The sequence below is a fragment of the Protopterus annectens genome, chromosome 3.part1, assembly GCF_019279795.1.
Source record: "Protopterus annectens isolate FY-2018-M chromosome 3.part1, PAN1.0, whole genome shotgun sequence".
Lineage (NCBI taxonomy): Eukaryota > Metazoa > Chordata > Ceratodontiformes > Protopteridae > Protopterus > Protopterus annectens.
The window spans coordinates 383,106,191-383,178,279 of NC_056732.1; the positions used below are offsets into that span (position 1 = coordinate 383,106,191).

A 72,089-nucleotide genomic window follows, 5' to 3' on the forward strand; every position below is an offset into this window, starting at 1 on the left:
AGGTCTCATTTAGAATACCTTGAAATAATCATAATTGCTGCAGATTTGCAGAATAACAAATTGTGCTTCCCAAAGTATTATATTGTATAAATGAGAAAGATAGGTGTATGACTTTGGAAAATTTTCTTCTGTAAAATACATCTGATCATCTAGAAACCTCATGACCAGACCCCTGGATTATACTGTTATTTCTACTGCAGTAATTCTAGTGTAGACTTGGTTGGTTAGGATGTGCCAAAAGGATGCAGGTAAAAACAAAGTTGTAGTAAGACTTTCTTTGATCATATTTTTGTTTTGGCAATCCTTGGATGAAAAAGGTTGCTAAAACCCCTCCAAAATGTTTACAGCATCCAGAAAATGACCCTCCAGTTTACTATTTCCACTATAGTTGCTAAATGTAGTCTTGGTTAGTTGGGGTGTGCTGAAAAGATACATGTGAAGACTAAATTTATTTCTCTGATCATGTTTTTTGTTCAGAAAATCACTGCATGAAAAGGTCACTAAAAATAAAATGCATCTGAATAACTTATTCACACTGAGCTGAACGGAGGAGGAGCACTGACCACAATTCTGATCTGTGATATATAACAATAAGTATCCTGTTTTCTTGCTTATTTTACTAGTTAGTGCTTATTCTTACCATTTATTGCACTTTTTGTCTGCTGCCTACTGTCTAGTGTATTTTATTGTTATACTGCAATTGTCTGCCTTACTGGGCCTGTTAAATCACTTTTGTTGCTGTCTCACTGTTTGTAATGCTTTTAGCTAAGTTTAACTGTGTAAAATGTATTAACTGGAAATGTTCTCCATTTGTTAAGCATCTGTTCTGATTTTCCTGCCAAGGAGTGTATCATAACTGATTTGTTTATAGTTAAAAGTATTCTCTAGAGTCTCCTTGCTCCTTTTTTCTGTTTAAAACTTTCAAGTGTCTCACTGCTGTTCTTCTGCTGTGAAACATTTCTGTAGTGTTTTTTGTCTAAAATTGTGTAGCTAGTAGCTGTAGCATAGTTGCCTGCCCTCCCTCCCTCCCTATTGTTGTGTTCTTAAACTTGGTGGTTTTGCAGTTGCCTGTCCCAACTGTAAATCTGATCTGGGACACTCCATCTAGTCCAGTCTCATTAGCTTTCCACCTAATACAGAAAGAACATTTGGAAGTCCAATCCCCTTAGTTTCTTAACCTTGAATTATCTTCTGTTCCTCAAAAAAAAAAAAAATATTCAGCTGCTTTTACAGCATGTTTCCTCTCCTACTCTATTACCTGCTTTTTCTGCTACTTGTTCTCTAAAGTGTTCAATTGCATGTTTTCTGCTGCATTTATTACTGCTTGTTTTTAGCCTGCTTAAATTATTTTTAGCCTCTTTGTTTTGTTTTAAGCATCTAGGCTTTAGGCCTACCTCTTAGCTCTCCCTGGTCTCTGCCCCAACCACTAAGGCTTAACCATAAACTCAACATATTGGTCATAGGAGATTCCATTGTGAGACTCACAGATGTGCCTCTCACCAGGCTGGATAAGGAGAAAGTCATGGTTAGTTGTTTGTCAGGTGCCAGAATCCACCATATCACACATGCACACAAGTCTCTCAACAGGTACTGTTATGACTGTCATAGTCCATGTTGGAGTGAATGACTTGACACATCTCCCTGGACTATATGAAGAGACATGATTGAGCTCACTGAATTTGTCCCAAGCAAGTATGTCCCTAGCCTTAAGCAGCATTCTACCATCACACAGAATGATGCCTCAATACAAACAGAAAATGATGCACTTGTGTCATCCCAGGCTGTCAGGTACTGGATCTCCCTGGAAAGATATGATCGACAGACCACGATGCTTTGCCAGAGATGGCCTGCATTTGTCTTACTTTGGCTTTGGGTTTCTGGCAAAGACCCTTGCCTCCCCCGTAGTGCCTTTTTTAGGAAAAGTCATGAGGTTGATACTACCAACATAAAAATTTCAACAAAACACAAATTAAAGCTCATCCTGCTAAACGCTAGGAGTCTAAATATGAAACTGCAATCATCACAAGCATTCTTAATCCTGGAAGGTGCTGACACTTGTGCAGTCACAAACTTGGTTCAAAACTGTGGAGAGCACACCAGCCTTACCTGGTTTCTCATCCTATCATACATTCAGACCCCAAACTGTGGGAAGCAAAACCAAAGGAGGTGGAGTTTTGATATATGTTAAAGACACACACCTCCAGGCTGGTCAAACAGTATGATGCACAAGAGACCCTCCACGTGCAGTTAACAGTTGACAAGACCCTTATTCAAATCATAGCTAGCTACAAGCCCCCAAATATTTTTTTTTCAAAAAAATACAGTATTTAAATTGATTTTAACTGTGTGTTGCAGGAATATTAACTGAACTAGAAGTTAGTCAGTGTTTGCTGAATTTTGTTATTTGCTAGTAATTACAGGTGTGGGGGTAGCCACATTCTTTGATTTCCTGTCCTTGCCTATTAAAGTGGTACAGTGTGAAATATTTTCTGCTTAAAAACCTCAGCTTTGGCCAGCTAAGAACTAGCTGTATTCAACTGGACGTATAAGAGAATTTAAGTACCTTTATCTGAACTTTTTTTTTCAAAAAATACAGTATTTAAATTGATTTTAACTGTGTGTTGCAGGAATATTAACTGAACTGAAAGTTAGTGTTTGCTGAATTTTGTTATTTGCTAGTAATTACAGGTGTGGGGGTAGCCACATTCTTTGATTTCCTGTCCTTGCCTATTTAAGTGGTACAGTGTAAAATATTTTCTGCTTAAAAACCTCAGCTTTGGCCGGCTAAGAACTTGCTGTATTCAACTGGACGTATAAGAGAATTTAAGTACCTTTATCTGCACTTTTATTTTTCAAAAAAATACAGTATTTAAATTGATTTTAACTGTGTGTTGCAGGAATATTAACTGAACTGGAAGTTTTGACTCTGCTCTTCAGTTAGTCCCACCCACCCTCTCTGTTTTTGTTTTGGTGTTAATCTTAGTGGCCTTGAAACTGCCGCCTCTTGTAAATTTGTGTTTGGATACTCCTTCTGGGCCCATCTCATTTGCTCACTCAACTGAGTGCAGTGAGATCATATTCTGATTTCAGGCACTCCTACTGTGTACAAAGAGAGCATCTGGGAAACAGAAAAAAAAAATTAAGCTTGTTTCCTGCCTTTCCTGTTAAGTGGTATAGACTATTTGTAGGCTTCTGAGCCCCCAAGCCCTTCTGTGTTGGAGGGAAGCCTTCTAGCTTAGTTTTTTTTCTTATAACTTGCCAGTTTTCTAGTTTCAGCACTCAAATCTGTTTCTTTGATCTCAGCACTTGTTCAGAAAAAAAAAATTCATCTGCTTTTACTGTACTTGTGTTTCTACTGACTTTATTTTACTTTTGCATCATCTTAAAAGTACTCAATTGTATTTATTACTGCTTGGTGTAACTCATTCTAAGCCTTTTGGTTTAAACACTTGGGCTTCGGACCAGTTGTTTTGCACTGAGAGGTTTGTGGTCTGCACTGTAGTGGCAGAACAGGTAGCTTACATCCTTCTAGGTTGGGAACTGCTGACTGAGGGCTCAGTGTCTGTTATTCTAAAAGTGAGTTCGGACCAGTTGTTTTGCACTGAGAGGGTTTGTGGTCTGCACTGTAGTGGCAGAACAGGTAGCTTACATCCTTCTAGGTTGGGAACTGCTGATTGAGAGCTCAGTGTCTGTTATTCTAAAAGTGTATTAATTATGGTTTAAGCACTTGGGCTTTCAGGCCAGTTATTTTACATTAAGAGGGTTCATGGTCTGCACTCTTGTGGGAGGAGAGGCTGGACTCTGCCCTTCTGAGCTGGGAATTTCTGGTTAAAGGCTTATAGTGCATGCATATCTGAACTGCTTCTTACTGAAGTCGATGCGCCTTGTTTGCTGTGGCATAGACTGGATTCGGGCCTGCTGGATCTAACTTTGTTTGTGTAACTTGAGCACTAATCCAGGCATTCTCTAAAGTATTCAATTGTATTTATTACTGCTTGGTAGTAACTTGATTAAAGTGTAGCTATCATTCTAAGTCTTTTGGATTAAGCACTTGGGCTTCAGACCAGTTGTTTTACATTAGGAAGGTTTGTGGCATGCACTGTGGTGGCAGGACAGGTAGCTTTCAACCTTCTAAGTTGGGAACTGCTGATTGAGAGCCCAGTGTCTGTTATTCTTAAAGGGTATTAGTTCTGGTTTAAGCACTTGGGCTTCAGGCCAGTTATTTTACATTAAGAAAGTTCGTGGTCTGCACTCTTGTGGGAGAAGAGGCTGGACTCTGCCCTTCTGAGCTGGGAATTTCTGGTTAAAAGGTTTATAGTGCCTGAATATTTGAACTGTATCTTACTGAAATTGGTATACCTTGTTTGCTGTAGCATAGACTAGATCCAAGCCTGCTGAATCTAGCTTTGTTTATGTGCTTGTTGTTTGTTTGCTTGTTATTTCCCTGGAACACTAATTCCACCTAATACGTGGCTTCTCAGCGCTTCTGTGGATCACTAGTGATATCTGCATTGCTTACTGTACTTATTTCCTTGTTCCACTTGAAAGAAAGTTACTGTTTGTCGTTTTTGCATTTAAGTTACCTGTAACACATTGCACTTAAGTTACCTGGCACTTGCTCGCTAAAGCAATTATATAAGTCAGCACTAAAAATTAAAAGCACTACACCCTCACTCCCCACTGGCCCTTGTTTTCAATTATTAAGGAATTCCCAATATTATTCTAGCATGTCCAAAGGTCAGTTGTCAATCTCCTCTCCGGTCCAGCTGGTGAATCTGGAAATCTTGAGGCAATGTTACAACTGCCTCATGTACACAGACAACCCTCTCCTCCTCCCAACAAATTCCAACACATGTGAGAGATGCAACCATATAGCCAAACTGGAGGCTAAGCTCTCTCAACTTAGTACTGGCATAACCAGTCAGGAGGAGAAGGAAACCACACTCACTACAATTCCAGTCTCACATAGACCTACCACGACAGCAAACCAAACACATAATCACACAAAAACATACTCAGAGGCTCTAAATAAAGATCTGCCTAAGCAGCAGAGACCTCCAAAGCAGACACCCAAGCAACCTCTACCCCAAAACAAAACACGTGCAACACATATCTCACAAAGCCAGTGTGCCGAACAGTCACATCCCTTAAGACTAAAGAACACACCTGATACACTTGCAATAGGTGACTCTATCATCAGGCACACTGACATCCCGCTCACCAGGCTGAACAAGGAGAGGGTCACGGTGAGCAGCCTGTCGGGCGCTAGGATCCATCACATAACACAAGCACTCAGGTCACTCCAAGGCAAGTACAAATATGACTCAGTCATTGTCCATGCTGGTGTGAATGACCTGAGACGTACCTCCCTGGACTAAATGAAAAGAGACATAAAGGAGCTCTCTGAGCATGTAACCCAGGCCGGTATGACCCTGACCTTGAGTAGCATCTTACCTTCACCAAGAATGATGCCACAATATGAAGACAAGATAATCAATTTCAACAATTGGCTTAAGTACTGGTGTCATTCAAAGGGGATCCAATGCCTGTCAGCTTGGGATGATATGCTCGACAAGCCATGATGCTTTGCTAGGGATGGTTTGCATCTGTCACCCCTGGGCTTTCGGATATTGGCAAAGGCTCTTGCTACCCCCATAGTGCCTTTTTTAGGCAAGGCTCAAAAGACAAACCCACCTCCATAGGTATCACAAGGGATAAGAAACTAAGAGTAATGCTACTCAACGCCAGAAGTCTAAACCTCAAGATGCACGCACTCGAAACTCTCCTTAGCATGGAGAACATCGATATCTGTGCAGTAACAGAAACCTGGTTCAGGGCTCCCGAGAGCACCCCAGCACTACCAGGTTATACCTCATACCATACTTTTCGGCCCCAAAACTTGGACCGAACCACAAAAGGAGGGGGTGTATCGATATTCATCAAAGATACCCACACCTCCAGGTTGGTGGCAAAGCATGAAGCATCAGAGACTATCCATGTGTAACTAACAGTGGGTAAAACTGCCTTCCAGTTTATAGCCTGCTACAGACCACCCTCCCAAACCCAGGAACCCCACTCGGCCTTTCTGAGAACACTGGAAAATATGAAGGTCTCTCCAAACACCATTATATTGGGCGACTTCAACTACCCAAACATAGACTGGGAGCATTACTCTAGCTCCATCACCCTATCCCAAAGGTTCCCAGAATTTATAAACTCAAATGCTATGGAACAACTTGTTACCACTCCCACAAGAGGGGAAAACATACTGGACCTGATCATCACCAACATGGGGACTCTATGCTCCAGACCAGAAGTGTATCCCTCACTGGTAAGATCAGACCATAAACTAATCTCACTGGATATTCACATCCCGACCCCACCCCCTGCCCAGAAAACCACAGTGAAAAACTTCTCTAAAGCAAATTTCACACTCCTCAAAACCGAGGTGGAATCCTTCAAAGCCCCCGGGCCTGTGGAAAATATGGCCCAGACCGCAGAATCCTTTATAAACGCATTCTATGAACACCTTCAGGAATGCATGGATCATGCGATCCCAAATAAAACCAAGACACAATCCTACAAAGGCAGACGTCCTGTCTGGTGGACCCCAGCCATAAACCAACTATACAATAGAAGGAGGAAGCTATTAAATGATACAAAATCCCAAAAAGGGAAGGCATCACTGATCAGTATTAGCAAAAAATTACGGGCACTCAGAAAATTGTCTATGGCCAGCTTCGAGAGAAACATTGCACAGGACACTAAGGATAATCACAAGGCTTTCTTTAGTTATGTTAGGAACCTGGGTGGTAATTCCCAGATATGCTCAGAATTAGTCCAAAATGACAAAAAAATACACTGAACCCACAGACATTGCCAACATCCTAGCTGACAGGTTCAGCGCAAACTCCCCCCCCCCCCACTAAAAGGGAAAATATCTATCCCAGCAGAGTGTTGCCCCCCCTGACATCTCATATGCTCAGGTAAGAGCCGCCCTCTCCAAAGCAAAAAACACAGCATCAATGGGACCAGACGGTGTCCCGGGCTGCGTCCTACATGAACTCCAAGAAGAGCTAAACCCAAACATAAAACTACTGTTCAATCTCAGCCTTACTACAGGATATGTGCCCAAAGAGTGGCATACAGCAACAGTGGTCCCTCTCCATAAAGGTGGTGCCTCAACGGATCCTGGAAACTATCGCTCCATAAGCCTGACTAGCTTGGTTTGCAAAGCTATGGAAAGGATCATCATGGACCTCATAAACAAAGATATCGGGGACCTACAGACACTGGATCCTACCCAGTTCGACTTTGTTAAGGCCAGATCCTGCCTCTTAAACCTGGTTGATTTCTTTGAAACAGTCACCAAGGTCATTGACGAGGGGAAGGTGGTCCACACAGCCTACCTGGACCTCGCAAAAGCTTTCGATACAATACCCTACTCGGGCATTATAGATAAGCTCACCAGCTTAAATATAAACCCCTATGTCACTAGATGGATTGCAAACTGGCTCAAGGACAGAACCCACATGGTTAGAATTGCTGGAGCCATGTCAGACTCCAAACCAGTTACAAGTGGTGTCCCACAAGGCTCAGTCCTGGGACCTCTCTTGTTCGGTATATATTTCTCGGAGGTACAGGCCAACACGGAAGGACTGTGGCTGACCAAGTTCGCAGATGACTGCAAACTGGGCACCATAATCGACTCTCCAGCTGACACAAGCATCCTCCAAAAGGGCCTCATAGAAACAGACAACTGGTGCCAGAGCTATGGCCTCAAGCTAAATGCCAAAAGTGTATAGTCATCCCTTTGGCAAAACAAAGTGCCACAAATTACCACATAGGTGGTAATCCATTAAGTACAGAAGAAGTAATTAGGGACCTGGGGACCCAAGTTGATAGCAATCTCTCATTTGACAACCACGTGGCCAAAGTGGTTAGAAAAACATTTTATATAGCCCACCTAATCATGAAGGGATTCACATCTAGATCAGGGGAGGTCATCGTGCCTCTTTACTCATCCCTCATCAGGCCCATAATCGAGTACAATGCCCCTTTTGGGATGTACCTTACCAGACACCTGCAGCAACTGGAAAGACCCCAAAAGTACCTCACTAAGAGGATCAAAGGGCTCAAACAGATGCCATATGCTGCCCGGTTAAAGAAACTCCAGCTCTACGCCGTAGCATACCACCTGTTCAGAGGCGATCTGTGCCTGACGTATAAAGCCATGTCCAACCCGGAATTAATGGACATGCTGCACCTCAGAAAATCCAAATCCCATCGAGCTACGCTCTCAAGAGACTTGAAACTCAGCACTGAAATAAATAGGACATGCTGGAGGGACAGATTCATAACCCAGAGGCTCCCTTCACTCTGGAATAAAATCCCAGTCCAGGTTAGGCAGAGTCCCTCATTGACTCTCTTCAAGAGGAATCTTGATGAATGGATGGGAGATCGTAGGTTTACCCCGGGTATCACTTCTGTGTCACTGTTAGACAGAGGCACAGTATACTAACCTCGAAAAAGGGCATAGCAAAATAAATTTAAAATGGGTGGCGAAAGCCAAACACATTCTGGCTAGGCTTATAAATGCCCTAGGGCAGATAGCCTGGTATGAACCTATGAACCTATGACTAAATATGCCCACTGCACCTATCTGGACCTCTTCAAACCCATCAAGATTCAATCCTTTATCCTGATCCTGGATGAATCTAATTACCCAAGCATAGACTGGAAAAACTACTCATGCCAGAACACAAATGTCCAGAGATTCTTTGATTTTATCAATGCAAACACCTTGGAAAAGCTAGCCGATACCCCCACAAAAGGTGATAATAACTTGGCATTAACCAACATGAGTAACCACCACTGCAGCACCCCTACAGTATCATTCTCCCTAAAGTGGTCACTTTCGAAGTCACCATCTCCCCTGACCCCCCCCCACCCTCTAGCTAGGGTCAAAAAAAATGTTCTCCAAAGCTGATGGTATAAACAGCTTCACAGCCCCCTTCCCCTTTGTAGGAACTGGCACCAATGTCCAAATCTGCACTAAAGTACTATACAAGCATTTATATAGATGCATGGAATCAGGAATACCCAACAGAACAAAATCATCCTCTGCAAGGAAGAGTAAACCTGTCTGGTGGACATCTGCAATAAGTAAACTATATAACAAAAGGTACAAATTGCTGTCCAGGACTAAGAAGAAGCAGGTGCCCAATTGGAAGCAATCTCTCATTAGCCTGAACATGCAAATAAGAACACTAGTGAAATCCTTTAAAGCCAACGAGTCCAAATTGGCCACATTTACTAAACAGAAATCATAAGGCCTTCTTCACATATGCCCGCAATCTCAAGGAAGCACCCAGATCTGTTCAAAACTGGTGGTCAAGGACACCACATACACAAGTGCTGTAGATAATAGCCAACCTACTGGCTGACAGATTCAGCAAAAACTTCACCCCTCTGCCCCCCATCAGCAAATCAGGACATCTCCAGCTCCTCCCCTCCCCTTATCTCCAGAGAATAGGTCATCACTGTCATCTCAAGGGCAAAAACTACAGCCTCCATGGGACCCGATAACATCCTAGGCTGCATCATACATGAACTTGCAGCACCATTAGGTACCATATTCAACCAAAGCCTGAGTACTGGCTTTGTCCCAGCTGAGTGGAGGATAGCCACTGTCATCCCTTTTCACAAAGGTGGAGCATCCACCAATCTGGGAAATTATAGACTCGTCACCCTAACTAGCCTGATCTGCAAAGCCATGGAACAGATTATCATAGACTTCATTAACAAAGACATTGGCAACCTCCAAACACTTGACCCCACACAGTTTGGCTTTGTCAAGGAAAGGTCATGTCTGTTAAATTGGAATGCCTTCTTTGAGACAGTCACCAAAGCCATGGACGAGGGGAAGATGGTGCACACCGCCTACCTTGACCTGACCTTTGACACTATTCCCCACTCGGGTATAATGACTCTCTCAACTAGGCATCAATCCATATGTTAACAGATGGGTAGCAAACTGACAATGACAGAACCCACCTAATCAAAATAGGGGAAGCCACCTCAAGCAGTAGACCTGTAACAAACAGCGTATCACAGGGATCAGTTTTGGGTCCTCTGTTATTCAGGATATACTTCTCTGGGGTGTAGGCCAAAACCAGTGGGCTATGGTTGACCAAGTTTGCAGATGACTGCAAACTGGGCATGGTCATCAAATCCCCAAGTTATGTGGATGTCAGTCAAGAGGATCTCACCCAAACAAATGACTGGTGCCATAAACATGGCCTCAAGCTGAATATCAAAAAATTCATCATCCCCTTTGGAGAGAGTGACGTCCCCACATATTACATTAATAACACTGTCCTAAGTATGCAATCAGCCATGAGGGATTTGGGCACCCAAGTTGATAGCAATCTGACTTTTGACCACCACGTTGTTTCTGTTGTATGGACAGCTTTCTACATGGCCCACCTCATAAGTAAGGGTAGCTCATCCAGGGACAAGGTCATAACATCCCTGTATCCTTCCCTTTCTTCCCTTATAAGGCCAATTGAGTACAATACACCCTTCAGCATGTACCTCACAAAGCACATGCAGCAGCTGGAGAGACCACAGAGGTTCCTCACCAAGAAAATCCAGGGCCTCAAACATCTACCCTATATACGGATAGGCTAAAAGCCCTGTCCCTCTACTCAGTTTCATACAGACTCCTCAGAGGTGACCTCTGTCAGGTGGCATACAAAGCAATCTCAGACCCCGCCTTGATGAGGCTGGTGTATATCCACAAGTCAAGCTCCACTCAAGTAACCTGCATGGGTGACTTCAACTTGATCTGTGACATAAATAAGACTTGTTGGTGGGAAAGATTTGTGTCCCATAGACCCCCCCCCATCTGTGGAATAGACTCCCCCCTCCATGTCAGATTACCTCGTTATCCATTTTTAAGAGCAACCTGAATAACTGGATGGGAAACAGAAAATACACCCCTGGGATTCCACCTGTATCCCTGCTGGACTGGGGCTTTCGATGCTGACTTGTCTAAACAGAGGCTAAACTCTTGGCTAGGCTTAGAAGGGCCTCAGGGCCAACAGCCTATTAACTAAAAACCTCATGTCTCCTGGGGGGCCTTGCGGCCACCTGACCGCTGGATTAATGCAGCTTCATCCACAGTTGTCAAGACTGCAGTCTTGCCGATATAGAACGTGTTTGAATAAACCACTGAATGAATAGCTGCAGAAAAAAGAACAGTAAGACAAACTTCAAAAAATCAGGGTGAGGGCGGCATGGAATCTTTTAGCTATGGTGCCAGTTTACCTACGGCCGACCCTGTTTACTACTAAGGGGGGCAGGCGCTAGGGTAATCTACCAGTGAAGTACCTCGCAGGATGCGCAGTAGCAAAGCCCGCCCCGGACATGCCTCCTAGACTCACAATGTCATGTAATTGTCGAAAAACACAGTAGCAAAGCCCGCCTCCTAGTAACCCTGACAGCTGTCTGCTGTCACATTTATTTCGAATGCTGCACATTTCTTGAAAAAAAATTCCTAAAATGTAATAGCTGCAGTTAGTATGTGCAACGGCAACGGCTGTATCAAAATAACAATTTTGATGCATTAGACAATGTTATACGCTGTCAGTAGTTAATCATAGCTGTCATATTCTGCAGCATTTGCAGTTATGGAAAAAAGTGCAAAGTAAGCTGATTATCATTTTGTCCAGTCTATTGGAAGCTGCATCTCTGATCCCACCGCGGTATTTAATAAACTTTTTTCATCGAGTCTTTATTGAACCAAAACATAGGTTAACAAAATAGTCGAGATAGCCTTAACATTTTATTAAAGGTTAATAGTATAACATTTCGACTCTTTAGCAAATTAGCAAAGAATAATAATGTTAATAATGTGTTAAACATATAACTAAATGTGCTAGGTGTATAGTTAATGTAGAACTGTGAATGTGCTATTATTTGTGGTATACTAGGGCGTTGGAACTACCTTGGGACTAACTTGTTTTAAATTTCTTGAGTTGCATCCCACGTGTTTTTGTAATATATGTTAACCAGATGTACGACGACCTGCCAGTCACTGTGGACACGCCCAAAGCTGCGCAGTACCGCCCGCGAGGTACTTCACTGGGAGATTACCAGCGCTAGTATCCAAAGGTCTTCTGTTTAAAAATATAGCAAAGGATTCGGAAGAACACTTTTTTGAAGTCCCGCATTATGACTTAAAGTATACCGAGAGTTCAGACCCCTGCTCGCTCACTAAAAATCTGAAAGTGAAACATGACACTGAACACAACGATCACATGATCGCAAACAATGGATTTAGATAAAAAAATCGATAGCCTTTAAACCGTTAAAGATTTCAGGTTAAAGATCTAGGTAGTCGCAGGGTGGCATAGCTCTCAACCTTCCATGTCCAAAATGAGAAACTCTAGCCCTCATAATGTGGAACACATACTAATGGCTTACTAACAACTTCAACTAGGAAGGTCATAGGATAGTTAAAATAAGCTGGTTTTACTTATAAAGAAGATCTTTTAATGAATTAATACGATTCACTTCTATTTACAATGGATTTCACTTAAAAAATTCCTAACACTGAATGTGTGACAGTCTTTCAATGTGGAACTTTGAGGAACATGAACTTTTAAAGACCCTAAATGAGGTACGTTCCTCGTAACTGAATGTGTGACAGTCTTTCAATGTGGAACTTTGAGGAACATGAACTTTTAAAGACCCTAAATGAGGTACGTTCCTCGTAATGAGGTACACTTGAGAAGTATACAGGGTGGGTATACACAGACCTTTATTGTACGTCTATATCGTAGCCGGAGAATTCCAATTTGTAATCACTCTTACTACATCTCCACCCTACTTGGTATTTAAAAATGGACACGTCTCAAAAATTGCCCCAAGTACTAAACGGGCGTACTCATCACTTTCAGCTGTTTTAGTTAGAAAAGCTCCCCATAATTAATCTACATGTCTGCTACTATAGCCATTAACTTAAACAGCTATAAACAACAGACTTAAATGCATAACGATTCTACGTAATGGGCAAAAACTCCTTTCCTGGAAGTTAGGCAGCACCTTCCCACAACCTTGACTCTAGGAATGTCATGCTTACGCAACTTATTCTGGATGTCTAGATTACATATAGAGAAAATCGTTACAACACAGTACATCTCGTAAATGACATTACGGATTTTACTTTTCAACCGGATATGATACTCACGTAACGTTTGGCACTCAAGTTACCCATTTATGTTGCAAAGTGAAGATCTTGGGCGTGACTTTCTTTTGAGGCTAAATGACGTCACTTCCATACCGGCTAAGTATGTAAAACGCGACGGCGAGGCCGGCGTGCCCTTGACGACTTAATTGAAGAAGGATCTGCAGTTTTATCTGCGTTTGTTAATCTGGTAACCAGGTAATTGAATTTAAATGTTAGCTGTTGTGTAAGGTAGTTTTTCACTATTAACAATGAATTATATACAATGTTTTTAGATCTTCAAAATGCCACATTGAAATTAAATATGTAGAATGCGTACCTGTCAGCTGTACAGATTTTCGCAGAAGGTCCAGATTTCTGCCTTATATTTTTTCTGTTTCTCACAAAAATGCGGTTTACTGGCAAATCAAAGTCAGAATTTCAGACTTCATACCCTCCCAGAAAATTCATGCGAATGCAAAACATGTTCAACTTTCTAAGTTTGTAAGAGTAATATTTAGTGTCCCTATATTTTGTCCTTGCCCCCATTATTTATGGCTTTGTCCAGGTTGCCTTCTCTAAGGTTGAGAGAATATTTGATTTTCTCTTTAAATGTTTGCTGTTAATGCAATGTTGAATAATTCCAGTTGTTTTGGTAATCAAATGATTATGGCATAGGTTATGTGGCCTTTTTTTGTTGTAGGCCGTGATGTAGTTCGTGTAACAGCTTTAGCTGTCTTACACATTTTTGAAGGATGAACGTGGTTTAGTATAGTTCCGAACTTTGTACTGCGAGACTCAAAAGAACTTGAACTTTTTTTTAATGTTTTAAATGTGTTAATTTGAAGTTTCTGATTAATTAGCGAATGTTGTGTAGTACTAAAGTCGTTAACTGTCAGTATGCTTTCGTGACCCTGTTTGCTCTTTTAGGAGGCCTGCTGCTAAGATTGGCTCTGTAGTAGAAACCAAACGTAAGTCGCACTTAGTTTCCGGGAAGTTGAGTTGCCTTTAAAAAAAACTTAGTCCCATTGCGGAAGTGCAGGGAAATGGATACGCTTTTGAATTGACATTTCTTACCTTGGCAATACTGTAAACTCTTGACTTATTTGACCTTGAAGTGTTGTTTCTGTTGTATGGTTTGTCACTGAAATGGAGAATTACTTCATCTGTGTATATGAAAGAAAATGTTGCTGAAACTTCAGATTTTAATTTTGCATTGGTGATTACATATGCAGATGCCCATATTTTTGAGACCATTAACAATAGCATGGTCTGATCTCTGTTGCCATATTAGCATCGCATTTTTGTTTGCAGTGAAGTGTGGATCGAGAGTTTTGAATGTAGCTGTCCTGTTCGGTGGATGTGCTAAATGGCATTTGGTTATTTTGGTGTGCTTGAGTCCGATGTGACTCAGCTTCACACCGTTGTAGGCTTAGTGGCATGCAATACTTCGTTGAGTGGCTAACCAAGTGGCTGCGGTTGATTTGTTTTCCTGAACTTTGCGGATTGTGTGGTACTAATTGCCACTACTTTTATGGCGCTCCCACCTTTAACCTTCAGGCAACATAGAGCAAAAATTGAAAAAGGTAATGGCCACCTTTACAGTGAATATCCCTTTAGCATCCACCACTGTATACAACTAAAGCTTCAATTGGTTAGAACTTTCCCCACTGTCATTACGATCTAGTGGCCAAAAAGTCATTTGTTCGTAAGCCTATCAATTCTAGGCATATGTAATCATGCTGTGATGCCAAGCTATGGAACTCCTTACCTGTGCCCAAATATCCTCCCGCCAGTTCTTTAACATTATTGTGAAATATTCTAGCCAAAATCTGTTCTTTCTCGACCCCAGGATAAACTACATCCCTAGCTGTAATAGCTTTTCGTACCCTACATCTCCCTAATCCACTTCAGTCAGTTCCTTAGTTCAGTTAATTTCTTCGCCTGACTCTGCTGCAACCATTTTTTCTCACTTCGCGTTGCAGTTCGTTTGTGTTCTAACTTTATTTTTATTATAAGTTGTATCTATTAACTGTTAGCACTATTTAGTTGGTATTTAAACTTTGGGTTTTGAAGATTGCCAGATTAATTTTTTGTAATGCTTTGAAGCTTTCCTGCTGAAAATGTTCACCTACCTAGTTGAGCTTTCCTGGTAATTAAATGTCCGTGTAGTCTGGTATTGTATTACACTGGTTAGGATCTTCAAAGTGCTTGGGTGGCACAAGATGACTTAAGGGAGCAGTCTTGTTGACTGTTAATCTTGGTGGGGATAGTACATTAGCCAGTTCAGTGACATGTATAAAGTGGTGATTGTGGAGCACGTAGCTCTCTACCTCCGATCGCCTAAAGGTGGACCCTGCTTTATGACGTGGAACAAACCGTTTCGCGCATTCGTCTTTTGACGTTAGTTCTACTTCTATTGCGGGGGCGCTATAATAAGGAAGTACCCATAAGGATTCTAGTATAGATACGGAAGCAGTGTTTGTAGTGCCATTGATGTCTTTAGAAAGAAGGTTTCACCATGTTTTGACTTGTGGAAAACTCGTCTTTGGAAACAGCGTGTCAGACTCCCGGGGGGGGGGGGCGCTCTTTTGTCCAGAAGTAAATTTCTAGCACGTCAGAATTGGCTGTATTGGTAACTGCTGCCTTGGTGGAAGCCCATACCAGCGCAATTTTAGGGAAGTCTGACCACTTCCCTGGGATTGTGCATTTAAGTACTGTAGCGTTGTCGCCTCGCAGTAAGACGCTGTCCGGTTCGATTCTCAGCCACAGCGTCTTCTGCGTGGAGACATGCGTGAATGGGCGTACCTTCGTTGAAGTTTTTTTGCGTCCGGGCTGGTAACTCGGCACGTAAAAATCAACTACCAATCATTAGCGGACCGGAGTTCCGCTGTGGCGACCCCTAACCGGGAAAAGCTAAAAGACACAACTGAACTCTGCCTTCCCAGGATGCAAGCAAGGGGTGTAGTGGAGGTATATCAAAAAATCCACTTGACTGAGCAACGACTTGCAAAAGGTTTGTGCTATGCTTACCCTGCTGTTTAAGGCATGACATTGCTAAGCACGAAGTATCAAAATAGCTCTGGATATGGAGAGTAAGTTCTGAAGTGTGCTACAATTATGCAGCCTTAATTTGGAAGTACCTGCTGTTGAGTGGCAGTGAATTTGTGGACACCTTGCTGGGTGGCAACTAGTGCATCACCAAAACGATGTTAATTGATCACTGAATGTCTCTGGACTCTCGAGCAAGGTACTAACAAAACAGAAGAATCGTGCAGACTTTTCTGGCTTTGACTCCCCTTTGCTTATAGCTGCAAGTACCTTGTCATGTTTTTTTTTTCCAACAAGGACTGGGAAAGTAAATAGCAAAGGGTAAAAAAATTGGCTCAGGAATACAGGCTTCAGATACTGAGATTCTCAAACAAAAGCATTTGATCCCCATTACACTATTTTTGCAGAGTGCTATAGGGTATGAAAAACGGCAAAACTTCTACCTGGGGTTTGTAGTAATGAGAAAATGTGAGCAAATACCTATTGCCTATAGTTTGAGGTGCTGATCTTACAAGCTTTCTGCATCTTGTCTTTAGGGTGCATAGCTTTATATGCCTGTAACTAGGTAAGACTTGTTTGACGCAAGGGTTGCCACTTGTTTGCAGAGTACTCACATCTCCTAGCCCCACTAATTCTGCATTACCACAGAAATCTATCTGGTCAAGTGCCAAGCACAGACAGTAAAAGATGCACATGGTACTAGTTCATTCTGGCTTGCTTATAAAGCTTAGGATTTGTAAACATGCTGAAATTGGCTCAGTATCTGCATATACTAGTAGTTGGTTCAATACTTATTTTCCTGTATGCAGTAGCTATTTGCTCAGTTTTTTTTTTTTTTTTGTAATCTTTATAATATATCTTTACCATCTCAAAAGTGCTTACTCCTGTGTACTCTTCTTTTCTAGACCTAACACCACTCGTAAGTATTCAACTGCGGTACCACCTTTATCAACTGTCTGCAAACAGCTAAAGTTAACTTTGAGTATGTATGTACGTGTTTGAGCCAGTATTAATTTTCCCCTGGAGAGCACTTTGCTTTGGCTTGTAAGCAGCCCCCACACGCACACACTCATCTTCCACTTTCTCTCTTATTCCCTTCTGTTAGCAAATAGTATCCATAACTGATCAGTACTCAGTTAATTTAAACTGAGACCACAGTAGCCTACTGATACAAGGTTATCCTGTTTTTCCACCTGAGAAATGGTTAAGAAATGACAACAGTTTCAGAGCAGTCCTTGGTCAATTCTGATTGTTTCTTAAACACAAACTTGTTTTTGCTTTGGCTCATTAGCAGTAGTACAAATTAACTGCCTGCTCTCACACCCTTGTTTTTCCCCCTTGTTTGTTACCTTAAGCCAGCCCCAAAGTTAATAAATATTACCTGTGGCAGGCACCATTTTTAAAACTACAACCACCCTTTGTCACGATCATATGTTCATTTATCAGTTTACTCTGTTACCCATTTGTTTCCAGCCCCTCTCAAGAGCTACTAACAGGGTCTCTACCTGCTTTGCTTCCCTCCCCCAGTGGTCCTACCTTTATTACACTCAAACCCCTCCCATCTTTCCAATAGCCAACCACAGCGCTAACCCAACACTACCTCCTCAATCTTCCCACTACTGTCACACCTCCTCAACTAACATGTACTAGCATACCTTACCTATGCTCACTGCATGCACTCTCCTTGCATATCTTACATCCTACCAAAGCTCCATCATTCCCCCACTCAACCACTACCACTGTACTACTACTCACACCACACATGTCTCACCCTCACTCAGCTCCCCTCCCACCAACTCAAGAACCATCCCTATGCACCCCACACATTCTACCAACTATATTACTCAAACATAAAGCATCCCTACAATCTAACGTAGTAACTCTCCCACCATACCTATTACCCACAGAGCACAATCATAACGTTTCCTTAATAAACAAACACATTCAAAAGTTTATTTATTTTTATTTTTATTTTACATTTGTTGACCGGGCTAGTCTAGCTGGATATATCCACCGGGGAGAAAACTCACACATAGAAAATAATAGGTACATTTACAAGTGGTATATAGACAAGTAACAAGTAGTATAGCAACATACATTATTTCAGAAAAAGAACAAGAGTATAACATATATGTACCATAACAATCAGATTATTATGTAGATAATACTAAAGGGTAAAGCTGAGAGAACTAATAACCTCATGCATACCAAAACTAGCCCTAAGTGGAGACATCCAACCCTGGCCCTTCTATCTCCAATCCTCATAATCAGAATAGAAACCACAACTTCTCCCATATCACAGCCAATAAGAAAGCCAAGTGACTTCCTTCTACTAAGCCTAAATATTAGAAGTATGTCCAACAAAGTCCATGAACTCCATTCCACCATAGACTTGTACTCCCCAGATATAGTCATCCTTACAAAAGCCTGGCTAAAACCTCACATTACCAGTGAATAAATACTCCCTACCGGTTACGGCATACTAAGAGTTGACCGGCTAAACAAGAAAGGAGGCAGTGTAGCTATAATATTTAAATAGTATCTAAACATCCAGATCTTAAAATCATCAGCTCCACAAATAGGCAATGAAGAAATAATATATACCAAACTCAAAATAAACAAGAACAAAACCATCAACATAATTGGATGTTACTTCCCACCTGGCCAAAAAATCGCTCCACTAAACCTCCTCAGCTGGTCTACCCACAATCTCCCCCAAGAAACTATAATTTTAGGTGATTTCAATATTGACTGGCAATCCTGTTCTGGCAACCATCCAACCCATCGTAAACTTTCATGGCTTCATCCAATTAGTCCAGTCACCAACCAGGATAAATAAAAACTCCAGCAAGAACACTACCCTGGATTGGATAGTAGTCAGTAAGAGCCCCCCAGTCATATATAACAGGCTGCTTATCAGAGCCTCAGTGATCACTCCCTAACATTCCTACTCAAAAAAATACCTGTACCAAGCTAAACCTGTCTGCCGTCAAATATGTAAACTAAACTTTAACCCACTCACATTCATCTTATCCCTCAAAGAATGTAACTGGCATCCTCTATAAAGTATCTCAGTCTTGATAATGCAGTTGAATTTTTTAATACTACCTTCCTGAGCATCCTTAATTACCATGCCCCCATAAGACTTTCCAGAACCAAAGCACAACCCTCCCCATGTCTACAGAAAACCACTGAGTCAGAAATGAAAAACAGGGATAAAGCCTGGGAGCACTGGCGCAAAACCCTCTCGACTAGACAGAAATTCCTAGAACTACGCAATAGTCAAAAAGCTAATAAAACAGGACAAAGTCTAATACTACCAGTCTGCCCTAGACTCCCCAACACAGCCCAAACAATTCTGGTCCTCCATAAACTCCATCCTCCGCCCAGGTAAAGTCAGTACCCCTCCTCCTAACATCCCTCACTCCGAAAATATTGCTACCTCATTCAACACACACTTCACACAAACCATGCTATCACTAGCTAAACACAACCTCCCCTCCCCTCGAACCCACACCTTCAACTAGTAATCTCCCCACTGCCTTCTCTTTTTCTCCTGTACCTACCTCCAACATAAAAAAACTCTTAACTAAACTTAAGCCCACCAAATTAGCAGCAGACAACCTCCCAAGTGAATACCTATAAATCGCAGCTGATGCTCTGGCCTACCCAGTATCCATCTTGATTAACAGATCTGTCAAAGTTACGTTCCCACACTGGAAAATCACATAATTCCCTCCACAAAGGCGGCCCCTCCACAGAACTAACCAATTACTGCCCCATAACTATTCTCTCTCCACTCTCCGAAATATTAGAGAGATGCATACACTCAGGTCTCAGACTACCTCCTTACTGAAAACCTCCTTTCCAATACTCAGCATGGTTTCCGACCAAAGCATAGCACCACTACTGCCTTACTCTCCTTTACTAACACTCCTTCAGCATAAAAACAATGGCCATCTCTCCTCTGCTACTTTCGTAGACCTATCTAAAGCATTTGACATGGTCCCACACAAACAACTCATCGCTGTCCTCAACTTATCCTTCTGTCACCAACTGGTTTCAGAGTTACCTGTCTGACCGCCAACAATCTGTTGTATGGCAGAATGACATATCTGCCCCAACTACCTGTCTCCATGGGGGTTCCCAAGGATCCTTCCTTGGACACCTACTCTTCTGTTTTCACAAATAATCTAGCCTCTGCCACCAAACATGGCACACTCATACAATATGCAGACTCAACCAACATCTGCTCAACCCAGTCCCTACCCAAACTGCAAAAAGTTGCATAGGAAGCCTTTTCCTCTGTTGAAACTGGGTTATCCGATGCCCAGTTAATACTCGACCCAAACAAAACTAAACTACTCATCTTCCAACCCGCCATACATACTCAAAACAACTCACTTTAACATCACACACCACTATATACCCAACTGAACTAAAATTTGACATACATATCCATGACCATAAAAGTCCACAAAAACTAGGAGCGTTATACAGAAATAAGCAACTTCTCACCAAAGCAGCAAAGATTTCAATAGCAAATTCCCACCTTATCTCCACCCTACTTTATGCCTCCAATATATACCAACCTAAGGCAATGCGGTCTAATAGAGACCTGCTACAACAAAATCGCCAAATTCGCCCCAGGGGCATCCTACCATAGTCACCACAGTCTCATTTGCTGAACTGGGCTGGCTTGAACTCCCTCACCTCCTTCAGTGGTATTAACTCTCACTCGCCCACAAACTAGTAAACCATCCACTAAATGTCCCATCCCTCCAGAATCTAATCCAACCCTATCGCACCACCAGACCACTAAGATCGAGCAATAAAAATCACTTGCAGATCACTAAAGCCAATAACTCTGGTGAAGCAGTATTCCCTTGCACCATAGCCAAATTATGGAACTCCCTCCCACCCACAACTTCCTCTGTACCATCATGCACCCACTTCAGAACATTACTAAAATCGCACCTAAAAACATGCTGGCTATGCCCTTGCAACTCCCACTCTAATATCACCCACCCCACTAACTACCTTGATTATAGCAAGCTCAAGATACTCATAAGCCTAGTACTTATTATACAGCAGGAACTTATTATTGTAACATTTGTTAATGTCTGTTATGTACTTCGCAGATAAAGCTTATAGTTGTCTACTGATGTACTGTGTTCATCTGTAAATGTTTGTAATTATTTGCTCTGTTATTCAAATTGTTAATCGCTATGTAATCCAATGTAACTACTGTCTGTATTTTAACTGGGGAGCTTTTCTTCCCGGGCCTCCGCTGAAAATGGGCCTACGTCCAGTAGGACACTCCCGGTCAACAAATGTAAATAAAATCACATCTACTCACAAGCTTCAAGATTGATAATATTCTTCAGGGGTTTAACTCCTTTAAAAAAAACTGCTTGATTATTTGAGTTTTAGAATAGTGGGTTAACATGGACTCTAGTCTTGATGGTTTTGTCTTGCAGAACTGTGCCTTTAACTTTAGCGCTTCTCAAATTGAATGCCTTCATTCCTTGCAGCATTCCTATCTTGGCCATGCCCACAATGGTCCTGGTGAGTGCAGTAGGTGAATTTCAGTCGGGTGGTCCCTCGTAAGTTATGCTGGGCACAGGTCAAACATAATTTAGACTTGCAGTGCATACTTGTGGAGATCTAGAGAGAGAGAGACTGGAAGAGGAAAGTCAGCATAATGGAAGTTATGGCAGTAAAACTAACCACAAAGGCCTAGAAACCCATTTGGAAACTGGCATACGACATAATTTGCATATAGAGATCAGTGAAGTGGTAGGTCAACAAATGGAGGTTAGTCATTGGTTCTGCACACGTTTATTGTGCTGAGTCTGGACTCTGGCATGACTCTTAAGGCATCCTGCACTCCTTGTACATGGATTTTGGATCTGGCTTTTGGGATCTCTCCCATGTGTGGTATGACAGCAGTAGACTGTTTTTTAACTAGTTAGGTCTGCTTCTATATGCTTTTGCCAGGTAATTCAGATGATAGGATGACAGGGCTAATAACTCAAAGCTCTCGTCTGAAGCAGCATTAGTTCTCCCTCACACTGCTGCTTTAGTGTGAACTTCCTGACCTAAAAGTGGTCATTTGTACACCCTTAACCTGACGTGCCAAGGTCAACAGCTTGTACGATTTACCTCGTGTGTACTTCTGTGCAGTCTGCAAGTCCTCCCCTCGGTTGACTGAATTTAAAGACATGCAGGTAGGTGCAAGCATGTGTGGTTGTGCCTTCTTTGAAGGTTAGATCTTTGAAGGTTAGATGCTGGGCTGGCAACTCGACACCATAAAAATTCACTGCCAGTGATTAGCGTGCCGGAGTTCTGCTGTGGCGACCCCTAAGTGGGAAAAGCCGAAAGACTTGAGGATGTGCTTGCCAAAGCAATGCAAGGTGATCTTGCTTGGCTAAATGGAGGTTATTCCCTCTAGAGCCAAGAGGTTTGCACTTACAGGCCCATGTCTGTGATCTTTGTACCCATCAGACCTGTATAATCAGGGTTGTTTTGAGCCTGAGGTCTGTTATTGCAGCTTTACCTTATCACCTGTAAAAGCAATCCCTTAAAAGGGGACCTGCACCCGAGGCTACCCAATAGAATGAGTAGTCTTGTGTTTGAGGGTTCATAGTTTAGTCTGCCTTGGTGTATCTGCTTTTAAAGAAATTCCTGAAAAGGGCCCTGCATCTAGGGAAAGTTACTGTATCTCTGAACTTGCGTTTGTCCTTAAAGCTGACCTGTTTGAACCATAACTATTTGCTTTGGCTTATTTTGTTTTTGACTTGGAAAATATTTTCTTGGCTGTTTGGCTATGGTTTCAGAGCTATTGGCCGAGTGAAGAGCCTTTTTAATCCACAGAAGCTATTGCATTGCATACACTTTTTCCTCATGATTTTGAATTGAGGCATTCATCTCCCATTGTAGAACAGATAGGAGAGGATTCCACATTCCCTGGATGTGGATGGGTAACTGAGTTTTTACCTGAAATTGAAGACAAACTTTCTTCTTTTCTGATTGGGAGTGTTTTTTATGCAAACTGATCTGTAGATAGTCCTTTGTATGCTTCCATGATAGCTGTCGTTTCTGTTGTGCTGTCAGTAGCCTTTGCCTTTGGGGGATCAGAACTCTGTACTTCTACTCAGTCCACTTCAAAGCATGACAGGCTGGGTGTTCCCATTTCCACTGTAGACTGGCTACGTAAACTGACTTCAGCCAACATGAAGTCAAGGGTATCTACTTATTTGTTCAGCAATTTTCCCTACAATGAGCCTAGCTGTAAACTTAGGACAGTCTTATTGGGGGCTTGTGCTCACCGTTGCATTCTTTCTATCCTGTGGGGATCTGGCAACTGGAGTGGCTGGCACCTTGGTATATTCCCCTTGTTTTTCTAGAGTTTGGAAAGGCATCGGGGGGGATCCGTATGTAGTACTCTGGATAAGGCAGAAGTACCTGGAGGCTGCCAGGGCTGGAAAACACCTAAGATGTTATGGACTGACGTCTCCCTTGCATCACAGATGCACTGACCTTCAGGTGAGGGGGTGCATTCTGGAAGGTCAGGCTGGGTATCAGGCCTTCAGAAGTCCCAAATATGAAGGCTTCTGCAACAGTGAACTTGACTGTGATTAAGTTTGTAGCTGTATACATTTTTCATACACCAGTTTGTTGATTATAAAAGCGCACTTGAGTACACATCACTCATTTTGCAACTCCTGCCTTTTTTGTTTTGCATATTACAGCCTGAGATCCCCTAATCGCGTCTTTCTTGGATACATTTGGAGGCAAGCTTTTGCTAGGTGCTCCTAACTCATTGTCTACTTCACTGTACTTGACCTTAGAAAGCAAGTCTAATGGAGAGTTTATGCAGCAAAGCTCCCTAACTGTGGGAGCAGGGTTATTATGAAGGTGCCACTGCCCCTTTAATTTTGTGTGGCAACCCAAATCCCCAGATCAGAGGTCAGGGAGTGAATTTTATCACATTTGTTGACTGGGTATGTCCGTACAAAATTACAGCATCAGCGGGGACAGTACAATGCAAGGTCTTAAATATTGAAGACCTAGGGAGAGAACGCCACAGTATTATAACACAATCAGAAGTACAACGCAATCAAGCAGCAAATATAATCAGAACAGTACAATTACTGTTGCATTAACAGCCAAGAAACAGCTGTAATGCAATCTGTATAGATTGAGCAAAACAGTATGTAGGTAAGGTAAATAAGAGTGGGGAAAAATAGATTAGCCTGGTGAGTGGCAGGAGCACAGAGTGATTTGAACTGGTCATGTACTGGATTTTTTTGTCTGGAAGGGTGTTCTAGAGTTTGGCTATTTTGTGTGAATAGGAGTCGCTATGTTGGTTGTGGGGGTTGGGTACTTTTAGGAGTTTGGAATATCTGATGGATCTGCTGTTGGTATTAGGTTGAACTAGAGGAGATGGCAGGGCATTTGGGATGGTAGATATTTTATGAGCTAAGGATCGTTGATAGGTTGAGCTCAAGCCAGTTTAATGAGAGAGCTAAGCAGTGGTGCAATCTGAGAGATATTGGTGGCAAATTTAGCAGTCTTGTGGTAACATGATTGTTGAGGTCAGATTTTCAAAGGTTAGTAAAGGAGTAATGGTAGGTAAGTGTGTGTGAGCAGTGGCTACCCTGGTGTTTGAAGTTGGTTTAGCCCTGTAAAGGGTACCTAGTTTGTGGACTTTATGATGCTTTGGGTAATATGCATGTCAAATTTGAAGTTGTCATCTATGGTAACACCTAAAACTTGTGTGGTTAGAGGGGGTGATATTGGTACCATTTGCAGAGATTGATAGAGGGGGCAGGGAACTCTTGGGTTGTTACTGAAAATAATGATTTTGGTTTTGTTGGGATTTAAAATGTGTTGGGAGAGGTAGAATTCAGTGTCCTGTAAAGAGCTCATGTGGTGAGGGGGCTGAACAGCATCATCTTCATACTGTATTATGGAGCATGTTGGCTTGCTGTACTGAGGTTTTGTGAATATAAGTGGGAGTGAGAATGGACCCTTGTGGCATACCCAAAGCGATGGGGAGTAGGTTTCCACTTTGTAGCCTGTTGACGCTTGGAAATGTAGTTGTGGAACCAAGTTAGTGCAGATAGACTAAGGCCATAAGAAGATAGTTTATTTAGTAGAATCTGGTGGGATATTGTGTCAGAGGCTTTAGACGTGTCAGAATATGGAAAAGATGTGTGCGGGCCTTTGTTCATTAGGTGGTGGATGGTGTTAGTGAAGGTTAGGGCAGTGCTGGTACTGTGCTTAGGCCTGAAACCATGCTGGGAGTTGGAAAGGAGGTTAAGGAAGAAGTTTGAGCTGGTTGTGGATTCATGCTAGGAGGGAAAGTATGGCTATAAGATGAAAGCTGGTTTGGAGGGGCCACGTTTGTGGAGGGATGAGATTTTCCATATTAGTGGAATATATTGTTTAATAGAACAGTTGATCAGGATTGAAATGGAGTATGCAATTGAAGGGGCTGCAAGTTATAGAAATTCATTAGGGTTTTTGCAGCTGTGCAGCATGGTTTGAGTTTGGGCAGGAGTTGTGTACTTTGTATGGGGGAGAAGGAGAAAGGGCTGTGATTCTCTATGGCTGGGGTGGGGACAGGGAGTGTCTGGATTGGTTGGTTATCTAGAAGGGAGGTGATGGTGTTGATGAAGTGGGTGTTTAGGAGAGGGTCATTTGAGGTAGCGGGGGGGGGGTAGATGTATGTTTTGTGTTTAGGAGCTGGTTGATGGAAAGCCAGAATCACGTCTCAATAGTTTGGTTTCATTGGTTAGCCACAGGGAGGGGTTTGGTCCTAGTACTAACTTTTCTGGTGGGGGCTAGATTGAGAATTGAGGAAGGTTTCATTGAAGTACTCAACAGCCGCCTCTAATTTTACATTGTTGTAGTGGATGGTTAAAAGTAGTGGGGGAGAATTTTTCTTGGAAGTGATGTGTTTATAGTGAATGTTGCTTTGGGTATACACACGTTTGCTGTAAAAGGTTGGATAGTGGTCACTGAGGGAGTCTGGTAGGCACCCAGCTAAGAAGCCTAGGTTTGGTTTGGTAGGATCCAGTCTAATGTTGATTGCTTGTTAAAACGTTTCAGTACGAGTTGGGCTCTCTAATCTCCAACTTCACCCAAACAAAGTTGGATGGGTTATCAGTAGTGCAGGAGTGCCAATCTAAATTGAAGTCACCAAGAACAATAGTTTCTTGGGTGAATTTAGTAGCTGCCCAGGATAGTAGGTTTTCAGTAGTGGGAAAGGTTATTGCTGGGTGGGAGAGGTGGCGATTTGTTGGGGTTGCTTATTTAATATTTCAGAGTTGGATAGATCGGGAGGAGTATAGCTTAGTTGGGCTACATTTGGGGGTGTTTTAAAACAACTGCAGTGCCACCTCCACATTTGTCTGCTCTTATGTTATAGCCTACTGTTTAGAATTTCACTTTCGTTAATGTGGGCCTTTAACCAGGTTTCTGGTATCTGGGTATTGTGGAACTCTCTAGTCTTTATGATGCGACAGAGGTTGAAGTATAACAGAAGTAGATCTGAGTTGAAGGCTTTTTTTGGGTGGGGGGTAGTAGGTATGTGTGAAATACAGTACAGGTGGTGGAAATGAGGCTTGTGAAGATGGTATGTGTTGTGTATAGTTATGAACTACATAAGATGGTAGAATTGATCATTGGCTGCTTTATCCTCTCAGGAAAAACCGTAGCAGCACAATGCATGTTCCAAGATTCAGTGGCTCAGGCACAGTGCTTCTGCTTTGGTCTGGTTTAAACTGAGGATGGCTTAAGTCAAGCATTGAGATTCCATACTGAAATACTTTTATGCTTATGTTTTCTTGTTATTCTCAACTCATTTCAGAATGCTAATTATAAGTGTTTTGCCAGAACTGATATCCATGTGGTTTTGTGGAAGGCAGGCAAACATCTGACATCAATAGAACCGTGATCTAGAGGGAAGTGAGTTAAGTCTGGTGGGTTGTGATGCAGAGAGCTTTCAGTAGTTAGATGGACTCGAGTAGGGCAATGGTTGTTTGCATTCTGGTAGAATGCTGATTAGGGGATTTTATAAAGGGTTAAGCTGGGGAAATAAGCCGGAGGTGTCCTCTTCGCTCTTATTTTCTTTGCTAGTGGCTCTAAAATAAAGGGACTCAAATTTAAGAATGTAACTGGTGTGGTAAAGTGTTGTGAACATTGACAATTACTGTTCCATATCTCATTTGTCTCTAAGCATTACAAGCTTCATGGCTAACTACTGAAATGTTTCTTTTTTAGCAGATAACATGGGTGATTTTGAAAAAGGCAAGAAGATCTTCGTTCAGAAATGTGCTCAGTGTCATACTGTTGAAAAGGGTGGAAAACACAAGACTGGTCCCAATTTGCATGGCCTCTTTGGACGAAAAACAGGTCAAGCTGAAGGTTTTTCTTATACAGATGCCAATAAGAATAAAGGTATGCGATTTAGTATTAGTGTGACTGCATTGTTTGGAGGTGGAATAGTAATATAGCTGACCACTTGCACCTTGTCCAATTCTGTATTTAACTTCATATGCAATGGGGCATCAGTTTTATGTTTAGTGAACCGTTTGAGGTAGTGTTTAAAATAAGAACAAAGATTAAATTCTGCTCTTGCAGACTGTTCTCAGGCTATCTGCTTTTGGAAGTCTGGCAGATTGCACAGATTGCAGGCATTGTGGACTAAAGATATCTGTAAGATGTGCCAAGTTTGCAATGTCTAATGTGGTTCTCTTAAAATTGAGAACTAGTTCCATTGACAGCAAATATAGTATTGCATTGTCATTATGGTGGTGGTGCTGCAGTAGTGCTGTCGCCTCACAGTAAGACGCTGTCCGGTTCAATTCTCAGCTAGAGTGTCTTATGCGTGGAGACGTGCATGAATGGGCGTACCTTCATTGAAGGTTGTGCGTCGGGGCTGGTAACTCTGCACGTAAAAATCAACTACCAATCATTAGTTCCGCTGTGGCGACCCCTAACCGGGAAAAGCCGAAAGACACCAACATCATTGTCATTGCTTATGTGAGCAAACTCTTTCTATATGTGTGACTTGGTAGACTGCGCAGTACACACAGTTTTGTAAATATGCCAGTCTGGTTCAAGTCCATGCCCTACATGGCTAATGCTACTCCTGCAAAGGCTAAAATGCATATTTATCTCTTGTATCATTTGGCGCAGTGTTTGAGAATTGCCCCAGACTAAGTGGTGTTTTGGGGGGTTGCATCCTTTTAATTTCAGCTGAAATCTCCCAAGTTGAATTTGCGTTTTCCTCTTGGGCTTTTGTGAATCGCATATGCATGTTTACTAAGTGCACCTTTCATCTCCTACATTTTTCCTTGATGTTGGCTTGTCAATACATTTCTTTAAGACTTTTCTGTTTTGCTAAATCTAGAAAAATTGGCATGATAGACATATGTCTATGTACATTAAATCTGCAAACCTGCATGAATGTGCTTTACGTTTGAGTAATGTCTGATTTTTGCCAGTTGAAACTTGTTTTGAAGCACAGTTCAACTGCTTTAAGCATTTGTCCAAAACAATGCACACATGGGTTCCCTGAATCTTTGGATGTACTTTAAAGGAACTGGTTTTGTTTGGTGCCACTTTTTTTTGCTTGTGTGGTACATGCATTTTTGTAGAAACTCTTGTATTACTTAAATGCCTCTGCCAGTTCACTGCATGTTTAAATCCAATTTTTAACTCTTGCATCACTTGTTCATAGGTAGATGTCCTTCAAGAATGCAACTGCAGTCCTGACATATGGGTTGTCCTGCCTCAGGCAGCCCCTCGGTCGGCCAGATTCCAAAGTCTGGGTCCGGCGTCGGCTGTTGTCGTTTCTTCCCCGACGTCAGAGCGGCTGGGGTATAAAATCATCAGCCGACGCCATCTTCCCCAGTCTTTCTTGCTGCGCAGTGCCAAAAGCAGAAGCAGTTCGCAAGTGCCGGTCTGCCAGCTCCTGTGTTTTCAGTTACCGAAGTCATCAAAAAGCTAAGTACCCCGTTGGGGAACATTTTCTCACCTCAGCCGATGTCAGATATATCTGCAAAAGTTAATAATTGTTTGTCTTGTGGTAAACAAATACCTCATAAGGACTTCCATTCTTACTGCCTTCCCTGCCTGGGCCCAGACCACGACGTCTCTGCCTGTGCTTGCTTCAATAAGCGCACACTTAGGCGCCGGGCAGAATTTGCTGAAGACTTTTTTGGGGAAAATTACTCCTATATCGTGCCGTCGGAAGTTCCGACTGCACATGTTTCCAAAAAACGGAAGGACCGGGACCGACCTTCGTGGCCCACAACTTCCACAGACACCATGCCTAAGCCTACCGCAAGTGTATGTGTCTCTTCGGAGGCGGTAATTCAACCGCTCCAGGTCGACGACACCGTTTTACCACACACTACGGTCCCGGAGGCTTCCTCTGTGCCGGTTGTTGTTTTCCCTCCTGAAACCGAAGCCCAAGATTTGCCTGACACCATACCAGTGGACAAAGTTACTCCAGCACGTGGGACAGCTAGGCCTCCTGTGCCTATGTCCATCAAGTCTCATCCTCCCACTTCGGATAAACAGATCATGACTTTAGCTGCAGATCTAATTTCTTTAATCAGGGGCTCTCAGGCTCATCCAGACAGAGGTCCTCAGCCGCCTTCAGACAAAAGGCCTAGGGTTGAGCAGACACACCCTTTCTTCAGATGAAGCCTCTGGTGAGTCAGTCTTTTCAGATTCCCAGGAAGAACCCTTCCCGGCCTACGAGGATTCTGATACAGATGAATCCATTCCCTCTGCCTCTCCTCCTGAGGATATTTCTTTCGCGGAAATTCTCCACTCCATGAGAGAGCATTTTCAGTGGCAGGGCCAGGATTTCTCTGACTCCAGGAAAAGGCTTCGGACCTTCCTTAAGTTACCCCAGCACAGGCCTTTAGCTATTCCCCCAGTGTTAGATGTATTGGATGATGTGTACTCCAGACTCCAGTACTTCTCCTGATTCTCTCCCTCCTGCTCCTGTCAAGCCAGACAGATATTACAGGGTTCCTGAAGCTCATAAGCATCTCTTTAAGGCCCACTCTGTTGATCTAGACACTATTTCTCAGGGGCCCAAAGGAGTGGCCACTTCCACGACCAGGAGTCCTTTGCCCGCAGACAGGGAATCTAGGTCCCTGGAGAGGTGGGGTAAGAAAGTTTATACCTCTACCACCCTTGCCATAAGGGCTCTTAACTGTCTCTTTCATATGTTTCAGTATCAAGATTTTCTGATGGATGATTTGCAGAAAGTTAGCCTCTCCTGAGCCTTTAGATAGAAAGGATTTGCAGGATTTGGTTCATAATACTCGGCAGGTTAGCAATCATTTTCTTCAGTGTGGTTATGATGCATTGGAAGCTTCATGTAGGGCAGCTGTGACAGGGGCCGTCATACGTAGGCATGCTTGGTTGAAAGAACAGTCATTGCCAGATCATGTTAAAGTAAAGCTTCTAGATGCACCTCTGGAAAAAGATAGCTTATTTGGTGCTAATGCACAGGGTGTGTTGAAATCAATTGGGGAAAAGGCTAAATCAGTACAGTCAAAGATTTCCTCCAGGTTCAGCCACCAAGGTTCAGCAGGAATTGGCCTTCAAAGAATTGGTCCTTTCCAGACACTGACAAGTTTCAAAGGGGAAAAAGCAGGCGTGCTTGAGGTAGAGGGTAATACCGAGGCTCCTACAGGGGCCGCCAATGGCAACCAACTAATCAGAGAAGTGGCGCAGGGAACTTCTACTGCTCCACAGGGACAATCACAATTACTTGACTTTGACACCACCGACCAAGACTCATAGAGAAGCTCCTTTAGGCGGAAAGTTATCATTATTTTCAAAAAATTGGCACGTTTTTACAAAGGACGGATGGATTTTGAACATAATAGACAAAGGTTACAGGTTCCACTTCCATACCTTACCAGCAAGGCATGCCAAACCTGCCACACAATCAAAGGGCAGAGGCACTCATACAAGTTTCAAAGCTGCTACAAATCAAAGCAATAGAAAAGGTTCCTCCTCAGGAACAAGGCCAGGGATTCTACTCAAGACTTTTCGTTGTTCCAAGAAAAGCAATGGAGACCTATACTGGACTTGTCCGCTCTAAACACCTTTCTCATTGTGCCAAAATTCAAAGTGCTGACGTTACAGCAACTTCTTCCCATGCTGGGCAATGGGTCTTGGCTGGTTACTCTGGACCTCAAGGAGGCATACCTGCATGTCCCAATCAGACACAGTTGCAGAAGATACCTCAGATTTCTTGCAGGGTCAGAGCATTATCAATTCTCAGCATTGCCGTTTGGCTTATCTACTGCGCCCAGAGTATTCACGAAATGCCTGGCATCAGTAATTGCACATTGCAGACTCCAGGGGATACAAATTTACCCTTACCTGGACTGCCGGACAGCAAACAAGCCTTGATAAGAAACTTGGACTATGTCATACACTTACTACAGGCTTTGGGATACACAGTCAACATTCAAAAATCAAGACTACTGCCATCCCAACAAATAATTTTTCTAGGAGCCAAACTGGACACAAACTTACAATTACCAGATTACTTCAAAAGCCTAGCAAAGCTCACCCAGATGACTGCAAGGAAAATCCTGCAGGCCCTGGGTTTCATGGCATCTTGCATTCTTCTGATTCCACTGGCAAGACTACACATGAGAACTACAATGGTACCTAAAAAGTTTATGGTCTCAACACAGCCACAACTTAGAAGAAATTATACCACTCATTCCATGTCTTCAAAAGGAATTTTTGTGGTGGGCACAAGCAAGTCAATTAAACAAAGGCATGTCTTTCAACAAACCTCAAGCAAGTCAAACCATTACAACAGATGCCTCAGATCATGGATGGGGACGCACATGGAAGGCAGATGCATGCAAGGGCAATGGGCTCCCTGGGATATGCATCTGCACATAAATCAAAAAGAGATGTTGGCAGTGATTCATGCAATCGAGGCCTTCAGAAAATTTCTTCAGCAAGGTCATCTGCTAATAGACAGACAACACCACTGTCATGTGGTACATAAACAGGGAGGCACTCATTCTTACCCCCTCTGCAGACCAACAATGACTCTTTGGGAAAAGGCCCTGAAACGGAACCTACAGTTGCAATCCCAGTTTGTTCCAGGCAAGGACAATGTTCTGGCGGACAGTCTAAGCAGAAACATTTTGGACCCGCACGAATGGATGCTGCATCCAGACATTTTTTCGCAAATAACTCATGTGTGGGGAAGGCCGGACATTGATCTCTTTGCCTCTCACCTCAATCTTCATCTGAAGTTCTGTTCGAGGACACACCATCCTCAAGCCTGGAGAATGGATGCTCTCTCCTTCAGCTGGAATTCTGACAATCTACGCATTCCCACCTCTACCATTAATGACCAAGGTGTTACTGAAGATCAAAGCAGAGCCAACCGAAAGGTATTTTGATAGCTCCAGACTGGCCAAGGCAGCACTGGTATCCATTACTAAGGAGCATATCTCGCACCAAGCCGTGGCCCCTCCCTTAATGGCCTCTGCTTCTAACTCGGCACAATTACAGGACTGTTCATCCCAACCTGCAAACATTGCAGCTGACAGCTTGGAGGATTCCATGACTTCTTCTACCCATATCTCTCTCTCCAAAAAAGTTCGAGATCCTACTGGAAGCACGCAGACCTTCCACCAGAAAAACTTATTCAGCCAAATGGAAGAGATTCATCACCTGGAATGCCAACAAGGGTCAGGATGTATCAGTAATAAACATGCCACAGATACTAGAATACTTGGCAGAAATGCTTCATAGTGGCCTTTCATATTCTTCCATAAAAATACACGCTTCAGCAATCTCAGCAAAATACAACTGTGATCCACCTGTGGTTTTCACATCTTTTGCTAAGACAGTTTCTAAGAGGGATAAAGAATATCAAACCTCCCAGGAAACCACCAGTGCCTGCATGGGACCTCAACTTCGTCTTGGAAAAATTAACTCTTCCTCCTTTTGAGCCAGCAGCATCTTCAAAGATGCAATTTCTCTCCTGGAAAACAGTTTTCCTGTTGGCAGTTACCTCAGCAAGAAGAGTCTCTGAGATACAGGCCCTCATGGCAGTACCTCCATTCCTCATTTTTCATCAGGACAGAGTTTCTTTAAGAACCAATCCTTCATTCATGCCAAAAGTGATATCCAGGGTGTCTCTAAATCAAGCAATTCACCTGCCTACTTTCTTTCCCAATCCTCAAAATAAAGGAGAAAAGCTGCTGCACACTTTGGACATACACAGACAATTACGCTACTACTTGGACAGAACAAAGGCCAACAGAAAGTCTGACTAACTATTTGTAGCTTACGCTGCTGGAGTGCAAGGAAAGGCAATTTCCAAGCAAACAATTTCAAAATGGATTGGACACTGCATCAGATTCTGTTATTCTTTCCATGGAAAAGGTGTGCCAGCCAATATCAGGCCACACTCCACCAGAGCTATAGCCACCTCCACAGCCTTTCTAAGAGGGGTGGCTACAAAGGACATTCTAGAAGCTGCTACATGGAGCTCTGTGCATACATTTTCCAAACACTACAACCTGCCTTTATACTCCAGATCCCAAGCAGGCTTTGCTTCGGCAGTCCTGCAGGGTATTTTAGCTACACCATCTTTTTCTTAGATTCTACCACCCCCAGCTTGGCTATGGTATTCAACCCATATGTCAGGACTGCAGTTGCATTCTTGAAGGACAATGGTACAGTTTTGTACCTACCATAAATGTAGATGTCCGATAGATAATGCAACTGCAGTCAGGTTTACCCTCCCTCCTACCCCTCAGTAATTTACCTTTTTGGGTCCACTACCCCTTTTCCAACTTAGCTGGGGATAGCTTTTATGGTGCATCTGTTTATTACTATTATGCATGTCTGGAATTTTATGCATTTTCTAAATTAGCCTCCCTTAGGGGGCACCTGGCATCTGGGGCAAGAAACACTGAAGAAGATGGCGTCGGCTGATTTTATACCCCAGCCGCTCTGATGTCGGGGAAGAAGCGACAACAGCCGATGTCGGGCCCAGACTTTGGAATCCGGCCGACCGAGGGGCTGCCTGAGGCAGGACCACCCATATGTCAGGACTGCAGTTGCATATCTATCAGACATCTACATTTATGGTAGGTACAAAACTGTACTTTACTAGGCTATTTGCCCAAAGGCATTTATAAGCCTAGCAGGAATGTGTTGGCTTTCGCCTTTCCCTTAGATTGGTTCCCCGTGCCTCTCCAGCAGAGCCATTGAAGTGATCCCTGGGGTAAACTTTGTTTCCCATCACTCATCAAGGTTTCTCTTGAGGGTTAGCGAGGAGCTCTTCTAATGTAGATTGGAATCTTGTTCGAGCATGGGAAGTCTCTGGGACAGGAATCTATTCCTCCAGCACATCCTATTGTGGTGAGGTTTAGGTCCCTGGAGTGTGTGGCTCGAGGGGATATGGTTTTCTTTAGGTGGAGCATGTCCATGAATTCTAGGTTGGACGTGGCCTTGTATGTCAAAGGTCACCTCTGAGTAGGTGGTGTGTAGGCCTTGATGGACATAGGCACAGGAGTACAGCTGGAGTTTCTTCAGTCAAGCTGCATAGGGCATCTGCTTGAGCCAGTAATCCTCTTGGTGAGGTACTTCTGTGGTCTTTCCAGTTGTTGCAGGTGTCTTGTAAGGTACATCCCAAATGGGGCATTGTACTCTGATGGGTGATGCGTAGACAGGCCCAATGACCTCTTTCGATCTGGATGCAAACCCTTTTGTGATTAGGTGGGTCACATAGAAGGATTTTCTAACCACTTTGGCAATGTCATCATCAAAGGAGAGGTTACTATCTGCGTGGGTCCTCCGATCCCTTATTACGTCTTCCGTATTTAGGGGGCTACCACCTATGTGATAGTTTGTGGGCACTTTGTTTTTTCCAAAGGGGATGACTATGCACTTTTTGGCATTTAGCTTGAGGCCATGGTTTTGACACCAGATATGTCTCAGTGAGACCCTTTTGGAGGATGTCAGTCAGCCGGAAAGTCCATTATAGCCACTAGATTGCAGAACTTGGTCAGCCATAGTAGTCCTGTGCTTGCCTGTACCTCTGAGAAGTATATGCCGAACAGGAGGGGTCCTAGGAGTGAGCCCTGGGGAACTTCAGTTGTAGCAGGTTTAGTCTGACCCAGCTCCCGCAACTCTTACCGTGTGGGTTATGTCCGTGAGCCAGTTGGCAACCCATCTCGTGACGTAGGGGTTTGTTCAGGCTGGTGAGCTTGTCTATAATACCTGAGTGGGAAATGGTGTTGAAGGCCTTTGCGTGGTCTAGGTAGGCTGTGTGGACCACCTTTCCCTAGTCTAACTGTCTCAAAGAAGTCCACCAGGTTTAGGAGGCATGATCTGCCCTTAACAAAGCGAAACTGGGTAGGGTCCAGTGTTTGGAGGTTCCCAATGTCTCTGTTAATGAGATCCATGATGATGCGCTGCATAGCTTTGCAGACCAAGCTAGTCAGGCTTATAGGGCGATAGTTCCCAGGGTCTGTTGTGGCTCCACCTTTGTGGAGCGGAATAACCATTGCTGTGTGCCACTCTGGGCATATAGCCTGTGGAGAGGCTGAGTTTAAACTGTGCATTTAGGTGAGGGGTTAGTTCATCTTTGTGCTCATGTAGGACACTGTTCCATTGATGCTGTGTTTTTGGCTTTGTAGAGGGCTGGCTAACCAGAGTGTGATTTCGGGGGCACTGCATTCTTCTGATATAGTTATGGGCCCTTTTGGGGTGAGAGGGGGTGAAGTTTGCACTGAACCTGTCTGCTAGGATGTTGGCTAGATCAGTCGGTTCAGTGTATTTTGTGCCATTCTGCACTAATTCCAAGCATATCTGAGAATTGCCACTTAGATTCTTGACAGCTAAAGAATGCCGTGTGGGTATATTTGGAGTCCATGGCGATCTTTCTTTCCAAGTTAGCCTTGGATGATTTTATGAGGGAATGTAGTTTCTTGCTGATACTGATCAGGGATGTCTTCCCTTCTTGGGATTTTATTCTTTTCTGTACTAATTTCCTCCTCCTGTTGTATAGCTTGTTTATGGCAGGGGTCCACCAGACTGGTTTCCTCTTCTTGGAGGAGAGAGTCTTGGTTTTGTTTGGATTAGCACAATCCATGCAGTCTTCTAGGTGCCCGTAGAGTGCATTAGTAAAGGATTTTGCAGCTTGGATAGCGTTATCCTTTAGCATGGGGGCTTTGAAGCTTCCCACCTCAGTCTTAAGTAACACGGAGTTTGCTTTTGAAAAGTTTTTCACGGTGGTTTCTTTGACTGGGGGTGGTGGAATGTGGATATCCAGAGTGATTAGTTTGTCAGATCTAACCAATGAGGGGTTGACGTCCGGTGTGGAACACTGTCGCCCATGTTGATGACCAGGTCCAATATGTCACCTCTGGTGGGGGTGTTGACCAGTTGATCCAGGCCATTTGAGTTTATAAATTCTAGGAAATGTTGGGCAAGGAAGTTTGTACTTGAGTACTCCCAGTTAATGTTTGGGTAATTGAAATCACCTAATATCAGGGTGTTTGGTAGGACCTTTGTTTCCAAATGTTTCCAGGAATGTGGAGTGGGGGTCCTGGAAGACATGGTGGGTGATCTTTAGCAAGCTATTTGAATAGCAGTTTGGCCCGTTGTTAGTTGCACTTGATCTCTGAAGCATTGTGCTGTGCAACTAAACTGGAGGTGTGGGTATCCTTGATGAATATGGATACTCCCCCCGCCCGCCTTTTCTCTTTTGATCCGGGTTTTGTGGCCGAAATGTATGGTATGAGTTGTAGCCTGGTAGTGCTGTGGTGCTTTCTGGATCTTTAAACCAGGTTTCTGTTACTGCACATATATCTATTTTCTCCATACTGAGGAGTGCCTCGAGTGCATGCATTTTGAGGTTTAGACTTCTGGCATTAAGTAGCATTACCCTCCGTTTTTTGTTGATGCTACTTAATGCCAGAAGTCTAAACCTCAAAATGCATGCACTCGAGGCACTCCTCAGTATGGAGAAAATTGATAAATGTGCAATAACAGAAACCTAGTTTAAGGCTCCAGAGAGCACCCCAGCACTACCAGGCTACAACTCGTACCATACATTTCAGCCATAAAACCCGGATCGAAATAGAAAAGGCGGGGGGAGTATCCATATTCATCAAGGATACCCACACCAACTGCGGTGGTGGTGCTGCGGTAGCGTTGTTGCCTCACAGCAAGACTATGTCCTGTTCGATTCCCAGCTAAAGCGTAGCCTGTGTGGAGACGGGCGTGAATGGGCTTACCTTCGTTTGAAGGTTGTCAGGGCTAGCAACTCTGCACGTAAAAGTTTACTGCCAATCATTAGCGGACTGGAGTTCCGCTGTGGCGACCCCTAACCTGGAAAAGCCGAAAGAGACAACAACCCCCCTCAGTTTTTGTTACTTGTACTATTTATGGCGGTGGGTTTGTCTTTTGAGCATTGCCTAAAAAAGGCACTATGGGGGTGGCAAGAGCCTTGGCCAGTATTCGAAAGCCTAAGGGTGACAAGTGCAAGCCGTCTCTAGTGAAGCAGTGTGGCTTGTCGAGCATGTCATCCCAGGCTGACAGACACTGGATCCCCTTTGAATGACACCAGAAGCATAGCCAATTGTTGAAATTGATAATTTTTTTCTCTGTACCAGGGTATTCTTGGTGAGGGCAGGATGCTACAGGATGCTACTTGGGGGTCATACTGGCCTGGCCTAAGTGATCCATACTCGGGGTCAGGGTCATACCGGCCTGGGCTACATGATCCAGAGAGCTCCATGTAGTCCAGGGAGGTACAGCTCGGGTCATTCACACCAACCTGGACAGTGCAGGTCTTGACTGAGTAATATATACTTCATTTTTCTTGTGCAATTTTCCTATTGTCCTGGGTTATGGTTGAGAAGGGTTTGCCAGCTAGCTTACCTACCCAGTAAGTGTATGACAAACTCCTCAAATCACAAGCCATTTGTGATCCACACATTTGAAGCCAGTGTAAAGAGTAGGAAGATTAGTGGCCTTGGTTTGTGTGGTTTAAAATTATTCATGGGGTTGGTTGCAGCTTTGAAGTTTTTGGGGTTTTTCTTTGACTTGGTAAATGTCCCTGTGTATGGTTTGCTTTAGTGGGGTAAGAGTATACTTTGGGTGCCCTATTTACAGTTGAAGTTTTGTATTTAGTTTTTGTGGTTTGAAGCGTTATGTTTATGAAGGAGTTGTGGAGGTAAGCTTGTAGTGAGGACTTTGGATGGTTGTATGACTAGTTGAAAGTTGGGGTGACTGGTTAGTGGAGAGGCTGTACTTTAGAAGGATGGGGAGGGAAAGTTATAGGTGAGTATTTGACAGGCATGTTGGGTGCAGTTAGTAAGACGTGTGGGTAGGACTACTGGTTAGAGACAGAGTTGGAATGCTTGTGTGGTATTGCAAAATTAGAAGTAATTGTGAATGTCTTGGTAATGGGCATTGGGTTCGGGTTTGGACTGCAGTGGTGAGGGATCTTTTAGGGGTTGGGCTTAAGGCTTGCTGTTGCTAATTAGAAAGGATGAAGGGAGGAGACTAGGTGCATTGGAGTGGGTAGGTATTGGGGGTAGGAGAACTAAAGGGTGAGACTGCTGAGGCTAAGTAGCTCAAAAATGTTTTGAGCACAGTTTCATCTAAATGCTTGTAAGTTGTGGATAATCCAATGTAAACAGTGGAGGGGGTATAGGCTACACAGTTAGCAGTTGTAAACAGGAACAAGCAGTTCTTGGTAATTTTGCTGGTAAAGAAAATGGGAGCGAAAATATATTGTGGTGAATTTAATGCTGGTTGACGTTTTTATCCAGAGCGTTTGTCAGAGAAAGGGGCATGGTGACAACCAAGAGTGGTAATCTGGGGAGCAGGAGAAGCCCAGTGCAAATCAGGAAAATTCCCAGAGAAATTTGTAAGAAAGTGGAGGTAGTGGAGTAAGGTGTCTGCCATGTGGCTTTCAAATTGTGCATTGATATTTGTAAACCTGCACTACTGCAAGTTTCTCATTGGGTTGCTTTTTCCATATTGACTGTACAGTCTTCTGTTTCTCCACAGAATACTTTGATATATAGCTAGGGACTAGTCTTGCATTTGGGACTGTTCAAAATATGTAAGTGCTCATGAATACTTGATAATTTTGATATGAACCTTTGGCTTCTGATTACCTTATGTTCTTGCCCCATGACTCCTCAGATCTCTTCTGTGCGAGCATCCCTTGTTGGCTTAAGGTTCCAGACTATTTTATATTTTAAATTTGCCAATAATCAACCATATGGATTACCTGTCAAGTATCTTGGAATAACCAACTTCAATACTGCATTTACAAAACTGGTCTTTCTACAAGACTAATTGAATCCAATGTGGGCAGCTGCCACTGTACCTTTTCCCTGGTGGCTAACATTATAATGGCTTGGAAACCATGCCCTGAACTTTACAGTACATTTGGTTGAGCATTGGATACTTTGTAGCTATCTTGGTTGTATGTTCAGTGAGGTCCCTTAGTGGTGAAAGTCCATGCAAAAGTCCATGCAAGAATGTTCCTTATGGCTGTGGGGTGTGGATCAAACTCCACCCCACGTCCTTGTGTAGATAACACTTCTGGTGTACTTGCCAATGGATGTTTGACGTTTTTGGAGCTGCTAAGCCTGCCACTAAACTAGAATGTGTCATTACATTATTACTGTAAGTTAGGTTGTTTGCAAAACCTTACATTTGCTACTTTCAATGAACTAGTTGTATATCCTATTTCATCATAGCACATGCAATGTCTTTTTCACTCAGAATGACAAGGAGGTATGGTTCTTCCCTCCTATAGCCTTTCAATACCCTAGTTGCATTTACATTACCATACCCCATATGCATTGGGCTACTTGACTGAATCTTGACACCCTCACGACAGAACATAATCACCAAACTGACACTCCATTATAATAGCAAAGCCCAGTTGTCTGTCTACCCAGTTGCAAAAATTGATATATCTCATCACAGTACTTTTCCCTTAGACACTATAGCACTAAACATCTGCACCCAGAACTGACATTGAACTAATGTCTTGCCCTCAGGCAGTCTCCAAGTGTTAAAGCGTGTGCAAGACAATAAATCTCCATAACTGGAAAGCCTGAGGCACCTGGTGGGAATAGTGCATTTCCTGAATGGTCATGCACATTTGCTTCCTGGTGGCTATGTACTGTTTAATTTCTTCCTGGTTACTTAGGCAGCGGAAATCTCCACCCAAGTTGGAATCCTCAATTTTGTCCATATATTTAGACTGGAGCATTCTTTCCTCTGCAGTCTGGTTTTATAACCCAAAGACATGATCACATTCAAAACAGAATGAAAGTCCACATTCCATCTCGAACGAATGAGCTTTGGCATCCTTGAAAATGACCAGTAATGGTGGTGTAGGGGGCATGGAAGACTGGCCTCTGACTCCCAAACACCAGTGGTGTTGTCAGAAATGCACTGCCCATGTTAAATTCCCTTTGTGCCTTATAATACAAAAGTCAAAGGTCTGTGTGTTGCTGGGTAAATGCAGCTATGATCCAGATTCTGTATTGGCTGTCCATGATTGGTGTACAGGTTTCCCATCAACGGCTGGTTCTTAACAGTATTTACTGGTTGTGGCACTTGTTAGTGGATGTAGAGCATGTAAGCATCTTTCACTGCAGAGATGTTTTTGCGTTGTGTTCTTTTTAGGTTACTCTCCCCATTCACGTTTATTAGGAGCACTGCTTGAATGTGAATAGTCTGCATTTTCCACTGTCTACTTTTGAATTTGCACTTTAAATGAAACAAGTTCCATAAAGTAAAGTTGAGCTTGTGCATTTAGAATTTGATACGTACAGCTGACTTGGGTGGTTTCAGTATTTCATGAAATCTGCTCCATCTGAGGTATTTGCTGTTGCAGTTTGAAAAGGGCAGAATTGGATGTAGTGAGAAATTCATACAAGATTGCTTAGAAACATTGCCAGACAAGTTCTTTGATTGTGGTTTTGTAGTGAATAAATTGTGGCAGACATCCACTAGGCTTGCTGATTTAAAGGGGTGTGTAGAAAGCCGCGAGGATCCACACTTTTTTCCCCACTTGGTATTTGGGATTGTATGTATTCAGTAATACGTCACTAGAAATGAAATGTGCTGTTCTTGTTGAATAAAAAGTTACACTTGCATTAGTTTTAAATTAAGTGGACTTAAAATGTAGTCCTGTTCGAAGTTGAGACGTAGCTGAAGAAAGGGTTGCCAGCTAGATTGAGCTGTGTTTACATCGGAAGTTAGGGATAAGGTTATTGAGTTAGCTGATAAACTGAGGCAGCTTGATCTTCAGCAATACACGTCTTTACAACTGACTGCAGAAGTACAGGAGCACTTAAACTGTAGATTTTAATCTGAATCTGGGATGACTGATTTAAAGTAATTTCATGAATTGGTAAACTTGGAGTAAAATGTTTAAGCTGTCACCCATGTTGGATGTAATTGGTCACTGAGGGTGAATGGGTAATCAAAAAGCAGGAATCCTGACTAGCCATTAAGCTAATTGTGTAAAGCAGATTACATTTCTCTTCTAAGAAAAGGTAGCTTGGTTTTCAGTCTTAGAAGGGTAGTCTAAATATTTGAGTGGTTGTGAAGCTGGTCAGTCAAAGCCAGTAAAATTTAATGCAATTAAAATGTACAAGTTTTAAGACCGGGCCCACTTGACAATACATCTCGTGGGCATAAGTTCTCCACTGGAAAATTTAAAGGGTGTAATTTGGTAGTGATTTACTGTAGATGTCCATAGTAGAAAAATGCAGGATTAATCTGTTTTCTAGTATACCATGCTTTATTGGCTTTCCTGTCCAGCTGTGATTGTTTTCTTTTACTGTCTTAAGTAATTTGTTGTAAAGATGGGTCATTTTGTGGGGGAGATTGAGTAATGGAAGAAGAGCGAACCTTACTGATACTGTTGTGGACCTATACCTTTTGATGTGTATGGTGCCCAACTACTTTGAACTCATGCCCTAATGAGAAGTGGGATGATGCATTTGCTGTTTAGTTGAGAATTGAGTGGCTCACCTAATTTGTTTTAGTCCCATCTGTAATTGAGTCACAAGCTTCTTACCACCGGTCAGTGTGATGTTACACGGGTTTGTAGATGTGTATCATTTAACTGACAGCTGCTGTAGGATTCTAGTGATTTTTTTTTCAAAGTGCAGGTCTTTAATCCCCAAGATCACTTAACACTAAGTAATTGAAGCTATAAAATCTGCAGTAAAATTACCTCATTTGGTTGAGATGTTCAATGCAGTTTAACAGCTTTCTCATTTCACCACTTGCAGTTTTATAGCTTTACTTGAATTGGTTTTGCCTTTGTTGCTACACTGTTCTGGTTTGTGCATCAGTTATGTAGTGTTTTGGTAAGCTTAAACAGTTGTGGAAGAATGTCCCAGTACACGGGCTGCTTTCCAGTCTAGTCAAGTATACTTGTTGGCTTTGGTCTTGGGGAATGGCACTCCAAAACAAATTGCCACAATTTCCAAATCTGCCTCAAGTACTTTCCCAACAAAATACTGCTACTGTACAAATATCTCAGTGTAATAAGCCAAAACTCTCATTTGAAGCTAGAACACTTACTAATGTACAAGTTGAAAGTGCTGCTTGGGTGCCACACTAACCTAACTGGGTACCCATATACTGTGACAACACATACTCCCTGCCCAGAATGCTTAATATTGCAGGCTAGCTTTCAGCTTGCGGCTGCATGCAGGCTAGCTTTCAGCTTGCGGCTGCATGCAGGCTAGCTTTCAGCTTGCGGCTGCATGCAGGCTAGCTTTCAGCTTGCGGCTGCATGCAGGCTAGCTTTCAGCTTGCGGCTGCTATAGGGAGCCAGTATAGAGTTCTAGAATTAAACTATGCACTGTACTGCCATTATGATCCAAAGTAACTTGTGAGGACTCTAAATATTTGTAGTCAACATCGGTGTCGCAGTTGGTGCTGCAGTGGAGTCTGAATTGGCATTCAGGTATATTTAAAAGCTATTGTCCAGAAATGGTTGACACAAGCTCTCCTGTATTTGCCTTATCTTTTGTTCACACTGATCTTCCAGTTTGTATTTTAGTATGTGTTCATGTGGCAATGAATGTAAAGTCTGTTTATTTGGCTTGTGACTCGGTGTTTGGCTGAAAGCTTTTTCCTTGTAAGTTTCCTCTGAAGTCAGGTTTTCTGTTGTAATTGGTTTGCATTCCAATTGATGCAATTTTCTTTTTTATTTAGGTATAACTTGGGGTGAAGACACTTTATTTGAATATTTGGAAAATCCTAAGAAGTACATTCCAGGAACCAAAATGATCTTTGCTGGTATAAAGAAAAAGTCTGAGCGACAAGAACTGATAGCGTACTTAAAAGATGCTACTTCTAAGTAAACAGTCGTATCTGCTGCCTTATTTATTGGTGTTTTACTCTGCCGTGGAGGACAGCTGTATTTTAAACGTATGTCCATCTGTCTGACTTGTCTAAGATTTTTCTAGAAACACTCATTCTGCTGGATGGGATGCAGCAAGAAATGTTTCCTCCATGGTATTGTTAATTTGTAGCTTTGTTCATTGTAATGTCCTGTTAATGTGGATTATATAAAAATTGTCAATTATAAATTGTTGTACTTGTACAGTTAAACGTGAAATTGAATTTGGGTAATAAGTTGCTTTTGCTGAATATTTCATGAAGCTTGGAGGGCTCTGGTATACATCTTTGCTGTCCCAGCAGGTCACTTTACACGTGCAATCATGTACGTGTCAGATGTGTTTGAAATGTCTATATAAAACCATTTAGTTAGCAAATTTTAAGTGGCTCCCTATTGAAATTGTAAGGACTTGGATCATGCCCATAAGTTTACAGTATTTATGGAGATTTCTCACATGGTAATTCATCCTGAGATTGCTGAACTTCTGAGAAAGGGACAAAACTACTGCAGTTTTAGTTGAACATTCATTTTGGCTTAATTTTAGAGTATTCGTTTTTGCTGAGTGGATTCCAGTAGGAAAAGCATTTGTTCACTGGACAATATTTACACTGACCTGTGGTAGACAGGATGCTGGGGAAATGTCTATTTAAGTGCTGTGTGGTTAACATCCACTTTTTTCTATCAAGCTGCACAAGTGGAGACCTGGTATGTTATCTGAAGGACACCTGACAAATACCATTGTAAAGCACTGCACGATTGCTTTTCCCTAATCCAGGTAACACATGAAGTTATAACCCCACAGCCTTGCTTAGCTTTGCTGCTTGCCCAAGTTGACCCTTTGGGCAGTACTAATTCTGACTGCCTCTTGACTACATGTTGAAAATTGAACACTTGAGCCATTGGTGGGAATCCTACAAACCAGCAGGCTGGGGTGGAATTTGAGGACAGTTTGCAAACTGTAGTACTGGCTGCGTTAAGAAATGCAACTTCATAGGTACGTACCGTTTTGCTGCTTGAGCTGCTAATCTTGATTGGTTAGTACAGGAGCGAGAATGGTGTTAACACAAGTATCAATTTTTGTTAGTTCTTGCAGCAAAACACTGTGGAAAAGGAGAAGGTCTCATGTACCAACAAGTACTGTTCTCTGCACTTGCTTCTAAGATTAGTCTAAAAGTTCAGCTTCATGCTTTAGAGGCTTCATGCTTTAGAGGGTTGCTGTTTTTCTGTCATGGTAAGAAAAACTATCACTTTAGTGCCCTGATAAATGCAGGAAGAAAAGTTCTTTGGTGTGCAAATGTAACGAGATGTAGCAACACCCCAGCATAAGCAAGCATGTTTTACAAACCATGCTGTGGGATGGTACTGTAGATATTACGATCTGTACATTACACAACATTAACTGCAGTAGTATACACTCTTGGGTTATGCTGTACTTAAAGATCTTTGTAAATTAGGACCTATATGTATCTGCTTTAGGGCTTTTGTATAGCTAGATTTGCTGTTTGCTATACTCTTTTCAAAGTGAAATGTACAGGTAGTGGGGGCTGTCTTGTTCATTGTGCTCAAAAGCTGCTGTGCTTTACTCATAGTATGCATCCTGTGATGTCTCAGTGGGATGCATGTGTTCAAATTGTTTTGCAGGAGGTTCTGATACATCTGCCAGTTTAATTTCTCCCAAGTCTTTTGAGTTTCTAATACCATGAAGGGAATGAACCGCTTTCCTAAGTCAAAGTATCTGTAAATCCTGGTATTGGCTCTAAGACACAGTAATCAATCACTCGGTGTAGCAGTTGTAATGACCAAAGCTACTTTTGTCTTTTCATGGACTACTATATCTGGTTTTGTCACAACCCATGTTATCTGACTTTCATTGTTCTCTAGTGTTTTTGTGGCTCATGTTGGGTGTGAAGATGGAAGCAGCTGAGAAGGGGGACTGGAAACCAGATTGCTTCGTTCTGTTTTACAGAACCTGCATTTTTCTCCCACATGTTCAATGAACTTTGCAAACCAGCATGTATGTAGTCCATATCCTTATCCATTCCTGCATCAGATCCTGATGGTTCCAGGTGTGTTCTGTACTTGCAACTGTATTTATGCCTTTCACATTTCTTGCCTTCTCAGCTGATCCTTCATATTTTTTGGCTTATTCAGTTGCTACTTGGTTTACTTCTAGTTTGGTTTCCATTTCTGCATCTGCTAAACTAAGTAAGGAAGTCGTCTTAGATTTGTCCATGTTTCCAAACTTTCACTTTTATCAGGTGCAGCTGATGGGTATACAGTCCTATTGGAGATCTATCCATGTTATCGGTTTCAAGGCAGCCCATAACTCCTTCAGAATGAGGAATGTATAATTTTGCCATACACTGAATTTATTTCATTTGACAGGTGTAAGGCACTGTATTTTTTGTCCAACTGATCTAGTGACCTTTGGAGCCGGTCACCCCAAAACTGTATGATAAAACAGGAAGAGCAAATTGGTTTATGGCTTGAGTTTTGTTCTAGATGTCAGGACTATTTTCAGTGTTAATTTTAGTCTTCTAAAACATTCCTTGCTGAGTTTTATTTGCATTTGTACCTGTTTTGTCAAATTCACAAATATTTATTTAACATGTTTACTCGGGAAGTCCAATTTGGAACAAAGCCAGTTTTCAGCAGAAGCCTGGGGAGAAACACTCTAGATGCATGTCTTTAATTTATGTACTTAATTTTTGTTTTATACTAAATTTGTAATTTATGTACTCCCTCCTGTTTAAATTCCTTTATATCACTTTCCTGTCCCAGACTGATACTTGGTACTGCAGCTTTCCTGCTTTACCCGATTTTGCACAAGAACATTTAACTTTCTTGTATCTGAAAGTTTTGACCACTTTGGTTGTGTATACCTCCTCATCTGAACTATACATTTTTAAATCACAAAAATCTTTACACTTTGTGCAGCAAAGTACAACATTGACCTAATCTGTTAAGTAGCTTAATTGGAATAAGGGTAAGACAAAAGAACAGTGGTGGCAGTCACCAAGAATGTCCGCCTTTGGATTTTTATCCCTGGGATGATTTGTCCTTTGTCATGGCTTAACTGCGAAGTTGTTGCCACTGTTTTCATGTTCACTGTAATGTAATTGATCAATGTAGGGTGTCCGTTATCCATGAATGTGGGATGCTGTTAAATGCTACTTTGTAAGCTATCCATGCTACACATAGACTTCACCTTAATTTTCATGTAAATGAAATAAGATCTTATGACTTATGAGTGCGTTTCTTCTTAATGACTGAACTGTCAGAATCAATTCCAGTATGTAGTTTATACGTAATTGGGTAAGTTATTGGCCTATAGTTTTTAGGATGGCTTACAGGTTCACTCTTAAGGAGTATATTTTTCCTGTTAGCCAAGTTGGTACCTGTCTGAGGTATGCATACAACGTTGGCGCTAAGTCCGTGTAACAATGTTAATACTTGTAGCTACATGTGGGCCCAGGGTTTTAAAGTGTTTCTGGCAGTTTTCATCCCATTTCATATCTTGTGTGTTTGAATTTTGTTTTAAGTCTGTCCAATTCAGCATCTGTTCCACAGGGTCTTCATAGATTTCTCTAAAGTGTTTTCTTTTGTGGTGTTTCTATTCCTTTTGCTTTCCTTCCCAATTCTCAAATAGTTTTTAGATCAGTGAACTGCTTATTTTGTGCTATTTCCTGTATATTTATCTGCGTAAGTTTTTTGTGCGATATCTTATTTGCAATAGGGCAGCTAGATCCTGGTCTATTCTAATACTGCACATTGCTTTTATCATGTCCTAAGTATTTTTGATCCATTCCTTTAAATAATCTAGCAATGACACTTGTAATTGCTTTATAGTTTTATCTATTTGCTACTTCCATGGTGGCATTGGATTTCTTCCTTTCCCCAAGTGCTTAGTTTTATCACAAAAATAAAATGTTTTGCTGCACAGTAATGTATCCTATTTCTGTTGTATAACAATGTTATGTTGTCTGGTCTTGTCTTCATTCTTATTGGTTGGGTTCGAACTGATCCTCTGTTCCGATTCAGCCATAGACTACAGCTCAGTCTTCCACTGGCTTTTGGATGTATTCCTTATCTCATCATGCTCTAGTGAAGCTCCCCAGATCTCATTTGCTGCTAAACCGATCCAATGCTTCCATTTTGGCTCTGCCTAAGTTGGAATTTTTTTATCTTTAGCTATTTTGTGCTGTTTAACTTTAAGTAGTCCATTCCATTAGTAGTTAGTTTAGAGAGTTCGCTTTGTGCTTTTCTGGCAGTCATTCATTGGGCCTGTATTTTACTCTATCCTGCATAATTTTATTATTTAGAACCTATTTTTAGTAAGGGCTTTTGTTAATTTTTTCTGTTTCTGTTCACTCATTTAAGTTTGAGGTAGAGTCATTTTCTTTTCATTTCCTTGATCCTAACTGAAACCGGCATGGTTGCTGTTGCCAATTAGAGGGCAACAATCCCTTCCCCTTTATCCCTCCCCTTGTTAAGTGTGTTTTCTGCTTAAAAAGGGGGGTTTCTAGTTTTACATTTTGACACTGTGGTGTATTGTAGCAGTTATCGTTCGTCAGTGGAGATGTCTAAGGAACATAGACTCTAAGCCCTCTGGATTTAAGAATTGTGAAAAATGTACCCAAAAGTTGCCCATTACTGATGGACACACTGTATATTGCCTTGGGGGCCTTGCATTTGCAGGAAGCTTGCAATATTTGTCATTCATTCAGCTCTAGAGTTCTTTTAGAAAGAAAAAAAGATTGTAAGAGGATGGCTGAAATTGTCTTTTGCGGAGGCTTTGGAAGAAGGTCAGGACTCCTCCAAACCTACTAAGTCCTCTGCTTCCGAATCAGTGACATTTGCACTCAGATTGCTGAAATATCTGACATTTTACACTGCTGCAAAGAGATCTCCTAAAGGAGCTAGGAGATGCTCTCCGAGGTAGAGTAGATGCAGGGGTATCAGACAGGGTTTCCTCTCAGCTCTCCACCTTAAACTCTGGTCAGCTCCTCCATGAGGCTCATTTCTTATGCAACGGATGGAGTGAGCAGAGCAGCGGGTTCAGGAATTTCTCTAAGGAGACATTCCTGGATGTGCTTGTGTGACTGAGGAACCTTTTTAAATCTTCCTTTAATGCCCCTTTTGATAGCTTGTCCTTCTGGTCGAAAGTAAAGGACACTAACCAGGTGTGAACAAGGAAAAACTGCTTAAGGAATTAGTTTTTCCATGCCTTATAAACCTTGCCCAGAAAGATGGGAGAAAAGTTGTGGTTCCGTAAATCCGAGTTTTTCAAGACACGTGGTGACTCTTCTCATAGGGCAGAGGGGGAAGTACGAATGGAAGAGTACATCCACACGGCAGAGGGGGGTCTGCAAAATAAGGGCGACGGATTCTTTCAGTGGTAGGCCCTTTCAGCATTCCTGAGGGGAGGCCCGTCCCTCCATCTCTGGAGTCAGTCGGGCTATTATCTTTGTACCTAGAAGCTTGGTTGTGAATAACCAAAGACAAGTGGGTACAAAGTATCCTGTCCAGAGGCTACTCCATACCACTTTCTCTTCCTGTTCCAAGATGTTCCACCCAGTCACTGAGAGCAAGCAACTCTAGAAATTCAAAGGTAGCTGGACAAGTCGTCCAGAGTCCCCCCGCAGACCAAATAGGATCCAAACCTTGCTTGGGATTCTCTATTGGCAAAAAGAACAGGGGACTTGGAGGCCCATTTTGGATCTCTGCAAATTAGTCAGTAAAAAAGGCCAAGTTCCAGATGGTAACACTGCAGTTAATTCTTCCCTTTCTTGGAAAAGACAATTGGATGTGCTCTATAGATGTCCAGGATGTGTACTACCACAGAGATGGACAGGCCATCCAGGAGTCCTCTGTGCTTCCGGCTATGAGCCAGTCATTACCAGTATCGAGCTCTGCCCTTTGGTCTGACTGCATCTCCCAGAGTGTTCAAGTAGCTCACCTGAGACATCTAGGAGTCAGTCTTTCTGTATCTGGACTGGCTCCTAACTGCCACCAGCAAGCATCTAATATTGAAAACAAGACACCGCATTATCCCTCTGTTCTCATCTGGGGATCACAGTAAATTATGAAAAGTCTGCCTTGTTGCCATCGCAATGTACTTCTTTGTAGGAGCAGATTTGGACCCTAAACATGATGGCAAAACTTCCTACAGAAAGTCATAGTTCTAAGATGGCAAGTCTCCAACTTTCTTCCCAAGATGAGAGAACAAGCGAGAACAGTTTTAAAAAGTCTTGGGCACCATGGTGGCAGCTTTAGTTCATTAGCATGCATGCACATGACAGTTCTGCAGTGGCTACTCACTCGGTCATTTCAGGAACTACCCATGTCTCATCAAATTCTGTTGAGTCCTGCAAGAAGGACCTTTGCTGGTGGCTTCACTCCAGTCCATCAGGTCAACCATTCCTCCACAGCCTGTGGCCACAGTGACCACAGACACCTCCCAGAATGGGAGGCATTGTCTGGGAAGGATGGTCCAAGGCACTTACTTGGCAGGATCACGAGACCCATTTGCATATCAGTATCCTAGAGATGACAGCAGTGCTTCTGTTGCAGGCACTTCAGGACTGACTCCTGCTGGAACAATTGCAATGCAGACTGACATGTCAGTTGTCTAGTACATAAACATGGAGGGACCAGGTCTTACCGCCTTTGTCGAAGCCCTGAGAGTATGGCAGTGGGCTATCTCCTCCCAGCGCTTTCTGATAGAAACACACATCCCGGGGAAATCCAACGTGATGGCAGACACTCAGCAGAGCAATTCTCATGCCTCATTAGTGGTCCCCAAAAAAGTAGTAGCAGCAATCTTCTGCAAATGGGGCCAGTTTTGCTGTGCCCTTTGCCACATTCCATGAATGCCAAATGCAGCAGCTATTTTGCCCTGATCCCCCCCCCCCCCAGGGGGAGTCACCAAGGGATGCACTTGTACATGATTGGCCCTAGGGTCTCCTTTATACCTTCCCTCCCTTTTCCTCTGATACCCAGGGTTCTCCAGAAAGCCAGCTTATTGGGAAGTAAGTTGATTCTCATCGCCCCATACTGGCCTCATCTTCAGGAGGAGCTGTGGGTTGGTTCTGGGCACAGTTCCAGACCTTCTGATGTGTACATCCAGAACACTCCACCCTTGCCTTCAAACCCTCAAATTGACAGCTTGGCTGCTCATATTCCAGATATAGCCAGGCTTTCCTAACCTTTCTTCTGGGAAATGTCTTTCTCTGCTCCTTAAGTTCTATTCTTGAATTTCTGGTGAATCTAATGAAGGTGCAGCTACCATTCAAGTGTAGTTAGCAGCAATGTCTAATTTCCATATAAGTGATTTGGCTCAAAATCTGATGTCTCAAGACTATGCAAAGCCGCCTTGAAGGGCACCAACCTGTTAAGACCACTCAAAAAACCCTCTACCGTCATGGGACCTAAACTTTGCGCTCTCCTGTTTGATCCCCCCCCCCCCTTTTGAACCTGCATCATGTGCTCTAAAATTCTTAACATGGAAAACAAGTATGTTGATTGCCATCACTTCTGCTAGAAGGGTTTGAGTGTCAAGCCACCATATATGCTTTTTCACAATGACAAGAGTATCCCTTTGAACAAAAACCCATCCTTCCTACCAAAAGTATGCTCTAAGTGTAGCCTAAATCGGTCCATAGAACTGCCATTTTTCCCCCAGCTATGGCAACAAGGCAGAATATATGCTTCAACTGGATATACACAGTTGTTTCTGCTTTACATGGGGCAAAAGTCTTCAAGAAATTGATTATTTTTCATTTTCGGAAGCAAAGAAATCTTGTCCTAAGGTAACACTTTTCAAAATGTCCCTCTGATAGAATTATGTAAAGGTAATACAAGGTTTTTCCCCGTAAAGTCATGGATCATTCTACAAGAGCCATAGCAACCTCTTCTGCCTTTCATGCTAGGCTGCCACTTGATACTATTTGTGCTGCTGCAACTTGGGCAAGGCCTCCTACCTTTATCACTCTTTGCAAAGTAGATTTGGCCTTCATGGACAAGGCCTCCTTTGGGTCCACTGTCCTGAAGAATATACCAAAGAAATGTACAAAACCAACTATAAAAACCAGATAAGCCAAACCACGGAGCACTCCACAAACTACTGGAACACCAAATTCCACAGTACTTGGATCTTTAAATGTTGAACAAGGCAGCAAACCAAGTAACAAAGTAATTGAGTTTTATTACTATTTGCAAACTTCTTCAGAATAAACTCATACTACCTTCCAATTTATACAAGAAACTTGATTGATTCATTGAACTGACTCATTAAACATTTAAAAACACAGTAGCTTAAAAGTACAAATGTAGAAACTCTTCTTTGCAATGTAAAACAAGATACATAAAATGAATAAAATTCAAATTTAAACAAGTTTATCATGTAGCACAATCCCAATTATTGCTTATTGGTCATAGAAGTGGGAATGGAATAGAAATAGAAAATGCACATAAAATGAAGAACGCCAAAACGTATATATATAAAAAACATACATATATCAAACATGCATATATATAAAAATATAAAAAATGTTATAGACCACTATGCATTAAATTGTAACACTCCATGTTCATATATAAATAAATTATATACAACTGTAAATAACTATATATATATTTATATTTTTTGACCATTAAGTCAGGTGTTCATGGAACATTATGGAAATACCTATCTCTTTAAACTTAACATACTAAGATGGCAACCAATGGAACATGCCTCATTTAAACCCGGGGGATGATAGTATGCCAGCCTAATCTGCCAATGAAGTTCAAGAACCAACAGTTTTAATGCAGAAGAGGACCCCCTCTGATATCATTGGAAACTTGATCGATGGCAATGAATTTAAATTGATGGTTGGGGTACTCTGAGACATGTTTTGCCAATGCGTTTGTAAGCTTACACTTCCTAATGGCATACTGATGCTCATAAATTCGTTCTCTAAACTTACGTTCAGTTTTCCCTACATAATGGGCAGTGCAATTTTGACATTGGGCTAAGTATACTATCATCTTTGAATTACACGTTAATCTGTGCTTAAGTTTAAATTCGCACTTATTAATATTGAACCTATTAGATTCTGTAATAAATTGACAGTAGTTACAATTGTGACATCTGAACATCCCTGGAGTTCTAACTGACAGATGTTTCATCTCGAACCAAGATTTAAGGTTCCTACCTTTTTTATAAGCTACTAAAGGTGTAGGACCTAATTTAGTTGATACTGTCGAGTCTACTGTAAACAACTGCCAGTTTTTCTGAATCATGGACCACAACGTAGCACTATCTACTGCAAACGTAGTGATGAATCTAGGGACGTCCACCATATCTACTCTACTTGGTTTGGCTTATCTGGTCCTGAAGAATATTCTCATGACCTACCCAGGAAATATAGTGCTAGGGATGCTGTTCCAACCAGTAAGAATGAAGGCAAGATGGTACAACATAACACTAAGTTATGTACTTGCCATAACATTCCATGTTCATCTCTCCATTATTACATCCCAGACTTGAGTTTTCACTTTGCAGGTAATCCACCGTTTCAGATGTTATGTTCTGTCTCACCTTCATTCTTTGGGTTCGGAACCGAGAATCTGTTCGGACTCTGCCTCTACTAAAGCTTGAGAGGTTCCACTGGCTTGAAGCAATACCCCTTATCCCATCATGTGTAGGGATTACTGCGATCTCGTTTGCCATTAAACTAGATTGGGTGCTTTCTACTAGCTTGAGGCCAAGTGCAATAATCTCAAATCTTTTGCTAAAAAAATTTTACTGTGGTGAATTTTTGTAGTGTATTAGCTTTCTTTGACCGTTGTGATTTGAACTGTTTATTGGCAGTCACCTTTTTGCTAGGCCATTTGTCTCCCTGTCCAGTTTAACAGTTTCCGTGGGTCTAAAATGTTTTCCTCTCCTCCTTAATCTCCATTTTAAGAGGGCTTCCCTACCTTCCGACCTGTTTTCTGGTGAGGCATCTAAGTTAGAAACTTCTCTGACTACAGGAGATTGTCATTTAAATTAGACACTTCTCTAGGTTCATCCTACTTCCTTGTGGTTGTTGCTGTTAAGTGTTAGCTAGCTTTTCTCCGGTAGAATTTTTTTGGTATTGTTTATACTGTCAATAGCCATGTCTGAAGACGAGGAAACTAAGCCTTCAGAAAATGATAGATGCAGCCAAAAAATGTCCTTGACAGATGGACACACGGTGCTGTCCACCTGCAAGAGTCATGCTCTTTTTGCCACACTTTAGCTCCAGAGTTTTATTGGAGAGGAAAAATAAGCCAATAGTCAGGGGATTATTGAAAGTTCATTCTGAGGCGCTGGAAGGAATGGTTTCTCAACCATCACGATCCCCCGGATCAGACAAGTCTTACAAAAGAGCTTCATTGGCTCCAGCATCTGAGCCATCGATGAAGCAGGCAAAAGGTTCATCCACGGACCCGAAAAAGCTATCTCTTTGGCTCTACTAGCTATTTCTGAATCGACAGTTGGAGCTGGTCTCCAGTTCTGGAAACTGCTTCCTCAGTACTGCATTCTCCTATACTACAGTCAGGTTCTCGACCCTGTCGTCTCGCTCCTCCAAGACCGTGTCGGAGCGGGTGGTCAGGAGGCTGTTGGGAGACATTGCTCCAGGTTCTTTAGTCCTAACTTCCACTCAGACCTCCTCGGTGCCATCTATTGAGGGGTCTACACTCTCCCGTTGGGTCCAGGGAGGAGTCTGGTTGGACAGTTGTCTGATCTGATTCTACCTCGGGGCCTTGGCGCAGGTGAGTTTGGAGCCCACCTCTTTGGCTTGGGGGCAATTTCCTGACTCTTCGGAGCCAGATGCTCCCTTGGAGCGAGGCCGTGGTGCCTTCAAGGTCATGAGTGTGCTGTCGCCCTAGACTGCTCCACTCTGGGATCCAAACACTTTCCTCAAAAGTACTGCAGTCTGCCTATTTACCATCTTCCCCCCCCAGACGTGGAGACCCAAAGTCCCAGGATGCCCCATTGGGCGAAACCATCTCTTCTGAAACCTCCCTCAAGTACCCCTCTGGAGAGGTCCCTCAGAAGAGGAAATGTAAGAGGAAGTACCTAGACTCTCCTGAGGAGTCTCGCTTCAGACTCTGATTTGGGTGACTCTGCCTTTTGATCAGCTCTTAAACTTAGTCGAAAGACGTGTGGCGCTCTGGAATCTGTTCTGAGGAGGCCAAACAAATTTATCACAGCACCGTCTGATAAGGAATTCCTCACCAAAGGTGTCCTGGTAGATGCTATGGTGGTGGTGGCAACCACCAAAAAGGAATTCTGAGTCTTCATCTGTCCATCCGCAGAGTGAAATCTCATAAGATGGACACAAGTGTATGTTCTTGTCAGCAGCCTTTACCCTTAGGTTGCTGAACAATTGGATCCATTTTACTAGGCTTTAGAAGGATTTCCTGAAGGAGTTGGGTGATGCTCTCCAAGGTTCTATAGCTGCGGGGTTTCAGACAAGATGACCTCTCCGATTTTCTACCTTAAATTCTGTGGTAAACTCTTCCATGCTGCTCATCTCTTATGCAGCTGATGGAGAGTTAGGGCAGCAGGTACAGGAATTTCCCTAAGGCATTCCTGGGTGTGCTTATGTGAGTGTGCAGAGCCCTTCAAGTCTTTATCAACGTCCAATTTGATGGCTCGTTCTTTGGGCCAAAAGTGAGACTGACCAGGTGCAAGTAACAGGAAAAGATTTTCTGCCAAGGCAGTCAGTTTTTCCTCCCTAGTAGGTAGGCCTTATCCCAAAGTCCAGAAGGGGGAAAATGTGGATCCTAAGTCCCAGAGAGCTTTTCCGGACACAGGAAGTGATGATTCCTCCAGAGGCAAAGGGGGAAACAGCAATGGAAGACACTGACCGTGCAGCAGAGGGGGGTCCACAAAATCAGGGTGACAAGGATACATTTCTTGGTCGACCCTTCCAGCGCACCTGAAAGGAGACCCATCTGTCCACCTCAGAGGCAGGCAGGGGTTGTTTGTCACTGTACCCAAATGCCTGACAAAACAAATGACAAATGGGTACAAACCATCATATGCAGAGGCTACTGTACCCTTTTCCAATCCCCTTTAGAAAAGAGATCAGTCCCAGATGTTCCACCCAATGAGAGACCAGGCAATCCTAGAAGTTTTAGTCATCCAAGACATCCCCATGGGCCAAATTGGATCCGGAACCAAGTTTTTTTTTAGTCCCAAAAAGATGGGACTGGAGGTCCATTTTTGATCTTGGCAGATTAAAGTCTAAAGAAATCGAAGTTCTCGATGGTGACACTGCAGTTGATACTCCCCTGTCTGTGGAAAGACAGTTGGATGTGCTCGATACATCTCCAGGATGTGTACTACCATATAAAGATGGGCAGGTGATCCCAGAGTAGCTTACGCTTGGCTGGGGGCCAGTTATTACCAATTCCGAGCTCTGCACTTTGTTCTCACTACAGCCCCCCAGAGTAAATGCATATCAGTAGTCATGGCTCACTTGATGTATCTAGGATTCTGGGTATTTCTGTACTTGGACAACTGGCTCCTAACTGCCACCACTGAGCATGCACTTAACAGTGCAACTAGGCATTACGATAAATTTTGAAAAGTCTGCCTTGTTGCCATCCCATATTGTATTTATAGGAGCAGACTTAAACATGAGAAATGGTAGCCAGACTTCTGACAGGATACAAATCCTACGCCAGCAAGTTGGAAACCTACTGACAAGGTATAAGCAAAGATTGTAAATATCTTGGGTACCATGGCCGCAGCAATGACCTGGGTTACCTCATGCATGCTTACACGAGTTCTCCAGTGGTTACTCCTGACCCAGTGGTCCATGCAGCAGCTGCCCACTTCCCACAAGGTTATCATAATGGAATCCTGCAGGAGGATCTATGCTGGTGGCTTCATTCTTCTCTGGTGGTTCTGGGCAGACTCTTCATTCCCCCACAACCAATAGCTACAGTGATCATGGATGCTTACCAGGTGGGGTGGGAAAGACCGTCATAGGAGTTTGGCAGGAATAATACGAGAACACTTGCACATCAATGTCCTAGAGATGAGTGGTGCTGTTGGTGTTGCAGGCATTTCACAATTCCCTTCCACTAGGAAAGATTGCAGTCAAGATGGACAATGTCATGTGTGGTATATAAATAAGGAGGAACCAGATCTTGCCACCTATGTTGGGAGGCTGAGTGTGGCAGTGGACAATCTCTTCCCAATGCTAATAGCAGTGCATATCCTGGGGGAAATCCAACATGATAGCAGAAAACTCCGTAGAGATAATGTCTCACGAGTGGTCCCTGAAACAGGAAATTGCAAAACTGATTTTTTGCAAGGGGGCCAGCCTTGCTGTGACCTTTTTGCCACAGCCATGAATGCCAGAGGCAGCAGCTACTTTGCCCTGATTGGGGGAGTCACCAAGGGATGCACTTGTACATATTGGCCCCCTGGTCTCCTTTGTGCCTTTCCCCATTTCTCTTGATCCCCAAAGTCCTTCAGAAAGCCAACACATTGAGAAGCAAGTTAACTCATTGCTGCATACTGGCCTCATCAAGTTTGGTTCCCCATCTACAGGAGGAACCATGGATTCTGGACCCAGTTCCAGACCTGACTTCTCCATCTGGAACGCTCCATCCCTTGATTAAAATCCCTCAAACTGACAGGTTGGCTCCTCCACTTCCACTCCTAGCCAGGCTTCTGAATATATCCCCTGCTGTCAAAACGTATTCTGATCTCATCCAATAAGTCATTGTCATGATGAACATGGTGGACTAAATAATACAATGGGGTGTTTGCTAGCAGGTAAAGCTTACATGCAATCTTCATTTAATGAACTACATGGTGCATATAAGAAAGTGAGGTGTTTTACAGGATTTATTCATTGAAGGTAATCTCTCTGGATGAATTTAATTTAAGCATAGCACAGCCTCGGATCCTTGTCATTTTTGGGTTACCCAAGATACATAGACGTAGACCAACCACCTATGCGGCCCATAGTTGATGCAGAGGGCTCTATTACCCACCCTAAAATCCAGTTTCTTGGACATCAGATTGAAGGACCTTGTGCACCATGAACTTTTACTATGTAAGGACTTGTGGGACTTTTTGTAAAAGGATTGGTTTGTTAGAAAACTGACTCAAATTCTGTCAGATTTATATATGGTAATACTGCATACAATAGGCATGGGATGATTTTGTTCATCTTTGGGTAAGGGTCTCCCCCCAGCCACTGGTTAACACCTATGATACTTGGAGCTAGTAGTCAAATTCATTCTATTCAATTAACTGTTTTTACAAATTGAAGGTGGTGGTTAGTATGCCAACATAATTATGTTGGAATGGGAAAGGAATACTCCATGGTTTAAGTTTTGTACATTGTGTACACAGTTCTTGGATGATGTCTTTATTTGTTGGAATGGTTTGAGAGAAGAGATCCCCCTATTTTTAGAATATATCAGTGGCGCAACCAGTTTTATTTTTAAGTTCACACATGAGGTTAGCAGTGAACAAATAGCTTATTTGGACATCTTACTGAAAGTTAGTTGAAAGCCTTTGTAGAACAAATTCATAGGAAAGCAATGTATTCAAACAGCTTTCTGCATTTTGATAGTGCACACCCATTTAAACAAAGGGGTAGTAAAGGGCCAGTTGTAAGGTCAGCCTGGATGGTTAGTTTGATCACCTTTTAGATTGTGACCAATCTGAAAGCTATGTTTTGCAGGAGGGGGTTACTTGTTATGGCTCCTTAATGAAGTCATGATTGAGGTGGTCAGCAAGGTTATTTAAACTCTTGTTAGGTCACCACAAGGTGATACCTACCCAGAGCATGCCCTCTATTGATGGCTCAAATCAGTTCCTATTCCATTAACCAGTCTAATGTTGAACAGAATTAAATGTGCTTTTATTACTACTATTCACAGTAACAGTAAGGATGTGTTGGATGTTTTATTCAAGAATTGGGCTATATTGCTTAATAGTAATATTAGAGAATGTGTTTGAACTAAACCAAATGTTAGAGAGAGATGAACCTGAAATGCATTTTTAGAGTCTAACAGAAATGTACATGCAGGGTCTATGAAAAATGTGGTTTCTGTTCTCATTGTAGTTTTGTGATGGAAGGCAGACTAATGTATGAATGGTTTTAAAATACAGGTGAGTAAGATGTACTGTCATACTGAAAGAGTTGTCTATTGTGCAGTGTGTAACTTGTGAATGTTTCTATGTTGGAAAGACAGGAAATTTAAAAACAGAATTTGAGCATTTAAGGGATATCAGACTTGGAAATGGGAAATCCACAAATGCCTTGAGCAAACACTGCACAGAAAAATCAGACGACACTCAAAAGTTTCATTGTGGACACTTGACTGATAAAATTAAAATGATGAAAATTAATTTGGCAGGTCTGCCTAGATGTGGGTCAGTGGCCAGGATTAAACTATTCACTCCCCACTGCTTGCCTGTTAAAACTAAAAGCAAATACTTTCATTTTTATAAACACAGCATTTTATACATTGTGTATTTGTTTATTTTCAGCATTTTTGCACTTTAATGACATTTAAATGATGCTCTTAGTGTCTTCATGAATGATTTCAGGGAGATCCTTTTTAATCGGTGTGATGGGATTGGTTTATTAATGCTCTTGCAGAATATACTTTTCTGGATTTGCTCTTATCTGATGAAGTTGAGAGGGTTCTTTATGAAAGCGCTCATCTTTTTATTTTGGTTTAATAAGTGTTTTTACTGTTCCCAAAGTGTTTTGTGGCCATTTACTAAAGGGATTTACTTGAGTTGTTGAAGTGTCTGGTTCCAGGAGTGCTGACTTTGTTTTCCTACAGTTTAACTTTTGTGCCTTTTTGGTCATACCATAAGATGACAACTAGAAAGCTTTATGCTAGCAAATGGAAATGATTTCCTGTTGGGCTGTCAACAATCACATCGATTCTTTCATGGCCCTTGTAACTTCTATTTTAGACATTTTGGCAGAACTTTTCAATGAGGGTGCAGCAGTGGCTATCATATTGAGTTCAAGCTAGCATATTGGACAAATGGGATTCAAAATTATGTCCCATAGACTGCAAGGCCTTTTTTGTGAAGGCTCCTGGTAAAAGAATCACCAGCTTCTTGGGACCTCAGTTTAGTATTGTCCACGCTAATCCTGCCACCATATGAACTGGTGGTATCTTGCCGTCTGATGTTCCTAATGTGGAAACAGTTAATGTGACCTATAACCTGTACAATTCAATTGAAAAACTAATATGTTAGGGGAAAAAATATAAAAGAATGTACAGTAAGCTGGTTGCATAAGTGTGCACACTCACTAATACTTTGAAGCACCTTTTGATTTAATTACAGCATTCAGCCATCTTGGGTAGGAGTCTTAGCATACACACATCTTGACTTGGCAATATTTGCTCACTCTTCCTTGCAAAAGTGCTCCATATGTCAGATTGCAAGGGCATCTCTTGTGCACAGCCCTGTTCAGGTCACCCCCACAGATTTTCTATTGGATTTAGGTCTGGGTCATTCCAAAACTTTAATTTTCTTCTGGTGAAGCCGGTCTTTTGTTCATTTGGATGTATGCTTGAGGTCATTGTGCCTCTCCAGCTTTCTAACAGATTTGAAGGTTTTGGGCCAAAAATGACTGGTATTTGGAACTGTTCATAATTCCCTCCACCTTGATTAAAGCCCCAGTTCCAGCTTAAGAAAAGCACCCCCAAAGCATAATACTGCCACCACCCTGCTTCACAGTGGGGAATGGTGTTCTTTCGGTGATGTAAAGCATTTTTGCTCCAAATGTGCCTTTTGTATTTGTGGCCAAGATGTTCATCCTTGGTCTCTTCAGACCATAACACATTTTCCTCACATGCTTTTGGGTGACTGTTTTACAAGTTTTCCAGGCCTGGGTGTTTTTTCTGTGTAAGAAAAGGCTTCTGTATTGCAACCCTATCCCATAGGCCAGACATATGGAGAATTTGGGAGACTTGTCACATGTACCCAACCAGTACTTGCCAGAAATTCCTGCAGTTCCTTCAGTGTTGCTGTGTAGGTCTCTTGGCAGCCTCCCTGTCCAGTTTAGATCTTGCCTTTTCTTCAGTTTTGGAGGGACATCCAGTTCTTTGCAATGTCATTGTTGTCCATTATTTTCTCCATGTTGATGACGGTCTTCACTGGTATATCCATTGCTGTGGAAGTTCTTTGTACCCTTCTGACTGATGATGAGATCCCTTTGCTTTTAACTTTATTTGGGGTTAAGCAGTCTTTTAATTGATGGCAGGTGTGTACCCAAGAAGACTTAATTCTGTAATTAAATCAAAAGTTGCTTCAACAAAGTATTAGTTTAAGGGTGTGCCCACTTATGCAACCAGTTGGAAGTTTTGAAATTTATTGTGGTCTCATTTTTTTATCACAAAACTGGGCGTTTTAACAGAGGTGTTGTAAACGTTTTATATCCACTGTATGCCCCCCTAACTTGGTTTTCCATAGAGTTTCCCTGAGAACTAATCCATTATTCCTACTGAAAGTTCCTAACAAAGTTTGCAGATTACTACAAACTAGGAGCCATAATCACAACTAACGATGTGGACATCCTACAAAAAGGCCTCACTGAGACAGATGTCTGGTGTCAAAGCTATGGCATCAAGCTCAGTGTCAAAAAGTGCACTGTCATCCCTTTTGGTAAAAACTGTACCCATGAACTACCACATAGGCAATAGTCTACTTAACAATGAAAGTGTGGTAAGAGACCTTGGGACACAGGTGGACAGCAGTCTCTCCTTTTATAATCACATCGCCACAGTAGTCAGGAAATCCTTCTACATGGCACACCATCACAAAAGGTTTCTCATCCAGGAAAAAAAGGTCATTGTTCCCCTCTACTCATCAGACCCATTATAGAGTACAATGCCCGTTTTGGTATGTACCTCACAAGACATCTACAACAGCTGGAAAGGCCACAGAAACACATCACAAAGAGGAGGACCTGGCTCAAACAGATGCCCTACGCAGATTGTCTCAAACTCCAGCTTTAGTGTGTTGCATATCGCCTGCTCTGAGACTCTCTGCCCAACACACAAAACTGTCAAACCCAGAGCTGTTGGACATGCTCCACTTCAAGAAATCCCAAACCCTCTGAGTTACACGCCCTAGGGACCTAAACCATGTCACCACAATAAACAGAACATGCTGGAGGGATAGATTCCTGTCCCAGAGACTTCCCATTCTCTGGAACAAACTACATCAAGCAAAGCTTGTCATTAGCACTCCAAGAAAAATCTTGATGATTGGAGGGGAGATAATTCACCCCGTGGATCACTTCTGTGGCTCTATTTGACAGAGGCACAGGAAAATAATTTTCTTGGGTGGCAAAACCAGGGTACCGTTTGGCTAGGCTTATATAGGCCCCAAGGCAAATAGCCTAGTAGCTACGATGAGCCAAAGTCTAATCTGAGACTAACTTGAATCAGTCTCTCAATCTACCCGTTTTCTTGCCAAACTATGGCAACAAGGCAGAATATAAATTACACCAATTGGATTGGATGTACACAGGCAATTCTACCGGGACAGGACAAAAGAATTTGGGCAATCTGATGCTGTTCGTATCCTTTTAAAGATAAAAAGGATGCCCCTGTATCTAAAGTCACTATCAAAAGTGGCATACTGATGCCATTACTTATTCATATACTTAAAACAGAACTGCCTGGAAAAATAAAAGCTCATTCAATGAGACATTGCAACCTCCTCTGTTTTTCAGGCTAGGCTACATATAGATTCAATTTGCGCTGCAGCGACGTGGGTAAAACATACCTTTATTGCTCATTACAAAGTAGATCTGGCCTCCTGGAACAGGGCCTCCTTTGGGTCCACTGTTCTGAAAAGTTTGTTCCCTTGAGCCACCCAGGAAAAGGTGTTGGGGACGCTGTCCCAACCAGCAAAGAATGAAGGTGAGATGGGACAAAAACATGAAATTATGTACTCACCATCACGTACCATGTTGTCCATTTCACCTTCATTTTTGCATCCCACTTTCCTTCCCCCAGCCTTTGCTCCTGGAAGAGTGAGAGGTCTTTATTGGATTTGGAACTTGTTTTCCTTAGTCCTAGGTGGCAAACGTTTATGTACTATTATGTCTGACTGTTAATTCTGTTCAGTATTTGCAAACAAGATCTGGGTAATCTCCCTAAGCATGATGGGGTGTTGCCTCAAACCAGTGGAAGCTCTTGAGCTTTAGTATAGACAGAGTCTGAACCAGTTCTCTCTTTTGAACCCAACCAGCAAAGAACGAAGGTGAAATGGACAACAAACATGGAACGTTATGGTGAGTGTGTAACTATTTTCTATTTTTCCATATCTGTTAGCATTTGCTTGTATTTCTCTCCAAATATCTTTTGGAGAAAGCTAAACTGTTGTACACTGTTAAATCGTATGTCCATATTTCTTCACTTGTCTCCTGCTCTGCTTGTTTCGCCTTATTTTTGGGATCATAGGAGTTTAGGCTATTAGCCCTAGGGCCTTTACAGGTGTAGCCATGTTATACCAGTGTTTTCCCTAATTGACCTTGGTTAAATGATCATTATTTGCAGAGCAAGTCCATGATCAGTGCAGACTGCCCCCTGTCCATGAGGGACATGGGTGCCCCCTGGGGTGAATTTACAGTACCCCATCCAGTTGCCTAGGTTGCATTTGAATAGGGTCATTGAAAAGCTCTGATTGATGTAAAACTGGGAGTTTATTCCAGAGTAGCTGCACTTTACTGGGGATCTCTCTTCAGCATGTTCTGTTAATGTGTCTGGTTAGGTTGAGATCCCTGGAGCAAATGACTTGTCCCATTTGATTTGCAGACATGCAGCATTTCTGTTGGGGCAAGGTCATAGACTGCTCTGTAGGCCAGGCACAAGTTGCTTGTCTGCAGTCTGTAAGATGCAGAGAATAGTGACTGGGCTTACGGCCTTTTCACATAGGTCATGTTTTGGAGGCCCTAAACTTTTTGGTGAGAAATCTCTGGTTGCTGCAGGTGTCCGAGTTGCATGTAGAAAGGAGTAATTGTACTCTTAGTGGTCTGATAAGGGTTGAATACAGATGAGTTATAACATCATTAGTCTTGGATGTGATACCCTTATGAGATGTGCAGTGTAGGCTTTACTTACCACTGTGGAAACATGGTAATTGAAGTTTAGATTGCTATCAACCTGTGTTCCCAAATCTTATGCCACTGGGTTTAAGCTTAGGGAGGGTGCTGTCAGTATTTGCAGTGATGATCTTTGCCAAAGGTGGTGATCGCATTTTTTGCATTTAGTTTCTGTGGCTTTGGCACCATCATTTGTCTGTTTGGCCTCTTGTAATAGGTTAATATTGTTTACAAACTGGTGCAATGAGAGTCCCCAATCAGTGAGTTTAGTAAGCCAGAGGCCATCTATTCTTGCCTGGACATCCGAGAAAATCCATACAGTAGAGGGCCCAGCACAGATCCTTGTGTGCTACTGCTGATCTGGTAGAGGTGGAGTCCCAACTTTGACGGTATGCATTCTATTGGTGAGACAGTTGGCTACCCATCTCATGACGTATGGGTTAATCCCCAGCTTGGAGAGCTTTAGTGATACCTGAGTGGGTGGTTTCTCAAAGGCCTTGGCTAAGTCGAGATGGGCGGTTTCTCAAACGCCTTGGCTAAGTCGAGATGGGCGGTTTCTCAAACGCCTTGGCTAAGTCGAGATGGGCGGTTTCTCAAACGCCTTGGCTAAGTCGAGATGGGCGGTTTCTCAAACGCCTTGGCTAAGTTGAGATGGGCGGTTTCTCAAAGGCCTTGGCTAAGTCGGCATGATCTGCCCTTAACTAAGCCAAATTGGGTTAGGTGAGGTTTGAAAGTTGCCTTGACTTTTTTTTTCCCCATGGCCTTGCAGATAAAGCTGTTTAAGGCTTGTGGGTCTACAGTTACAAGGGTTGGTTAATTGACCCCCCTTTGTGCAAGGGGATTACTGTTGCTCTTGCACTCTGCTGGAACAAAGCCAGTGCTGAAACTGAAGTGCCACATGGTTCCACTGGGTGTTCCTGGGATGTTATGTCATCCCATAGAGGCAGTGTTTTGGCTTTAGAGTGCGAATATGACCTCTTTGGTAGAAGACTGATGTAAGGTGGTTGGGGATGAGGGGGTGAAGTTTGTGTCAAATCTCAACAGATTGGCGATTTCCTCAGGTTCAGTACGAGAGGTACTGCTCCACTAAGTTCGGCACAAGGTCTTATTACCCTTAGCTAAGGGTGCTAATTTTGCTCTATAACTAGCTTTATAGGACTTGCTTGTTCAAGGTGTGGGTGTGTATTCTGAGGAAGTTCTCTCCCTGTTCTTGGCATCCGTTTCTTTGTTAACCTATTTATGCTGGAGGTTCACCAGTTGTGGCTTATAGGACTTAAATGCAGCAAGCTGCTGCTGTAAAACTTGCAAATTCAACCCTATTTATTGAGATGACATGGTGATTGCCACATCCTTTCAACTCTATGTAAGACAAAGCAGGAAACCGTTCAAATTGTTTGAAAGGTTTCAGTTTAGACAATTACTCCAGCTTGAAGCCTGGGTTAGATTGAATAATGAGTCAACACTTCTGGCAGCATTGTACTTCTGGATAATGGCCTGGTAAACAGGAACAATGGCAGTACTGGCTGCTGTGATGTTCTATGAGCTCAATAATTCTTTCGGATCTCTTTATAAGCAATTTGATTATTTTCCGGTTTAGTATGGAAATACAGGAAGTTACAGCTGGAGGTTAGTTACCTGAGGGAATGTCTATGGCTGCAGATTATCCCCAAAGGTCAATGCTCAGTACCCAATGGAGTTGGTGAAAGACTGGCTTGCACAGTGGATTGCTAACACTTTTTTTTTAATAGCCATGGCTGTGAACCTTTGGAAGTCTTGTCAAGGACTGTGATAGACAAATGGTTGCTTTATTGGTGGATATTGAGACTTGATTCAGATATGCATAAAACTTTGATACAACATTGAACAGTAATCTGTTTAAAATTGAAAATGATATTGTGGAAATGAAAAATAAAGTTAAGTTGCTAGGGCTGATTATGGAAGGATGTGCCTAACCCCCTCCCCAATTGAAGGTTTGTGTATTAATGTGAATCATGTAGACTTGGTTGAAGGCACCGAAGTTATTCAAAGGAAGTACTGTTTACAGGGGCCCTGTCTGAGGAGATCCCAGAGATAGAACAAAGGGGCAGGAGTCTGTACAATCAATTTGGGTCACCAGCAGTTATTCCCCCACTCTTCCAAGGGAGAGGTAGAGTGAATCCATGGGTGAGGAAGTAGTAATGGAATGTCAGGTTGTTTTGAATAACAAAGGTGATAAATTGTGTAATTATAGTACCTTTGTTAATGAATCCTGGCCTAATCTTTTTGAAAGTGGTCTTTCCTTTGTGCCTGTCCAGAAAGCTCGGATAGATACATTTTCGATTCAATTTAAAACTTTTGGGGAAACTCAATTGTGCTTTTTATTTTAACAATAGTGACAGGCAGGATTTTAGTGACAATATTAAAAGAGCTAGTTTATTTAATCCCCTTCACACCTGTATAGTGTCCTTATTTGGAAAAAAAATGCTAGAGTGACTTTAGGGTCTATAAAGTCCCCTGCTAGTTTACCTAATAACTCAAACCTTAGATGTTTTGAGCTTTAAAATAAGCATATCAGGGTAATGAAACCATTTAAAGGTGGTGGGGTAGTGGTTACGGATATAAATGATTATATTAAGATGTCAAGTCTATTATATACAGATGCGTATGAGAATCCTTGGTTAATCAGCTAAATGTAGCATATAGGAATATTGACCTGATGCTGGAAGAGATGATGTGAAACCATCAGATAATTGAGGAGGAATTGGTTGCTGCGGTGGTGGTGCTGTGGTAGTGTCGCCTCACAGATGTTGCCTGTTCGATTCTCAGAGCGTCTTCTGTGTGGTGACATGCGTGAGTGGGTGTGTTCCTTCGTTGAAGGTTGTGCGTTAGGCCCGGCAAGTCAGCACATCAAAATCTACTGCCAATCAGTAGCGGAAAAGCCGAAAGAAACAAATGGTCCATAACCCAAAACACCCCACCATTTTCAGTATCCCTAAAATATATAACCTTGCTGACCCACCAAGGTATCCATTAGTTGATGCTAAGGCTTCAGACTTGAGTGTATTGATTGCTGTAAAAATATCTTTTAATGGTAATCCTTGTATTAAGACTTGTATTCGGTCATACCTCATGATATTGGAATTGAGTGGTTCTATGAATATTCTGTTTTTACATGGATTTGGATAAAAATAAAGCTGAGACCCTTGGCTGGTGTTGGAAAATAACTATCTGATATTTGAGAATCAATTGTTTAGGCAGAGAACAGGGGTGGCTGTGCCCCTATGCAAATGCTGTCCTTTCCTTTTGGGAATTGTGGTTGAGTTTCAGGGATCCTGGGTCTTTTGCAGACACTTCTGGATGATATTATCTTTTTCTGGAGGGACAGTGAGGAGAGGTTGAATTTTTTTGACTGTTTACATTCCCCCACTGATTTTCTTAGGTTTACAATAGCTATTCAAGGAAGTTCTGTTAATTTTTTTGATATTAACATTCGAGTTGATAAATTGTTTGTCAACCATCTATCATAAACCTACGTACTCAAATTATTTTCTCTACTTTGATAGTGTACCCTGAGCATCAGACAAAGCCTTGGTAAAAAAAAGGCAATGTGTGAGGCTGGCCAGTATAATTGCTGACTGATCGATATGTTTAAGGGGATGGCGGAAAGCTTTCCTTACAAATATTTTCAATGAAGAAAGAGTGGGCTGTTTTGTTCCATTACTAGGAATGTGTACTATGACATTTAGTCAAGGTAGTGAGGAAAGTTCTCCTCGGGCTTGTAATAAAGCTCTAGTGGTCACCTACAATGCTAACTTTCATGATTTGAAAGCAATAGTTGAAATCAAGTGGAAAATTTTGGGGGTAGACCAAAGAGTATTTCCAAAGTGTGGGCATGAAACTGTTAGTGTATAAAAAGGATGCATATTTCAAAATCCTGTAAGACGATTGTGTAGATAAAATGGTTGGGTGACTACTCTGGGAGTAAGGGGGTGTATATTTAGCTGGGTGCAAATCTTTCACTGCATCTTTGTATAGGTAAGGTGAAGTTAAATCTTGGGAAGAGGATTTATCAGCGTAATTATATTGCTAGAGTTAGAAATGCCTTATGAAAATAAACCTTTACAAAACTTTGATCATGGTTTTAGATTTATTGTTATTTACCAGGCAAACCTGGGACAAAGGGGTGGACCATTAGACTCTTAAGAATTTTTGGAGCTTGGATGACATCTAATGCCACTAAATACCCAAGTTTGACTGAAGCTACTCGTCTAGAGTGTTAAAATTAAAAGCTGCTAATTTTAGTATAGCTCTGTTTCTGTTAAGGTTTTTCATCACCATAAAAAAAATTTCTATTAGTATGCAATTACATTATATACATTTATTTCAGTATGGTGGCTTTTAGTGAGGCACTATGGAGAGGCATTTGCCTTTGCTAGTATCTGAAAGCCTAGAAGATCTGTGGCAAAGTAGTGTGCTCTGTCAACCAAGTCTTACCAGGCTGATAGATACTGGATCCCTGTAGATTGACACCAGAAGCTAAGCAAATTATTGAAGTCCGTCTTTTTTGTCAATTGTGGCATTATCTGCTGTGGAGGTAGAATGCTTCTTAGGGCTAGGGACGTACCTGCCTGGGACAGAGTTCAGTCATGTCTGTTCATATAGTTCACAGAGGTACATCTCAAGTCATTCACTGCAATATATACTATGACAGTCGTAACTAATTGAGTAACTTAAATGCATGTGATTTGACCGATCTTGGCAGCCGATAGTGACCTTGTCAGGCTTGGTGTGGGGGACATCTGTTTCTTAATATATGGAGTTGCCTATGACCAGGACATTTGGTTTTGAGGTGTTTTGCTTTGCAAGACACTGGTTTGTGTTGTAGATTGTATTTGCTTGGCAGTGTGTGCAGTTGGTTTGCCCTTGGGAAGTCTCTGACCTTTTTTGGTAGGCTTCTGTTGTACCTCTGCATATGTGGGTTTGTGTTGATCGATCTTGTTTTGCGTGAGAGGTAATTGTGTATGTGTGTAACAGCCTGTTTATTTTTGCAAGAGAAAAGTGATTCCAAATTCAGTGGAATTGCATCTCTCACATTGTTTTAGGAGTAAGTGGTTGTCAGTATACATGAGGCAATTACTACATGCCTCAGTATGCCCATGTCAGTCAGGCATGGTGGAGAAATGATTGGAAAATGGACGGTCCATTATTGCAGGTTTTTACTGTTACTACTGTTGGGGAGTGGGCTTGTTTGACCAAATTTTGCTGTAGGATTAACAGAGGACTTTAGTTTGTTGAAGGTTAAAGGTGAAAACCATGGCAGTGCTTCCCAGTGTGCAACTGAGTTTCCCCACAATGCAGCAGGGGAGCTTGAGGAGGGTTCACTAAAAGTTGTTTAGGCGAAGCTTGTCAAGGTATTTGTGTCTACAGGGCACTGTTGAGGTTCATAGGTTAGTACTAGGTTAACTGCCCTTGTGAGCCTTTTTAAGCCTAGCCAATTATCCCCTGTGAGATTCAAGCCCTGTACCTTGTGTTTGTAAGGCAAACACCTTAACCATTAGGCCACCCTCCCAACCAAGCCCTGTTTTATGGTGCGAGGTGGGCCCTTCTAATGTAAGATGGCTGAAGTAGTGCTCAAGTATAACAATACAGTTTAGATCAACATGTGCAGCCTGCATAATTTGTCTACCACCCATAGAACAAAACATGCCAAGCAATTTCCTTTAAATGGACAAAATGGAGCAGGTAAAGCACAGAAAGCAAGTCTTAAGTCAGTAAAAAATGTACTTTACTCACCCAGCAGGGAATCACCAGCAGTGCTTTAACATTTGTTTACTGGGAAAGTCTGACTTGGACTGAGTCCATTTTCAGAGGAGACCTGGGGAGAAACACTTTAAACACATACATGTGTTTGTAATGTGGGACGAAACCCATATGAACGCAGGGAGGATATGCAAACTCTGAAGAACCTTAGGACATGTTACTTTCTACAGTAAATCCTTCACTTTGCTGGTATTCCATAACTTCAGCTTCCGTTTAACTTCTACTTTCCTAATCTGGTGTTCTCCTTTGTGATATTTTTTTATTGTGAAATTTCCCTTATCTGCCTTTGCCTGTATTTCTCCAAATATCTTTGGAGCCATTTTTCTCCTTTGCATAAATATTACACCATATTGTATTGTGTTCCCATGTTTCTTGTACCATTCAAATGGTTTTGTTTATATCTTTGCACTACCTCGGTTGCTTTTTTCAAGCAGCCCAAGGTTTCTTGGTTTAATATTTTTAATGAATCTGTTGTATTAACACATTTGCATTTGAAGGATTTGACTGGTTTTCTTTTGCAAGTATTTTTTCTTTACTTTAATTTCTGTCTGGAATTTGTGAGCTTCTTGCAAAATAGTAACAGCAGAACTCCGGTCCGCTAATAATTGGCAGTAGATTTTAACGTGCTGAGTTGCCAGCCCTGACACAGCCTTCAACGAAGGTATGCCCATTCATGCATGTCTCACACACAAGATGCTCTAGCTGAGAATCGGATGGGACAACGTCTTACTGCAAGGCGACAACGCTACTGCAGCACCACTTTGTTACCAAATATAATAAATATTGGTTAAAAGTTTGCTTAAAATTGACACTTACACTGTCTCTAGACACCCACACATGGTGCCCAAACAAAGTGCCGTTAAAACATTCCATTCACTACAAAAAACATTTCTTTAATAATTCACACTATATTTATGTCTGTTTTGGCCTGTCAGTGCTCATGGTTTTTATGGACTACATACGTCTGATTTGGGGGGTTCTGTTAAGGCAGGCTACTCAGAAAATTGATAAAGGTCATGTACTTTATTTATACTTAGATCTATAAGTAATGCAGACATATTTCATTAGTGCTACAATAACTTGCATTCATGTATTGCTGATTTTTGAGGTGTAGCATGTTTTTGCTCCTTTTTGGTGTGGATGTACAATTGAGGACTAGAGAATCCCATCACCCAAAACCAGGTTTTTAAACTGCATCTTCAGGGCAAATGTGGCATAATCTACCTATGCTACTTGGGACATCAACTTTGTCACCTATTAACTCCACCTTGTCAACCATACTTCTTAACCCAAGATATCTAAACACAGGATGACAGTGGGGTGACAGAGGCTCAAAAATAGGGACAACTTTATTGCTCTTATAAACGTAAAGTATCTAGAAAAACAGGATTTGTGTTAAAATGGCATTGATACTCAAAATGCCATTGGGGATTTCATTCCTCAGATCCAAGCAGTATGCCAGAAAAAAAAAAAATAGAATTTTGAGGAACAGACACATTGAGGCAAAAATCTGGACAGTTGAGAGGTAAGCTCTGAACTAGAGTTCTGTCTGGAGTATATGGCATTTTCTGACTTCATGTTTAAGAATAAGACAAACTCCTACTCCACTGCTTACAGCATTTCACATTCATACCACAGAATTCTGCAAGTAACTTCATAGGTTGGTTCTTTTACCAACTTCAGCTTCTAAGTTAAAGTGAGCACAAGACTTTGAACTACTTTTGCCAAATAGATTTTTCAGACTTGCCTGTTTAATGCTGGAACATTGCATAGTAGTGTAGGCCATGAGTTGTGCCTGTGTTAAGATGGATCATGTTCTGGACTAAATCTATTTCGAACTTGGAAGCTATGTTGAATTTGTAATGGTTATATGGAGTAAAGTGTAGGATGTCCAAGATGCAGTTTGGTGTAAACTGCAAACAATTCTGCCACAGAGGCAGATAACTGCTGAGAATCTAGTCACACACAATGCTGTAATGGTCTCACATTAACCAGGTAAGGTGGGCAGTTTTGTAGCTTACCTAATGATATAAAATGTGTATTTTATTAACTGCAGTAATTGTGGCAGGATTGACCCCCCCCCCAGTTGGGGCAGGAACCCCCTAGATGCCAACCTGCCTTTAGTCTGTGCAGCTGCACCATCTTTAGTGCTCTCTTGGCATAATATGAGAAGCATTCAGGTCAAGTAAACCACATTGACACGCTGGTTTGGCCTAGTTTACAGTAGAAATAAGTCCAGTTTTGCTTGTATTAATCAAATACTCCATACTGACTGTAAAAATACTGTTGCTGGAACCAGTGCACATCACTCCCTGTTCATACTGCACTAGTGTCACCTCAAAATTGAAGCAGAATATTCATGACAAGTAAGCAAAATCTG

At 42.2% G+C, this 72,089-nt stretch overlaps 1 protein-coding gene across 2 annotated transcripts; it reads left to right on the forward strand.

Moving 5' to 3' along the window:
- The first annotated feature begins 13,339 nt into the window (after positions 1-13,339).
- LOC122798139 (cytochrome c) lies at positions 13,340-43,971 on the forward strand. 2 transcript variants are annotated; one of them, XM_044066851.1, is made up of 3 exons: positions 13,340-13,450; positions 27,575-27,751; positions 43,595-43,971. In XM_044066851.1, exons 2-3 carry the CDS (start codon positions 27,583-27,585, stop codon positions 43,741-43,743), a joined length of 318 nt encoding a protein of 105 aa, XP_043922786.1. In that variant the 5' UTR covers positions 13,340-13,450; positions 27,575-27,582; the 3' UTR covers positions 43,744-43,971. The 2 variants fall into 2 exon arrangements, with proteins under 2 accessions (XP_043922786.1, XP_043922787.1); XM_044066852.1 differs by having other exon boundaries at positions 27,578-27,751.
- The last annotated feature ends 28,118 nt before the right edge of the window (positions 43,972-72,089 follow it).

What these genes read in the sequence shown, in the direction of transcription:
- LOC122798139 (XM_044066851.1), top strand. Translation starts at nt 27,583, where the DNA reads ATGGGTGATTTTGAAAAAGGCAAGAAGATCTTCGTTCAGAAATGTGCT. An exon ending in AGATGCCAATAAGAATAAAG is followed by an intron (nt 27,752 to 43,594) that starts GTATGCGATTTA and finishes TTTTTTATTTAG; the next exon opens with GTATAACTTGGGGTGAAGAC.